Below are 60,948 nucleotides of genomic sequence, written 5' to 3'. Positions count from 1 at the left end.
CGAGGAGAGGGAGAGGAAGGAGCATGGTGTCGTGGGGGAAGCCACGGTGGGTGGCCCAGATCCCCCCTCCAGGGCGAGACTCATCGCCCCACCTGTCCGGAGTGTAGTGGCTGCAACTCTCAGCTGAGTCCCTCTCTGCGGCAAGCCTCCTGGGTCACAGCCGCATGGCTCCCCAGGATGGGGAACAGGTGTAAAAGCCCAGCCCTCTCGCCCCAGCCTGGGTGAGCATCAGCAGAGCCTCACGGGGAAGTAAGTCCTCCCTCCACGCGGTCCTGCCGGCTTCCTTCCCCGCCGTGTTGCCAAGAGATTCCTCCGGAGATGCCTGAGCATCTCTGTCTTGGAGTCAGCCTCCTGGGAACGTCACCTGTGTCAGAGCCACTCTCTGGAGGTTGAACTGTGCGCTGGTGAGGGGTCGGGGTGAGATGGACGAAATGCATAGCCTTTCCCCCGGGGAAGCCCCCTTCAGCCCCTTCCCACCCACACCCACATACACACTCACACGTACACACACCTTCCCAGCCCTAATTTTCAACATCAACCTTAAGAATATCCAGAAACTGGAGAAAGGGATAACTGTCTTTTTCCCCCCACTGGATTACCCTCTGTGTTGTGTGTGTAAGAAAAGTAAATTTGCTGAACAGGCTTTTTCCTTTTCTGACACAGTGATGCCTTTTGGGAATCTGGACGTAGAAATACCCTATGAAACCAAGATATGTTAAAGATGGCTCTGGGAAATTCAGCCTTGAGAACACTTTGCTTTTCCCGGGCTCAGGAAGCAGGAGGCGGGAGGTGGTGACCGGATTGGGAAAGACAGACCTCGGGCTGGGGTTTTACTCCGGTTTTCCCATAGCCGTGTCTTTCTGGGGTGCCAGCTCTCGTTTGGAGCTGGCCAGTTGGCATCGCTGTGGCCCCTCCCGCTTTCTAAGTATAGTGTTTGAGCCCCAGCCAGATGGGAGCCAGAGCCAGAACTTCCCTGGAAAGCATTTGCTTTCACGGGGGCCGGGCCGGGGAAGCGGGTGCAGGAGGCCAGGGGGACCGGAGGGCGGGCAGGGGTGCTTAGACCCCTCCTGTTTCTTCTTTCTGTGGGCAGGCCTGGCTCCCTTGGGCTGCCTGTCTGTACATGAGGGGCTTGGACAAGTGGTCCTGAGGCTCCTTCTAGGCTAATCCCAGGGTGGGCGGCCCCCTCCTCCAGGCTGGTGGAAACCAAAGCGGGGCCTGGAGCAGGCCAAGCTCCAGGCTGCCCAGACGGGCGTTTGCAGGGGCCGCGGGACGGTGGCCCTGAGAACCTTAGCCCCTCGGATGGGAGCCGGGGAGCAAAGCAAGGGGACCTTGAGCAGCTGACCATCCTCTGCCCACCCCTGCCCCCTCGCTGCACCCAGCCCACCTGCCTGCCCCCTCCCGGAGCCCAGCAATCTCACGGCACCCTACTTTTCTCCAGTTGGGGAAATGCTCCAGGAACTCATTCATGTCCTCAGGGGGTCACCTCTCCTGGGATATTCCTACTTCTGGAAGCTCAGCCAAAGGATGTGCATGGCTAAGGGGGGGATTTCAGGACCCTGTGAAGGAACGGCCTGCTTGAGGGGAGGCGGGGAAGAGGGGCTCTGAACACAGCCCTCCATGGGCTGCCAGCGACCTGACCACGGGGTCCGGGGCCGTCATAGGGGTGGGAGGAGGAGGCAGCCTCGGGTTAGAGCGGGGGCCCGGGCGGTGGCCCACTGTCAGGCCTCACGCGCTGGGGGACCTGGCCTCTCTGGGCCACAGCCTTTTCGTAGGTAAAATGGGCTGCTGTGAGGGGTGAATGCAGTGCGGGTTTGGGAGGGCATCCAGCCCCCAGCCCAGTAACCGGTTACTTCCCTTCTTGATGTGGACAGCACCCCCTCGTCCCCAGCCCGCAGCCTGCTCTGCTCTGCCCACCCTCCTGCCTGGAAGAAGCAATCAAGCCAAGGTTCCCTTGGGCCTGGATCCCTCCGGCTCCGGCCTCATCTCGGCCCTGCAGCCCGGGAGGGTGACGTTGGGTGATGGATCCTGGCGGGCAAATCGGCGTGTTATTTTTGGTGTGAGGAATTTAATTAGCCTCACCTGTCACTGATTGCAAAAGCCATTGTGAGCCTCCGTACCACTCAATTAACCATAGTCAAGGCAGTGGGGGGGCCAGGGGAGAAGGGAGGATGCGGTGGGGACTGCGTGTGTGCCCGTGTGTGTGCCCGTGCATACATGTGTGCAGGGCGGAAAGAGGGGAGGGGCCGTGAGAGAGGAGAGGCTGCACCGGGGGAGGTGGCGAACTGGACTCTAAGTGGCTCCCTGCAGTGCCACCGGGCTTCGGTCAGTGCCACCGGCTGGCTGGGGCCCCGGCCGGCTCCATCACACCCCTGGCAAATCCCTCTTTGTTCCTGTCTTACTCCAGCTGCGCCCTCTCTCCCAGGACCTTTCCCCCACAAGCCAGCCTTCTGGAGTCGAGAGCTGGGAAGAAAAAGCTGGGGGGGGGGGGAGACAGCTGGCCAGAATAAAGTCAGCGTTTCCCCAGGGAGTGCGGCTTGGCTGAGGCTGCTGGAGCCCGGGTACCACTGTCGTTTATCACAGCTTGAAGCAATGACACTATATTAACTAATAATCATAATTATGGGAACAGTAATAAAAATAAGAGCAACACTTGAGCCAACTTTGACAGGGCATCATCTCGTCTATTTGTCCAAACAACCCTCTGGAGCACAGGGAGGTTAAGTCACTTACCCGACATCACACAGCTCAGCAGCGGTGGAGTCTGGCGGTGAACTCCGGCAGCTCGGAGTCTGCACTTGACCGCTTGCCGTGCTGCCTCCCATCGAGGCTCCCACAGCCGGATCTCAGGGTGGCACATAGGACTGGTCAGCAGGGTGCGTTTCTGTTTTTTCATAAAGATTGTGACGCCAGGAGGAACGTCTCTGTGTGTGTTGAGCTCCTGTTGGTGGTGGATGTGATGTTCTGGGGATGACGCTTTGACCGTGGTTGGAGTCAGGTTTGCTGAGGTGGAACCATGAAGTGCAGGGACTTGAAGCCAGCTGAAGGGACCGGACTTTCTTCTGAGGTTAGTGGGGAGCCCCTGAAGGTTCTGAGCATGGGAAGGGCACGGTGGGCACAGCCCTGGGCGGTGGGGGATGGGGCGCGGAGCAAGCCTGAATGCTGTGTGTCAACGGGTTTGATGGACCAGAGTCGGGGCAAAGAAACCAGCAGGGATCTGAGAGTTGTCAAGGTCACTAGCTTCATCTTTCACTAGCTGTGTGACCTTGAGAAAGTCCTCTCTCCTCTCTGGTCTGTCTCTTGCACATCTGTAAAAGTGGGGTGGGTGGAATCAGAAGATGTCTAAGATGTCTTGGGTGTTCTGTGATTCTCTGGATGACCTCAGCTGGGTGAGTAGATCTTGGAAGAAAAGAGGCAGGGAGGAGGCCTTAAGGAGTAGATTCTACAGGATCTAGGATCTGATTGGATAGACAGGATGCTGGAAAGGCTGGGGGGGGGGCGTCAGTGATGCTCCAACGGCAAGAAGAGATTGGTGTGCGAGAGACATCACGGGAAAATGATCTAGATTATGCAGTCGGACGAATAAACTTCTGCTCGGGGACCCAGCGAGGCAGACCCCTCCCACCAAAACAAACAGACCAAGGGAAAACAATGTATAGATGGGTAAGTTAATTAAAGCTGAACATTTCCCTATCAGGTTACATGGCAAGATGTGATTTTACCTTTAGCATCTATGCAAGGGTTCTGCCGTTTCCCCAGATTTTGTTTGCAGTTTTTGCGTGTGGAAGAACAATGTGTTATGCTTCCGGCTTCTCAGGGGAACTCGCGGGAAGTGCTGGGCGGGGCTGTTTCGAGGGAGAGGAAGGCGCGGTTACAGGATGCTCAGGGCTGCCATCTGAGAGGGTCAGCGAGCAGTAAGGGGACAAGCTGAGGTGACAGGAGTGCTGTGAGCTGCCAGCCAAGAAGAGATCCGCTGGGGCCCCCAAAGAAGGTGAGTTTTCTGAGAGAGTGAACTTGGGGTGAAGAGGATGCCAAGGTGGGAAAGGACCAGGCACAGTCCCCCAAAATGGTGACATGCGGGGATCTTTTGGTTCTCCAGTCTTGTTTCCCTGGGCCAGTCCCCACTCCCACCCTTCCAGATACAGCACCACCTGTGCACCACGGCTTCATGTCCCGGTCACTTCCTTCATCGCCTCTCTCGGAATAGACTGTCACCTGACTTACACGTTAGTGAGCTCCATCAGGAGAAACTGCTTCTGTTCACCCCTGTACTATTTCTGGCCTCCAGAACAGAGCTTGGCATTGAGTAGGCGCTCCCAGCAAGTGTGGGATGGCGTAAGTACATGCACGCATCCATGAATAAATGCAATGGTGATATTTCAGGCCTTGTGAAGCCTGGGCTGGGGAGAAATCTGGGGTGGCATGACCTTCCTCCTATAAATTCAGAGAACACCTGCTGCGGGGCCTGCTTGGGGAGGATCGCTGGTCGGCCTCCCTCCTGGCCGGCACCGCCCACGCGGTCTGACCACGGCTCCGTGAGACCCTGGGACGGGCTCCGGGTGCCGGCGAGGGGAGGCCGGCGCTGCCTGTTCTCAGGGGAACGAGAGCCTCTCTCCCCCTCTCTCTGTATATATATATTCCTTTTTGTTCTGTTTTTTTTTTTTTTTCCCTAAAATAAAAAGTAGGTCCAGGACTCACGGAAGGCTTGCAGCCTTGACAGTGCTCCAGAACAAGTGGGGTAGGCAAGCCTTTGCTCTCCACTTCGCTGCCCCTCCGGCCACCGTCTTCCCACGGCCCTGCCCCTTTTCAGGCACCCCGATTTTCTAGAGCCCCCCAGCCCTGTAGATGGAGAGGGGCTTAATCCTTTTCTATGCCACATAATCAATCACCCCAAATTTATTAAGTGGCTTAAAAACGCTGCCATTTGATGTGCTCACGGTCAAAATTCGGGAAGGGCTGAAGAGGGGAGGGGGAGCAAATCCCTGCTCCACGGGGGTCAGCTGGATCCTGGCCACTGGCTCAGCTGGTCACTGGCTCACCAGGACCCCCCAACCCCGTGGTCCATGGGGTCTCTCCAGCTAGCTTGAGGGACTTCTCACACAGCAGCTCAGGGCCCCCAGGAGTATAAAAGAGGACGCCGCCAGGGTTAGGCTGCCGTCTGAGCTTAGGCTGGAACTGGGGGAGTGTCGCTTCTGCTGACTTTGACTGGTTTGGGTGAGTCCTGGGCCTCCTGGACTGCAGGTCAGGGGACCACACAGGACGGTGAGGGGCAGGCATGTTCCAGTGTGTGTCACCAGTGTCGCAGCCGGCCAGCCGTGGGCCCAGCCAGGAGGAAGAAGGGTCACCCCAGGCCTCACATGGCCCTTTGCCCCAGTGCTGGGGCCTTGGCTTGGATGTGGGCTTGTCCCTGCCTGGTGGCCCGACCCTCCTTGGGCTCTGAAGGCTCATGGCACGCTGTCCACTCCACCCCCTCCCCCAGCCTGTCTCTGGTGCTGCTTCCATCACCCGTGAGGACAGACGGGTAGGCCTTGGCTGTGCGAATGCCTGCCCCTTTTCTTTCCTCTCCTCCCTACTCCTCTTACGCCCCACCCTTGCTGCCAAGGCCCCCCTCCCCCACCTACCAGCTTCCCGGAGACCCCGATCTCTCCCGTAGGCACGTAGCTACCCCCTCATGTGTTCCACAGACGGCCTTGTGGTTTTCATTCCCTCTTTACACGTCCCTTCTGTCTCCTGCCACCTGAGCAGAAAAGCCCTTTGAGCCTCGGATCTGATCCCAGAACAGGAGGGAACGCTTGTCGAGGTGAACAAGGCAGGTTGGCACGGAGAAGGCTGGACAGATGGCCACTGGGAGGCCCCAGGGTAGTGACAACAATAGCCACTCTGGTCTCCTGCCAAAGAGGCCATATGCAGTAGGCCAAGGAGCTGGCTGGTGAGGTGAGCAGCTGGAGGAGGGAGGCACGGAGGCCTGAAGCTGGGCCTGGTGTGTGTGGGGTGCCTTTAGGAAAGGACCCTCTACCTTTGCAGAGGACCATGGCCCTGGTCTCCTTTCCCCCTTCCTCAGGGTCTGCTAGGGCCCATACACAGAGAAGTCACAGGGCTGCGGAGGGGCGGGGAGCAGCTGGAAGTCCACCTGGGGTCCAGGCCCCTGCTTTCTCACCAGCCCTCATCAAGACTGACCCCGCCTCCTCCGTTGGTGGGGACGGACGTCATCTTGTTCCAAATGCAGAGGCCCCCAAGGAGCCGCCACGCCACAGCCTGGGGAAGAATGGTAGCGTGGGAGGGCGTGAGAAATGGCATCCTTTATTCATAAATAAAAACATAAAATTACCAGAAATAGTTTACATGGCCAAAAGGGGGCATCAAAAATAAAATAAAGCTGTCAGAAGCAGAGCAAACCAAACAACAAGACACAGCCAAGAGAAAAAATAACTCTGTACATATTTTTCCAAACGCCAGTCCATCCGCAGCCAGCCTCAGCCGGGGCTTCGCGCTCCGAAGGCAGAGGCCGCGCAGGAGGTAGACCCCGGAGGAGGCGGCAGCCTCCGCGCACACAGGGGCACAGCCTCCCGCAGGGGAAGCCCTCTCCCACAGCTGCCGCTCCAGCAGCCCCGCCTGGCTTCCCCCGGGCACCCCTCTCACCCAGGGGACGGCCCAGCCTGGGCCGGGATGAGAGCAGGGGCGGAGGCTCAGGGGAGAGGCAGCGCCCTGGTCCCCACGGAGCTCAGTGCACACGGGGGCCGAGTGTGCCCGGCAGGAGTTAGCCGGACACAGTGGCCGGAGGAGAAACCCCAGGCGGGTACCACGTGAGAGTCTGGTCACTCCAGGGCCCAGGGGCAGAGTCCCCTCTGTGGTGAGGTGGTGCGGATGCCACTGTCACTTTGCAGACAGCGGGACATTTCATCATCCTTTGGGGAGCAGAGGAAGCCGGCAGCAGAGCTCAGAGGGAGGGGCGGCGCGCTCCTGCTGGCCCTGGGCCAGGCCGCCTGCCTGGAGGCCCGCGTGGCCGACTCCCCCGGTCCCCCTAGCTCAGCCTCTGCTGCTCAGAGCCTCCATCCAGAGAGGCTGGGTTTGGCAAGGTCCGGGAATAGCAGGGAGGTTTTCGCACAGGGAAGGGAAGAAAAACCACAGGGCGGGCGGCAATGTCGCTAAGTTACAGGACACTGTTGTACTCTGGGGCCGCCACCCTTGGGCCTGGGCAGGGATGCGGCAGGGGGCAGGGAAGGGTCACACCATGGCGGAGCCGCTTTGCCCCTCCGTGCCCTCCCCCAGGCTTAGCACCCACCTCTTTGCAGGCGTGGTCTTGAGGGTAGAGCACGGGGCTTTGGCCGCTCTTTGGCGGGGGGAGGAGGGGGGTCCAGCCTGGGGAGGGGGAAGCTGCCCCTTTCTCTATCCCATGGGGCAGTCTCCCTGGAAGGAAGGACTCAAACAAGGCACAGGCCGGTGGAGATGGAGGGACCGAGGGCCGTGGCACAGGGAGTGGGTCATCTTTGACTTGGGGGTTTGCATGTGGCCGGTGGAGGGTACTGGCCTCCAGGCAGGAAGGGGACTCTTGACCTGTCAATTTCAGGTCTAAATCTAGCTAAAGACTAAGGGTAATGGCTTGAAATTCCAGAAAAGCTCCTCTGTCACACGAAGGCAGGACAGGCGCAACTTAACACGGGGACCGGAAGGCAGAGCCAACAGCAGGGGAGGCGGCCCTGCCCTCAGCCCAGGCTCAGGGAAGGGATGTGGTGGCCCTGGAGGGGCAGGGGCAGGAGGAGAAGGTGCTCTCCACTCCCACCCGGGGTGCTGAGGGCCAGCAGTCAGTCGGAGAGGCAGAACTGGGGGCCCTGGTCTGGGACTGCCGTGTCCCCAGACTTTCTTGTCCCTCCCACCCTGGTGAACCCCTCTCAGCACGCAGGCATGAGGCCCAGGAATCCAGCAAGGGCTGGCTGCCCTAAGAACAGCAGCTGTGGCTAGAGTCAAAAATAGAACATGGAACAGCCCGGCTGCCTGTGAGATCTGGCGTGCTTCTGGAAAGACAAGGAAGGAGAAAGAAGAAAGAAAAAGAAGAGAAAATTCCCTGATCCAAGCAACTGAGGAAACCACTTCTCCCCACGTCCGCACATCTTCAGAAGCTCAGCCTCCTGCAGGCCCTGGCCCCGCCCACAGCAGGCACCCTGGGTCCTTGACAAGGGGCTCCCGTGGGGCTGCAAGTGGAGGGGGGTCAGCTGGGGACCCTGGAGCTGTTCAGAGGCTGCGTTGGTGTCTCTTACTCTCTTTGGCCACTGGCACTCGGGGCCCCCTCCCTGACCTGTAAAGTCCGTCTCCGCTGAGCCCTGGAGGTGAGAAAGGGAATAGCGGGCAGCGGGCTGGAGCTGCGGGCGAAGCGGGGGATGCCCAGACCACCCTGCGCCATCTCAGTGGACACAGGTTATTCTGGATCCAAGCAAAGGCTTGGTTCTCGGGAAAGAAAAACAAATCAGAGTCGCCTCTGGTCAGCTTGACCCAGGTGGGGAAATTCCCACCTCGGGTCCCACGAGGACAGATCTGGAGGCTCCCCTGGGGACAGCTGGAAGTCACACCCTCTCTGTGTCATGACGCCCTCAATCTCTCCTTCTCAGCATCCACCCCAGAACCTTGGGTCTATGGCTTTAAGAAGAGTGGTTGTGGAGGTCGAAGGCCACCAGCCGTCCACAGGCTGCTGACCCTGCTCACCTCCAGGCCTGACTGTTACCGCCTGGCTTCTCCCTCAGACCCTCTCTGGGTCTTGCTGAGTCTAGACACTCCCGGGCGGCCCCAGTTCTTCCCTCCTTTCTGCAACCTGCCAGGGTCCCCACACCCCACTGCAACCCCTACACCTCTGTGGCCGGGGGAAAACGGCTCGGGGTATGACCGGGTCGGGTTCCCAAGCTTCTGCTCACAAGTGGCTGAATTCTATTCCCAAGGCATCCCAGTGTGTCCTGGGGTTGGGGGGAAAGAGGCTGTGGGAAGAGCGGTGGAAGGGGGGTTCCGTCCTGGGGAGGCCACTGGCCTTGACGGCAGTCGCCACCATTCCTGGGAAAAGGGCATCTCTAAGTATCTGAACAAAGGCCAAGGTTTAGGGAGCCCTTAACCGAATGATGGAGATCCCACAACTCATCTCTTGGCAAAGCTAGAGGTCTGGTAGGCTGCAGGGATGCTGAGCGCGGGGACTTGGGACAAGTGGAGAGAGGCCAGGTTGCAGCCCCTCTTCCCCCCTCCCCTCCCCCCGAGGCTCCCAGGTCTGGGCTTCTCTCAGAGAGGCCTGAGCAGGGAGATGGGGAGGGGTCCCTCGCTGACAGGGGCTCAGCACCCCTGCCCCCCGAGGCCGGCCCCCGGCCCCCTCCCGGGAGGCCCCTCAGATCTCGGTGGCGATGATGTCCTCGTAGGGGATGTCCGCCCCCTCCAGGTCAATCTCAAAGGGCTCCCCGGCGCCGTCCCCGCGGGCCAGCTGCTGCAGCGTCTTCTCCAGGCGCTGGTTCCGCTGGTACATGGCCAGGTAGCTCTGCTGCAGCTGCTTCTGGTACTGGATCACCTTCTCCTTCTCCTCCCGCCACACCAGCCGCTCGTGCTGGAAGCCTGAGGACATCTGGTCGTGGCCCTGCCGCGCCTCCTTCAGCTCAGCGCGCAGCCGCTCCAGCTCCCGCTGCAGGGCGGGCACGTCCTCGGGGGCGGCGGCGGCGGCGGCCTCCCGGCCCCGCTGCAGGGCGGCCTGGGCCCGCAGCTCCCGCAGCTCCTGCTCCAGCAGGTTCACCTTCTCCCGCAGGAGCTCCGCCTCGTTCTTCTTGCGCTGCAGCTCGTTCTCGCAGACCTCCAGCTCCAGGCCCTTGGTGCGCAGGGCGCCCTCCAGGTCCTGCGTCCTCAGCTCCAGGCCCTCCAGCTTGCCCCGCGTGTCCTTCAGCTGCGCCCTCAGGTTGAGGATCTCACTGGCCTTGGCGTTGATCTCCGTCTGGGACTCCTTCAGCTGCTGCTTCAGGAGCGAGATCTCGCCGGACTTCTGGCACACCTGCCGCGGGGCGGAGCGAGGCGGGGAGAGAGAGGGCCGAGAGGTGAGTCAGCGTCGGGGGAAGCCGCATCCGGCCGCCTGAAAGAATGGTGCCCAAGAAAGCCCAGCCCCTCTGGGAGGCTCTTTCCCGTCTGCCTGGGTCTGTCCACACGCCAGCCTCGCCCCCGACTCAAGAGTCTGAATCGCAAGCGGTTCCCAAACCTTTGGCTCTGCGTAAATCAGGGATCTGGGGTTTACCCTGCCCACGGCTGGTAGCGCCACCATCCACATTAACGTCAATGATACTGACTTCGGAGTCCGCCAGATTCCCATCGTCCGTGTTTACGCCGGCACCCTCTGGCCTCACCCCTGCACACAGCCCGCCGTCCGCTCCTCCCTCCTGGGCCAAAGACTACACTCACCCAATCACGGCCGCACCCTGCGAGCAGCCTGGCTCAGAGACAGCGCCCCGTTGGAATCTGCCAGATGATGAGCCAACGGGTTCTCCTGCTGCCCCGCTCCTCCACCATTTCCACTCTTACTCCCCGTCCAAAGTCGGCCAAGAGCAGCCAATAAAGCCAACGGCACGGACTCAGATCCACGTGTCTCTGAGGTCTTGGCCATTTGGGGTCACGTGGCTCAGCTGAAGTCCGAGGCCGGTCTGGCTGGCTGTGTCACTGGAGCGTTTCCTGCTGGCCGGTGGGAGAGCTGGCCTGAATGCAGGCCAGGGCCTGGGCCCCCAACAGCCTGGATTCTCGGGAGAAGACCGGAGGCTACCGTGACATTCCTCACTTCTGCTCTCGGGGTAGAACCCGCCCCTTGCTCTCATGAACGACCCAGGAAGCACGTATAGCCCCGCCCACGATGCTTGGCGGGGACGGAGGATGCCTTCCCAAGGCCAAGCCAGTATTTGTTCATGGAGAGGGTGCAGAGCCGCGGCTGAGGCCTGGGCCTGGCTTTGAATCCTGACTGGACCTAAACGGATCCCAGATCCATCAGCTTGGTAGCAATACAGCGTAGTGATTAAAACTGTGAACTCTGGGCCTGACTCTTGGGATCCCAGCGGGCTCTGATACCTGTTATGAGGTGACCTTGGCAAGGCATCAGACGAGCCGTTTGCTTTTAAAACTGCTCTCTGTGCCTCCGTGTCCTCAACTGAAAACTGAGGATTAGTAATTGTACCGACTTTATAGGCTGTGGGAAGGATTAGATGGAAGAACCTGGGGCCCGGACTTAACAAACACTCTATGAATTACTATTATTATAATAAATGTTTGGAATATATTTCTGTGTTACTGTGAATATTTCTTTTTGTTTTGTTTTGTTTTAGTATATAGCCTGACAGGACAGCCTGGGAATGAGGTCGCAGCAAGGTCCAGCTTAGCTCCGGGTCGGACAACAAGGAGGGATACGCCATGCCGGCCCTGGCTGACGTCTGAGACGCCCTGAGGGTCCCCTGGCCCTGGCTGAGGACTGGCTGGGGAAGGGTCTGCTGAGCCTTCATCAATGGGGAAGAGGAAGGCGCTGGTCCCACGGCTGAGGAAGGCCCTCTCCTCTTCGGGAAACCCGGCAAACAGGAAGTGACTCTCCCTTCCCGCCTGCCTGCTGCCCTCGTCCACCTCGTCCACAAAATGATCCTTTTCCTCTACCCCGGATAACCCCTGTCACTCAGATTTCCAGGACAAGTACCGGTAGCTCCAGTGTGAACACCCCACCTGGGTGCTGGTCTGACCAGACACAGTGAGTCCGCAGCCCCTTCCCAGGGCAGGAGTCTTTGGGGTGAATGCCATGCGCGCGCCCCTGCTGGTCCCCTCACCGCCTCCCTCCAGGGGCCTCTCAAGTGAGAAAAGCAAGTAGGTTCGCCAGCCAGGCCAGGCCAGGCCCAGACGCCCCGCTTCCTGGTGTGTCTGAGTGAGTGTGTGCGTGCAGACGTGAGCCCTTTTCTTCTTGCTCTCTGTGTCCATCTCAGCCCACCAAGTAGAAGCCCCGCTTGCACTTCTGTGAGGAGTGGCCAGTTCCGTCCCTGAGGCCTGGTGGATCCCCTTCCCTCCAAAGTCAGGGATGAACCCCACACTCTCCCGTGGGCTCTGGGAGCAGCGTGAACTCGGGGTGTCCTGTGCTCCCGCTGAGCCTCTGTGAGCAGAGGCAGTGAGGCAGCCACCCGAGAGCCCGGCTGGGACCCAGTTCTCCTATTCCAGCTTCTCGGACAATGACTCTGACAGTAAATTCAACTCTGGCCATGAGGCACCGCGGTGGGGGGGAGGAGGACGCCCAGACTAAGTGCACCCCCAGCGCGGTGACCCCGGGAGCCCCTCCTTGGGGTCACGAAGCCGGCACTTCAGCCCAGTTTGCCCGGGCATCTGCCCGGAACCCAGAGGAGGACCTGGAGAAGGGGCTGGGGATGCTGGGGGACCAAGCCACCGCCCACCCGCTGGCCTCACCTCCCACTGCGTCTCCTCCAGCGCGGGCGCGAAGCTGGTTTTCTCCCTCTCGTAGGACCTGAGCTTGGTCTCCAGCAGGTCCTGCTCCTTCATGAGGCTCTCGAGCTCCTGGCGCAGCTGCCGCTTCTCCTGCTGGAGCTGGAGCACCTGCAGGTGCAGCGCCTGCTGGGCGCGCTGGCTCTTCTGGGAGGCAGCCTTCAGCTTGCCCCTGGGCTCCAGCCCCTCCGGCTCATCCGGGCAGCGCCGTGGCCGCTCCTCGTAGGCCTGGCCGGCGGCCAGCTCCCTCCCCTCGAAGCTGCGGTGCAGCTTCTGGAGCTCGTCCTCCCTCTCCAGCAGCTTCTGCTCCAGCTCCTGGATGGTGCACTGGTCCGTGGAGATGGGGGAGCGGACGCAGGCGGGGCCCTTGTCCGCCTTGCTGGGGTGGGCCAGCTTGCTCCCCCCGTCGGAGAAAGACAGGGCCTTGAGGCTCACCATGTTGCTGTCCTGGAGGATGAGGCCCTGGGTGATGTTGTGAGCCGAGCCCCCGAAGCGGCTGGCGGGCCCCACGGGGGTGACCAGCGGGTCCAGCTGGTAGCTGCTGCTGGTGCTGTGCGTGGGCAGGCTGGACATGGAGTTCCGGCCGGAGTCGGACAGCGCCCCGGAGCACAGGCCGGGCTTCAGCTCCTGCTCCTTGGGCTTGTCCGGGGGCGCAGGGTGCAGCTGGTGGCCGGCGCTCTCGGGGGATGAGTGGAGGATGGCTCCGGACCGCGGCAGCACCGGCTTGAACGCTGTGGGTCTCACTGCCCCCTTCTCTGAGCCCTGGGGGGGGAAAACAGCCATAGGGACCCCATTGTCTCCCCCAACATGGCCCTGGTCGGGTGTATGTGCCCACCACGTGGCACCTTCCTGGTTGGGGGCCACCGCAACCTCCCCGTTTGCTCTGAAGGAGCGGAAGGTGGCGAATCTCTCTCTGAGCCTGGAGATCTCTAAGAATCACAAGGCACCTTTGTTTTTGAACCACTAGCCTGTCACCAGCTTGTTCCGAGATGGTAAACAGCCCTTTGAGGTTCTCTGGCTAAGACCCAGCCCCCCACCCACAGGTGCCAGGGTTCTGGTCTGGGGCTCCGTGGGGTGCAGCTAAGGACGCTGGATGTGCTGTCCTTTTTTCACCTTTGCTGCCCCTTCCAGTGGTCTGGGGGCAAGAACGCTGATCGTGGCCTCCTCAAAGGGCTGGAGGGATCGCTTGAAGTAACAGTCTTTTCCCCACGGTTGTCATTTTCATTGGTAGAGGGCTTCAGTTTACAAGCCCTTTACTTTGAAAAGCCTAGAGCCCTGCACAGACATATGGGGCTGTTTCCTGAGCTTATCAGCTCCACAGAGTCCTCCCCTGGGATGGGGCCAGGGCACTGAATAGGAGCAATGTTTTCAGTGGTCGCTGGTGGGACCCACGGGAGTTTGAGCTGCCAGCAGGGATTTCTGAGTACACAGGACCCTTTGTCCCCATCCCTGTAGACTGATGATGGTACCAAACTCAGTCCTTACCCAGCCAAAGAGACTTCGGGGCCAGCTTGAGCAGGAGCTGCTGCCCCACCAGAGCAGCAGAGGAGGGGAAAGGCCACCTCCGTGAGTCCACGAGTGGGACCAGCAGGCAGCTCTCCACCTGCTCCTCCAGGCAGTGATTGAGTCCCCGTCCCTCCCACGTGCTTGGGGACGCTGTTGGCCCTGCCTTGGTAATTCCAGTGGAGCTCAGAAAAGCTTTCACATCTGCTTTGATCTTTGCTAAGGGCTCACCCAGGACTTCTGCACCTGAGGACTGACCCACGCGCCCATTTCCTCGTCCAACCTCTGCTCTCTGCCGTGGCTGAGCATTCCTGCTCTCACCACATCGCCCTGCCTCGCGGAGATGGCAGCGTTTAAACCCCCACCAACCCGCTCCAGCCCGGGTGCTCCCTCCTGCCTTTCCCACCCACCCAGCCCCACCACAGACCCCGCTTACCACTTCTAGCTGATTGGAGAAGGGCATGAGCTTTGGCGGGGTGGACGGGTCGAAGTCCACCCCGGCCTGGCCCCCTACGTCCGCACTGGACAGTGCAGTGTAATCGGGGCGGTGGGAGCCCCGGGCCTTCTGGCTGACCTTGATGTAGAAGAAGTCTTCGCTCTTGCCCATCTTGGAGCTGGACTTGCCATGACCCGAGTCCTGGGAGAAGCCAAACCTCAGGAGCCCGTCTGAGTACCGATTGAGTTTCTTGAGGTGGGAGGACTTCCGCAGCTTGTACTGTGAGGCCCGGCAGTGCTTGCCGTGGAAGCCGTGGCCAGAGATAAGGCTACTGACACTGCCCATGGTGACACGGGGCCAGTGACAGGCAGGGCGGCGCGGGGACCCGGCGAGGCTGTGGCAGCAAGGGGCAGTCCTGGCTCCACGAGGAGACTGTGGTCATAGCAGAAGCCTCATGGAGCCCGGGAGAGCCTCGACCTGGAAGAGACACAAGCAGAAGTCGGGCTGGGACGGTCCCCGCTGGTGACCTAGGCATTCCGACCGCTAGGTTCGGGCAGCAGAGATGTGCACATCTCTCTTCACGGGAGCTCAGCCCTGCTCTGTGACCGGGCTCCACACTCATTCTCCCTTTGTGTGCAGTTCAGCACACACTCACGGGGAGCCCCCGTCTTTGGAAAGGCACTCTTCCCAGCACTGGGATGCAGGGGTGCATTCCCCGTGCTCAGCAGGGCTCGTGTTCCGTGTAGTGTGGACAAGCTAAAACCAGATCCATGTGTCCGACCTCAAGGGATCATGTGCTACGGGGGGGTGGGGGGATAAAGCAGAGAGGGTTGGATGCAGTTCTGGGAGGTGGTTATTTTCTGCAGGGAGTCTGAGGGAGGGCTCTCTGTTGGGTATCACAGGAAGAGAACTTCAGAATATGAGGGAGCAAGCCACGTGGAAACCTGGGGGCAGAGGGAAGATGCTCAGAAGCAGCCCCAAGTGCAAAGCCCTGAGTCCCTGCGTGGAGGGTGCTTGGCGCATATGAGACCAGCAAGAAGACGGGTCTGGCTGGAGGGGAGTTAGCAATGGGGGGCACGGGGGATGGAGAAGTCAGAATTTTGGCTTTTAGTCTGATTGAGATAAGAAGCCCCAGATGGCTTTAAGCTGCTGACAGCGAGATCTGCCTTATGCTGGGGTCACCCTGGCTGCTGGTGGAAAGGGGGCCACTGAATGGCCTGAGTAGAAGTGGTGGTCCAGTGACCGCAGGGGAGTGACATGGCTGAGCCAAGGTGGGAGCTATGGATTCCATTTTAAGATGTAATTTTAAGGTCGAGCGGGTAGGATTTGTTAAAGGACTGGATGCAGAGAGTGAAAGAGGAGTCCAGGATGACCCCAGTGCTTTTCATCCATGCAGCTAGAAGAAGTAAGTTGCCATTTACTGAGACGCAAAAGACCACAGCGGGAGTTGGCGTGGGATGAGGTGGGGGTGGGAGATAGGAGTTTGAGTTGGGACGTTCGGTTTGCAAAGCCCATTAGACATCCGTGGAACGGTGGCGAGCAGGCAGCATGATGGGTGCGGAGCGGTGGGAGCGGCAGATTTGCACGTATAAGCTGTCTGTGCGTAGAGGCCAGCCTTGAGACCAGACGAAAGCAAGGGCAGGAAGACAAGACACGCGTGGGGACTGGTTCTCGGGGGTCAGGAAGGTGAGGAGAATGAGGAACAGACACTGAGAAGGCTCTGGCAGGTGCAGGAGACCCACGCAAGGCGAGGATGCGGATGGTGGCCTTGAATGCCGCTGAAGGAAGACGGCGGCTGGGAACCGGTCAGTGGATTAGGCCATGTGGAGGCACCAGTGATCTTGACGAGAGCAGTTTTGGTGGGGTGATGGGAAGAAAGGCCTGACTGGAGAGGGTTCATGAGGAAAAGGGGAGAGAAACAACTGTACCCTTGAACTGGATTCCCAGTTACGCTCCCCCCACCAGCTATGATGTGTGAGGCAAACTCTTCAGCATCTTGAACCTTCAGTTCCACACACGAGTTCTAAGACATACTTTAAAATGTTTTTTAAAGTGATAGGAATGCCTCTTATAATCAGTGCTGAAAACGACCTTGCTAATCAGCAGACAGAGGAATGCCCTGGGTGGGTCACGTGATTCTTCAGCTCTAGGAAAGGCTGTGTGGGTGTCATGCATGGTGAGGGGTCTTTTTCAGTCATTCGAAGAATGATAGATAATCCAATTAAAGGGGGGGGGGACTACAAGTTTAATAAAGCAGGAAATGCAGAAGGAATCCTGCCCTCTTTACTCTGCCCTGAGTCACCCTGTCAATCCCAGAGGGGTGCAAGACGTCCCAGGTGGGTGACGAGGGCGTACAGACCTGGCTGAGGGAGCCAGAAGACTGCAGACTGATCGTGAAGGCTTAGATTCCACCTTGCACTGTCATCTTGAGGAATAAGGTGGTTATGTTACGAATAAATACATTCTGTATTCTGATTGTAAAAGCACAGCACAACAAAACATCACTGTGCAAGCACAACGCATGCGTTTCGATGCAAAGCTTTTATTAAACGGACGGCCTCTTAGAATCAGGGAAACACAGTGATGCCTCGTAGGGTCATTACGAGCCGTTTGCTGGGTACCACCGTAAGAGAATAGGTCGGTGCATTTATTGAAAGCCTCGTACATAGTGGGCACTCAATAAATGGGAAGTGTTTTCTGCGGTTTCTGTGATTTATCTTACCCTCCTTGCTCTCTCCAGCGTTCGTCATCCCTGCCCAACTTTCAGGGGTCACATCTCATTTTCCAGAACTAACTCTCTCCCTTCCAAACGCGACATCCTGGGGCCCCATCCCCTGGCAGCGTGACGTACAAGCATGGAGTTTCTGCTCATCCAACAGCTGACAGTGACAGAATGTGTTTTTCAGGCCCCAGGCCCTCCATCTCTTGCTTAACTGAGACCTCCAGGTCCCATGAGGCAAATACTCCACTGCTGCCCCCTTGGAGGGAAGCTCGTTTGGGCCAAAAGACTCTCCTGCTCCCTGCACGTTCTGTACGAACTGGGCAGCGGGCGACTGGCCTTCTCCCCGTCCAGTGACACAGCTGTGGGTGTGCACACGGGCATTGTGGCTAAGATAAGACCGCTGGCTCTAGAATCAGACAGATTTCAATTTGAAAATGAACCTCTGAGGTTTCCCTGCTTGCAAGATGGAAATCAGAGCAAGTTCACCGGATGGGGGTGAGGGAGAAGTGGACTCACAGAAGCCAAGTGCACTGCTTGGCCCATGGCAGGTGCTGTCCAGGGGAGGGCGAGGTCAACAGACGGCCAAGACCAGGGGGTTTTCAAGAAGCATATGACAGCTGGAGCAGAACCAGAGCACCGGGCAGACTTTAAATTAATCTGTTTGCAGCTCTCCGGCTGCATTGCTCTCTCCTGTCACTGGGACCTTGAGACAGGATCCAAATTTGTCTTTGCTCAATCTGTTCGTCTTAAGCATCTGGGGGGTCACGGCATCACGCCCCCTGGTGAAAGCTTTCCGAAGCTCCCCCCACCAGTCCTTGGAGTAGAGCAGACGCCCCCCTAAGTCCTGTAGGCGCCGGCAGGCCCTGGTTTTGCCCACCGCTCCAGTCTCACCACTGCAATGACAGCCCCACTCGTTTCTTCCTGTCGCTTGAAGGCACCAAGCCTTCTCCCACCCAGCCAGGCACTTTCCCGCCAGCTGCCACCTCCACCAACAACCCTCTTCCCTCCGCACACAGATTTCCCTTTCTCATCCCTTAGTTTTCAGTTCAAATCTCACCTTCGCCAGGCGACCTTCTCTGGCTACCCTTGGGAAAAAACCCACGTCCCCCATTTCTGTTGGCCCCACCTGTTTATTTCCTTCCTGACACTTGCTTTACCCTTTAATGATCTTATTTTTCAATGTGCTTATTGTATCTCTCCCCCAGAATTTCAGCTCTAGAGGCAAATGAGGCAACAACTCAGAGGTTAGATGACTTGGCCCTTGTCATTCAGTTGGCCAGTGACCAAGGTGGGATTTGAACCCAGACCCAGATTCCATTGTCTCGCTGGGAGAGCAGACTGCTGGGGACTGTAGGTGAGGCTCAGAATGTGGGGGGTCCTGGCCTGGATAGCCAGTCAGTCCCCAGGGCTGGCAGAGAGAAAGCCTGGCGGAGGGTGGGGGATGGTCAGGGGTAACTTTCCGTGGCCTCCAGCCGTAGCATCATTTCCCTCTTGGGCAGAGACAATAAGGCTTTGGGTACAGGTGAGCTCCTCCATTCATCCGAGCAGCAGCTGGATGATGTGCGAAGCCCAAGCACTGTGCTGGGCCCTAGGGGACCGAGAGCAAGGAGACCAGTGATGCTGGGAGCCAGGGCGAGGAACAGGTGAAGGATGCTGGCTCTGATCCTCTGAGTGCATTCCTGTCCCTTAGCCCCGAGCCCTCACTCTCCACTCCCCACGTCTCAACACACAGAGGCGCTTTGAAGTCTGAGATTATCCCCAGATCCACCTGAAGCCACACTAATTACCTTTAAGTGTCTAGACTTGTTCGGTTTTCAACTTGGAGAGCGCATCACAGAAAGCCTGGCTGTGATGCATCCGCGCTCCCAGACCCTAGGCCTCCCCGCCCGCCCCCGCCAGCCTTGCTGTCTCTGCCCTCAGGAAGCACAGGGGAAGGGCTCGTTGTCACTCCTGGGAAACAAACCCCACTGGCCGGGAGTACATCCGTGGGGTGAAAGGGAGCCGCCACACAGATCTCGGCGATCCAAGAAGGGGAAAGGAAGAGGCGAGAAGGACCGCAGGGGAAAAAGCAAAGGAGGCAGAGCGCCTCACGCTGGGCACATCGCCGTGACCTTCTGCGTAACCTCCACTGATGCTACAGAAGAAATCCCGTGAGAGTCAGACTGCAGGTCTTGAGAAGAAAGGAAAAGAGAAAAACAGCCCAAAACAGAAAAGGACCCCTCTACTGTATACTTCTCAGAATCTGGCCCCAGGGGAGTCAGGAGATGCCCCTGGAACCAGCGTCACCTACCCCATTTCCCCATGTGATGTCTCCCCACGTGGGGGCCGCTGCCCCGGACAGGCCAGGGCCACAGAATCCTGGGGAAGCCCCGGGTTCTGAGCTGCTGCTCCCCCCACGGCAGCTGCCCCTCCCCGTCCACTCTGCCCCCTCCTTCCCAGCGCGAACCAGGGCTCACGCCAGGGTGACACATCCCTCCGATGGCTCTTTCTGGAATAGGGAGGTAGAGGCAGGGAGTTGAAAAGAGGTCTGTCTCAGGAAGGGGAGAAATAATGCTACTCACCCTCCCATCGCACACCATGGGGAGAAGTCGCTATGGCCTTGCCCACACCAAACTCCGACTTCGGGGCTGGGGAGGAGGAGGATCCACAGGCGCCCACCTTGTGTCCCCACTGCCAGCCTGGGGAGGTCACCCACAAGGTTGGGATGCTCAGCCTCCAGCCACCTCCCGCCTTCCCAGCCCAGGCCGTTCCCCCTCGTGCTCCCTGCCTTCTCTCCCTCCCTCATGCCCGCCTCATCTCCATCCCCAGTTCCCTCCCCAGGACCGCCCACGCCAGGCAGTGGGGCATCCCCGTGCTCTGCCGGGTACTTTCCCATCAGGTGCCTCCACCCAGTGCACCCACTGGGCACCAGCTGTGCGATGGAGCTGGGGGAGCCGTGCCTGCGCCCTGAGGCAGCCTCCTCCAGCACCGAGGGCGAGGGCGGGGGGTGCCCACACCAGAACACACCCATCGGGGTGTGTCCTCAGTAACCGCCCAGCAATGTCACCTGCAGACTGAGCAGAGCTGATGGGGCTGCGGTGTGGGGGGTTCATTTGGGCATGGATTCAACAAATATTTACTCGGCAACTGACAAGGGCCAAGTACTATGCAAAGTGCAGGTGGGGGAGGAGAAGGAGCAAGAAAGGAGAGGTGTAAGTGCCTAGGAGGAAAAACAAAAGCCAAAGACAGAAAGGGGGCAGGAGTGTGTGTGTACCTCTGTGTCTGTGTGTCCACTGCTTTATCTCTGGTGTCTGGGGAGGCTCTGAGAAGAGCCAGTCTGATGGAGGTCTTGGGGAGACTGGTCCCTCAGGGGGGACAGCAGGTGCAAAGGCCCTGAGATAGGCAGGAGCTTGGGCTCGGTGTTTTAGAGCAGTGGGTATCTGGGGGCTGGCTTGGCAACATTTGCACACAAGGTGCCTTTGACTGCCATGCCTGGGGATGCCGCTGACTTCTGGTAGCTGGAGCACAGGACAGCTCCCACGACAGAGAATCATCTGACCTGAGCCGTCAACAGTGCTGAGGTTGAGAAAACTCATTTTAGGGGAACGGAAAGGAAATGAATTTGGTGGGGAGGGTAGAGCTCCGTGGTAGAGCGTGTGCCCAGCAAGCACGAGGTCCTAGGTTCAATCCCCAGCACCTCCATTAAAAAATAAATAAAACCTTATTACCGCTCCCCACAAAAAAATGTATATATACTGGAAAAATCACCAACGCTGGTTATTATGAGTATTATTTCTCTATTATTCTCCAGGATGGTTCTCTGTGATATTCTCTCGTACAGTGGGGTTTATTTGAGAGGCACCCTGGCCACTGAGGTCTCGGCGTGACTGCTTGCCCCCACGACACCCTGGAACCTGGGAGCAGACAAAGACTGAGTTGCAAGACATAATCCTCCCCTTCGTTGGTGCAGAGGCTCGAGCCCTCTCTGGGCTCCGCTTCCAACCACACTATGAGGGGGTGGATTCATCTCAGCTCTTCCTTGCGACTTCTTGAGAATTTAATGAGAGCTCTCAACACCCTCCTCCTGACAAACATGCCCCCCTCCAACATTTGGGCTGTGATTTCTTAGGGTTCCTTGACCCTGAAAACCCCTCGACAGACCCAGTTTTTAAAAAAGATGAATACATCCCCCCTCTGGCGAATCAAATGTGAGCTTTGGGGTTCCAGGGAGGAACAGATAACTTGGCCCTAGATTATTGACTTAACTAATGGCTTCCTGCTTCCTTTCAGAGACCCGGGAGGTAGAAGGAAGGGGAGGAAGTGGGAGGAAGTGAAGCTAAAGAAATTGTCTCACCTCAGTGCAGCCCCCGCCTCCCACACGCAGGCTCCAGCCCTGCTTCCCAGGACTTGCACAGACTCCGGACCCACTTCAAAGGGAGTCACAAGGCGGAAGGCCTGTCGGAGGCGGCGCCTACCCACCCTGGGATGAACAAGGCTCCCTCTGGCAGAGCTCTCCCCAAAGCTCAAGCCAGTTCCTGCTGTGCCACTGTCAGCGTTTCCCTCCTGTTTGATTCTAATTTGAATCGATCTTTAAAATACTGAAATACTACAATAACTCGTGCAGAACTAACACCTGTTCAACTGCGGGCACGTTTGTTTCAGAAGCAAAACATCTCCAAGTGGAACTCTCCATTCCTTACTCCTTCCACCCGCCCCATCTTGCTCCCCGAGGGGCGGCCTTAGCATGAATTTTGTGGGTACATTTGTTCATCACCAAATGTGTTTTTAGCATAAAAGAACACTCTACGCATTGCTGCGGTTTTTACTTTACAGAAATGGTACCCTGTTGTGGGGCTCACTCTGCAACCCTCAATGGCTTTGCTCAACAGTTGATATTTGGGGGCATTCGTGTCCCTTCCTTGCCCACCGTGGCAGTGACCACATTCCCCTCACCAGTCCCCACTCAGATGGTCCCACTTTGTTGCAAGAACACTCTCGTGCATGATTTCTTCTCCACGTATGTGGGAAATTTTCTATGATTTATTTTCCCCAAATTTTGGAAGATGTCTTGTTTTTAAAGCCCCCCTCCCTTAAATTGAAACCCCCAAGGAGAGGAGGCATCTGAGATGCTCACTGGCCAGTAGATCGGAGGAGGGCAGCAAGGGTGGGAGGAGACCCCAAATCACACTTCACCCTATTACGCTGGGGTGGAGGAGGGGCACCCTGCTGTCATTAACAAGAGGGTGCCTCCGGCAGAACAGAGAGGGGAGGGAGGAACCTGCGACCCGAGGGGTGGGGGAGCTTCGGCAAATACAGAGCTCTTCCTGCTGCAGGTGATGGAGGGCCTCCCTGTTCTGAGACAGCCTGGACACTGAGGGCAGCATCTCCTGTGGTCAAATCCCATAACACTGGAGCCACGCAGGACCTCAGAGATCCTTTACCCTAACTCCTTCGCTGCACAGAGACGACACAGAGGCCCAGAGCAGGGAAGGGACTTCTGGACCTGAAACTAGTATCCTTTCCATTTTACCAACAGCACAAGGACCACTGGGTTCTATGTTCCAGATTGGGGGTCAGGGGACAGTGCCCTGCTCTATGTGGGCCACGTGTGTAAGGAGGGGATGTGGGGAGTGTGTGTGTGTAATGCCGCCTGGTACAAATGGGACCCCATCCTCTGGGCAGGCGGTTCTGCTCCGTTCAGAGATGATCAGATGATCAATCACCCTATGGGCTCGGTGCCTGGGGAGGCAGAGGAAGCTGTCTGGCCAGCCTCCAGGCGTGGCTGGCGGCTGCGGGTGGGGACCGGAGCTCTGCCGGCATCACTGTTCCAGGACAACGTCTCCCCTTGGCCACGGGAACAACACCTGTGCCTCCTCACGTTCCATCTGAGGAACTCAGAGAACTTCACACTCGCTGTTACTCATTCATGTGGTCCCTCAGGGTAGACCACGTGTGAGCATCACGTCAGGTGCCGAGAAGGAGAGGAGCAAGTCCTCTCACAAAGAACTTGAACGTGGCTATGAATCATCAGATTCCTTTTAAAGGAAGAAAAGGACCCTCTTCCAGGCCTGGCTCTTGTCTCCCTCCTGCAGGATGCCCCTCCTCTGGGCCCAGTGGCTACTCAGCTTCCTCGGTGCTCAGCCAGCGTCTCCTGTGGGCAGCTCAGCATTACTGAGCTTCTCAGGACTGAAGGGTTACCTCTCTGATGATCTGTAAGCTTCCTTGAAGGCTGGGATGGGGCCGAAGCTTCCTTGTATCTCACATCGTATTCAGCACAGGGCTAAGAACACAGTAGGTGCCTAATACATGTTTGTAATAAAATCAGCTCACAGGGAGTTCGGGGATTACTGGCCAAGCTCACAGAAGGGAAGGTCAGGCACAGGGAGGACATGTGACTTCAATGGGGGGGGGGGCGGTCCCCACACATGTAGATTGGAAGCCAAGCCTACAACACTAGAATCCAAATCGGGTTTCAACCCAAACTTTCACCGCTCAGACTTCACTGGAGTCAACTGGTCATCTTGGGGAGAAGGAAATTTACCCTCTCCTTTACCTCCCAGTCCTGTGCAAAGTTTTGGGCCAAGACAAAGAAATACAGGGCAGAGTCTCTGTTTTCAGGGGGATGTTTGAGAGACAAAGCAGAGACACTTAAAAGGAGTTTAAAAGGCAGTACCAGTTTCAAGATGAAGTGGCAGGAGCTTGCTGGATTACAGCCAGCTCTCTCTGCCCGCAGCACGAGTGGCTTTTAATTTTTCCTTTCGTACGGAAGTGAGGTAAAGATTCTCATCTATTGTCTGCCTATCATGGACTGAATGTTTATGTCCCCCTAAAATTCATATTTTAGAAAAGCCCTAAGCCCCAGTGTGATGGTGTCAGGAGGTAACTGGTTTTAGATGAACACATGGGTGGGGTCCTCATAATGGGATTAGTGCCCTTATGAGGAGAAACCAGAGAGCTCCTGTCTCCTCTCTCTCCTGTTGCTCTCACTGTCTCTGTCTCTCCCTGCACCCCAAACCCCCTCTCTCTCCCTCTCTCTCTGCCCATGATCTGAGGACACAGTAAAAAGACAGATGTCTACAAGCCAGGAAGAGAAGTCTCAACAGAGACAGAATCTGTCAGTGCCTTGATCTTGGACTCCCAGCCTCCAGAACTGAGAAGTGATGTCTGCTCTTTAAGCCCCTGGTCTGTGATCCTCTGTTACGGCAGCCCAGGCCAACTGAGGCACTGCCCTCCGACCCCCCAGCCCCCTGGGAGAAGACGCTGTCAGGTCACCCACTTTCTGGCATTGTCCCCTCCTTACATTCCTCCCTCCTGCTTCTCTGTCCACGTGGTGCGGACAGCCCCAGCACGTGCAGACCCGCCATTCTTCGTGGGGAGCCCTATAATGGACAGACAATTGGTGGGAAGTCAGGGACCCAGGGCCCCAGCCCTGGCTCTGCGTCACCCCAGCTCTAGGATGTGAGCATCCAAGACACTTTCTGGTCCTGCCTTGCGGTGACTTGCTTGCCCCTTGGGGGCAACTCCCCGAGGGCAGGGCCGGTGTCTGCACAGCTGTGGGTCCCACGGGGCGGGAGCCATTGGGCAGGATGCATTCATCCCCGCCCCCCACAGAGGTGCTCGATCTGCATTACTGAGTACGGCTCTCACCTGAGAGTCACAGATCGATGGATCTGTTTTATCATCTGGCAAGAGAGCGAACCTTTCAGCACCTCTATTTCCTTATGTGTTAGGGAAGCACGGCTGATACCCACCTCACAGAGCAACGGTCAGGATTAAATGAAACCCCACTTATGAAAATGCTTGACCACAGCTAGAAGAAGAGTACACAACGGATGAAGGCAAACCAAAGCGCTTGTGAAATTGTAAAGCGGTGTGGAAATACGCCACAACTGACACATGTCTTGAAGTTCAAAGAGCCCTTGGGGAAGGACTGCAGCCCCGCCCCCAACCCCTGCTGTCTCCCCGTGGCCGGCAGGGCTGGGTTCGAGGGGGCTTGGCAGCCGCCAGACCCCCGCCTCTCAGCCTCCAGGAGGGCAGCTGGGCCTTGCAGAGATGTGAGTGAGAGCCGGCCCGCGGCATCTGCCAGCTGGGGTCGGGGTGGAGGGGCCAGGGATGGGGGTGGGGGGGAGCTGGCTGCACGAGGCTGGTGGGCGGCCCCCAGCCAGCTCCCCGGCAGAGGAGGGTGAATGGGGCGCGTGCCTGGGATTAGCTGAGCCCCCTTTCAAGATGCTTCTCTCCCGGCCCCTCCGCCCCTCCCCCCAGCACATGGCCCGATTCGGCCCTCCTTATCTGGAATTCCAGGGCTTGTATGCCTGTCCTTGACCTCTCCTCCCATTTGCTGCTCTAAATAAGTGTGGGGCAGGGGCTGGGGCCAGGGCTGGGGCAGGGGTGAGCCGGGGAGCTGGTTAATCATCTCAGCCCAGTCTGCAAACCTCCCAGCGCGCAAAGCTCAGTGCCTATTTGTTTGAGTGAATGCATGAATGAAAGAGAGGCGAGGATGGAGGCGGGAGGGGGCGGGGAGCGTGGGCAGCGCCGGGAGAGGCTGCGGGTGCCGAGGTGCGCGGGGGGCGGGGGCGCGGGGACCCACGCAGCTCTCAATTAAGTGCGCCTGGGTTCCGTGGAAAGGCAGAGAGTGAAAGGAAAATCGCTGGCAGGCTGAGTCATTCCATCGGGGTGAACAATCGGAAGCAATTTGGCTTCCCACTGCTGGGGAGGAATCAAAAGCCGTCCTGCCCCGCAGCCTTCTGCGCGCGGGGCTGGCGTTCAGCTGCTGGCTGAGCCTCCCTCCGTCCCGGTGGGCAGCTTGTGTCTTAGCAGCGCTGATTGACGGCCCTCCTCGGGACCATGATTACCCACCGATCCCAACCTGCCCTTCTCCCTTCCAAAAATAAAGCCGCAGTTACATGCAAAGCTCATGCAAATTTAACCCCGCAGCTGCGAGTGCAGCGGCGGCTCCCACGTGACCGAGCAGAAGGCGACCCTCCTGCAGTCACGACTCGGGTGCCACCCGGAGCGGAGGCCCCGCGAGCTGGGCAGAGCCTGCGAGGGGAGCCGCTTCTCCCACTGCGTCCAAATACCTGTGACTCAGATCCTAAATGTGGGGGCTGGGTGAGGCATCCAGGAAGGCGGGGAATCTGGCTGGACTCCTGCCCATCTCCCCTGGTCAGAGACAAGGAACCCAGGACCAGTCAGGACTCGGGAGGCCAGAATGCAGGGGACAGATGGCCCCCCTCTCTGCCAAACTCTTGCCTCCCCAGAGTGCAGACTGAGTGGGCACTTCCTGGAAGGGAGAATTTGAAGATAGTAGGTTTGCATCAGAACCAACGGGGCCCTCGGATGGGGATTCAAACTGAGGTTTTACCTATTTACCATCTTGTGGCTCCCTAAAATATTCTGAGGTCAGGGTCAGGTTCAGTAGGGAAGAATCTGTGATCCCTGCCCCCCGGCATATCTCCTCTCTCCCTGCAGTTCAAGGGCACAGTAAAAGGTTAAATGAGCAACATGGGCCACGGGCTGGGGAAAGGGCAGCAGCAACACGCTGTTAGCTTCATGACACCCCTGGTCCCGGCACCAAAGGCGGCACCTGGTCAGGCTTTGGCAAATCAGACAACTCAGCATCTTGAATTGAGTGGGTGATGTCTCACGTTCCCTGAGGATCTCTGAGGCTGTGGAGTGCCTGTGTGGCTCCACCTCTCCAGAATTCTAACCCTTCTTGTCCCAGCTCCACACCGCGGTCCCCTTCACCCTCCAGGCCAGGTTCCTCGGTCCGAGGAAAATGCAGGAGGTGAGCCACCTCACATTCAGTTTCACCCCAGGAGCCAGGGAGAGGGAAATGCAGGGAGCCCCTCACTAAGGCTGTACCACTCCCCAGGGCCCCTTCCAGGGCAGCACAGACACCACCCACCTGATGCCTCCACCTGTGCATGAGGCCCGTCCTAAGAGGGCAGGAGTCGGGGGGCCGTCGGTAGGATGCGAAACAAGTTGGTACCAGATCACGAGTGGAACAATGGAGCGCAGAAAAGCTTTTAGAGCCCAGGGGTGCGGCTTCAATGCTCCATGATAAGAAGTCAGGAGACCCAAAGATGGGGAGGTGATTGGTCCAAGGCCACACAGCAAGGCCAGTGCAGGGCTGGGGCTGGCAGCCTGGCCTCCTGGCTCCCTAGCCAGCTTTCTTCCCTTTTATAACTTTAAGGAGAGAGAAGGAAGGGCTGGGGTGGAAAAATCATTCTACGCTGCGAGGTACTGCTTTAAAAATACTCAGACCAGAAGAGCCAGACTAAAGATGAGACTGAGCCCCGCACCCCGCACCCCGCAGACCAGCCACCTGCAATGGGTCATCCCCAGCCGCAAACAGGGCTGAGGGCAGGGGAGAAGCGGTCTGCTTCATGAAGCATCGATGGCAAACTGCAGATCACCAGTTTGGTTGCTGTGAGGGCGTGACAAGGGATGGATATAAAAAGGCAGAGGAGGAAGAACCCAGCTGGGTAAAAAGCCCCCCTGTAGCTCCCCTGGGAGGGCTCCGCTTCGGGAGCAGAAGAGGGAGATCTCACAACAGAAGGCACTGAATCTTCCGGAAGGCAGGTGGGCGTGGGAGAAGGATCGGGGCGGGTGAAGGAGGGGAGGGCTTGCTCTCAAGAAGGTCCCCTTCCCTCCTCACTCTCCCGTCATCCCCGCCACGGGCTGGCTTTTATACCCACTGAGTGTATCCGGTGTGTGTGAGTCTGCGCCTGGGGCAGGGGAGGGGAGGTACCTAGCAGGTTTCAGAACTCACAGAGGGACTGGAGTCAGGGCGTTTACCCTGGTCCCCTGGGGAGCATGGCCTTTGGTATCTGGAATTGTCCATGTGTGCCTGAGTGTGTTCTGTCTGCTCAAAGGCGTGGCCTGTCTGTTGAGGTCTCTCTGCACACACAGCAGGGGAGCCCCACGGCCATCGCTGACGAGTCTCTACGTGTCCTGAGTTAATCCTTTCTTGATACAAATGGATGTGTCTGCCTGGGGAATCTGACTTCTGGGTCACTTCTGCCTTGACTCCTCAACCCCCTGCTTCCTCCTCCAGGGCACGTCCTTGGCAGTGAACTGGAAGCCCCACAGCCAGCAAAGGGGCATCAAGCACCCCCGGCCTCCCTGGAGCCCGTGGTCCCCACCAGCCCTGACAGTGAGATAACTAACCTCCCCGCAAAGCCCAGGGATTCCACAGGGCTGGCCCGTGGCTGTCTCCTGAGTCCCTCACCCTGCCCCCCGACCTCTGTGATGTTGTACCTGGTGGGGATGACCACCCAACAGGACGACAGGTGCGCAAAGTTGGTTCTGAAGTGCCACGCCGAGACGCTGGTCCTGAAGGTCCCTCCAGCTGCGCTCCTGCACCTCTCTGCCCTTCACGCTCCGGGGATGCTGAAGGGCTCGTGGTCCCCCAAATTGCTTTCTTGGTCCTTTCCCTCCTGCCCCTCCCCCTGCCAGGGTGGAGGGATGCCTGAATAATCCCTGACCTTGGCTGCTTCCTGGAGAAAGGAGGACAAGTGCCCCTTCTTCCCCACTGCCTTCCTCAACGTGTCTGAAGGACTCCAGGTTCACATCTAAGAGCACAAATACGCACTCCCCGCGCTCTGGGCAGGTGGGCTGGGCACGCGGCAGCTGCTAACAGAGGTCTCGGAGCTGAAGCTGAGATCTGGGCAGGAGGAGGGGCCTCCACTTGGGGGTTCCTAGGGAACAACATGTCCTGTGCTATCCTTGAGCTGGTGTAGCACACGGGGTCATCCAATCCCCCAAGAGCCTTAGGGACAAAACTCGTATGTACTTCATCGGATTCAATGAGGATTCAATGAGCGACGCCAGGAGAACCCCACACCCTGCGCCCAGCACATCGTAAGCACTCAGTAATTATCAGCTATCATCATTGGCGATCCCAAAGACTATTCATCTCTCAAGGCCCATCTCAAAGGCTGCCCCCTCTGTGGAGCTTCCCAGAAGAATTCAAGGCATGGTGATCTCCAGGTGCTTTTTGGCAATGGTTCTTAAAGTGTGGTCCTCCCAGGCCAAGAGTGACAGCTTCACCAGGGATCCTGTTGGAAACGCACATTCTCAGGCCCACCCCAACCCAACAAAGTGTGTTCTAATGACCCTCCAGAGGATTCGGATGCAGGCTAAAGTCTGAGAATCACTCTTCTGGTACTTCCTTTGTGTTCTGTCATTATACTGAGTGTAGCCCTGCTTGAACTATCATAAGCTCCTTGAGGGTACAGATCACGTCTTCTATTCTCAGGAACCTGGGTACGTCCTTGTAATTTAAATTCCATGAGCATTTTAATTAGATTTTATCTGAATAATTCCTAACCTTGTATCTCCTCCACACCTTCCCCATCCCCTCAACATTCCCATCCTCCCAAGAACCTGGGGAAAATCTTACCTGCAATCAGTAAAAAAAAATTCCTTTCCTTTCCTTCCTTCCTCCCTTCCTTCCTTCCTTTCTCCCTCCCTTCCTTCTTTCCTCCGCCCCTCTCTCCTTCCCCCATTCCTTCCTCTCTTCCATCTTCCAAAGTAGCCTCTTTAGGTTCATAAAATTGACAGTGAGTATAGAGCAGGGGTAGAGGGCACTTCTGGAGGGTAAACTCCAGATATTTCAGGCTTTGGACCAGGGCTATAAGAGACTCTCTCTGCCCCAATCCTGTTTCAAGAACATCCCAGGCTGAGCTGTCCTGTCAAAATGCACAACCAGGGCACAGGATTCTGGCCCTCACCCCCAGCACACAGATTCCTTCCACGATACCCCTGAGCAGCCTGCGTATTATAACCCATTGCATTACAGGCAGGTGGCAGAGAGCCGAGGGCACGAGGACTTCCCGGTCCCCACTGTCCTGGCTATGGGGCTCTTTCCCCAGGTTCTGTGTAACTGAAATACGGGTAGGACTCCAGCCAAGGGGACATGTACGCAGCATAAGCATGCTATTTAGCCAACCTGCCAGCCAGACTTGGTTCTTTCTGGGTCCAACTAAAGCCGCTGACTTGCAAACATAAGTTCTCCCGGGAACACAGAAGCTCTGAACACAGCACAGACTCTCAGCAGGGTGACCGTATAACTTAGACACTTTAACATGAACAGGATCACGAGTGTTAATTACACCAGGATGGCAGACATAATCCGGGATGTTTGGTCACCTTATGTATCAGCCATATTTCTCATGAGGGCCAGGCCAGAGGTGCCTAAGGTTTGACATCTCAGGGAAGGAGGTCTGGCATCTCTTGACCTCCTGTTCCCTCCCCTCAGCCACTTAGCGTTTTGTTGACGACAAGGGACAAGGGATGGGAAGCAGCTAGGCAGTAGCGGGTCCCAGCTAAAGGGACCGCTCACCAGGCGCTTCGGGTGCAGCGGTACGTAGGGAGCCGTGCTCCTTATTCTCCCAGCACTTTTGCGCCGGGTCCTGATCTCGTCCGCCCTCCCAACGGCCCTGAGCAGGTACTGAAGGCAGCGTGCCAGGGGTCACAGCCAGAAGAGCTGGTTCTAGAACCCAGGACTGCTGGTCTTCAGCCGGCTCACCCACGAGTCACACGGCCTCGTCAAGGTGAGAGCAGGATGGATGCGCCTGGCGGGGCAGGCAGAGCTGCGTGTCACCTCCCAGGACGGGTGTGAGCACGCGCTGTGAGAGGCGGCAAGGCCTGCGGCGGCAGGGGTGCGCTGCCAGGAGCGCCCGTGTCTTTGTTGGACACTCACAGGTATTCAGCGAGCTTTGGTTACGTGCAGTCCCCGTCAGGACCAGCAGTGAGCAGAACAGAGTCTGCTCGTATCAACAGGTGAAGTCACGTCAGAAAGTGACACACCTGGCTTGCACCTAGCCCCAACCTCCCTTCCCCATCCCACCTCCCCCTACGGCGCTTCCCAGCTGGTCCCAGTACGCAGGGCCACCGACACCGAGGGCTGCAGCTGACATTTCCGCCAGCATCCCTGACAGCCCTCCGGACTTTCCCTTGCGCGCACCTTTGCTCACGAGGCTTCTTCCCATTGGAAGTACCACTCCCCTCCCCCTCCCTCTCCTGGATCCAGCCCTGGCTGGTTCCTCCTGCTCAGCAGTCTCTGTGTTGTTGGGCAGTGCTTTTGTCAACTACATGGTGAGCTCCTTTTGAGCCCAGATTCTGAGGGACACACCGAAGATCAAGATCTCCTAGCAAGCCTGGTAGTTTACGGCTGCTTTTTTTTTTTTAAATCCTTTTTCTCATCATTTTTTAATTTTCTTTTTTTGCATTCTTTTTTAATTGAAGTACAGTCAGTTTACAATGTTGTGTCAATTTCCGGCGTACAGCGAGCGTCATGTTTCAGTCATACGTATACGTACATATATTTGCTTTCATGTTCTTTTTCATTATAGGTTACTACGAGATATTGAACAGAGTGCCCTGTGCTGTACAGTAGAAGCTTGTCGTTTATCTATTTTATATATTACTACTGCCTTTTTCTCTCAAGTCATTTCTATCAGACCTTCTCCACACTAAGCCCATCTCTCCCTGCAGGCAACTTCATCTCTACGATACAGAGATCATGGACACATTGGGAAGAAACTCCCTTCATGTCTTCAACTCCGAAACTTCCCTGCAGTTGACAGGATTCCTGCCTCTTTGCACCTGTCACAACGGCCTGTCCTCGCATTAGGCTACTGCTTCCAGCCATGATGCCACCAACTCTAACCTTCTCAGAGGTCTGGCTCTAAGAATCAGGCTCTTCCCCTTCTGTTTCTTCAAGTTCTTGCTTTCTAAGTATTCTCCCCCATAAACACTTCAACGTGCACAAGTCTGCCAACCCAAAGGCATCACATCAGCTCTCGAGCCCCATTCTCTTTTCCAGGAACCATCGTCTTTCCACCTGTTCACAGCCAAGCTTCTTGAGCGAGAGGGCCATTCTCACCTTTGCCACATGCTCCTTCCCCCACCGTGTCTTCAGTCCACAAAAGCCTGGATCTGTCCCTACCAGTCCACTGGAATTGCTCTCGGGGATGCTGCTAGTCCAAATGGTAATTTTCAAGACTTATCAAACTTGCCCATATCCTTTTTCCACGCCATCCTTTTGGAGACACCATTTCCTCAGCTTCCACGATACTATGATCTTTTGACTTCCCTCCTGTCACCTTTCGGCCTCTCCCGCTGTCACTTTTAGTTCCTTCACCCCACAGTGTTGGTGTTCCGCCAGATTCCACCCTAGGGCCCTGTCCTCTGCCCCTGGTTGGCCCCTCTTTTCCCATGGCCTCCACTGCATCCACAGTGTGATCATTATTGGATCCGGTCAGCAGCCCAAACCTCTCTGCTGAGCCCCTGACTTGCAAATCCAACCGCCCGCTGGTCCTCTTCACTGGGATGCTGGGATGGGCCACACATCTGAAACTAACATGTGCGAAATGGAATTCACCATCCTCTCTTCTCTGCCCCCACCTGCCTTCCCCCGACACGCCCCTCCTTCTGGGTCCCTAGGCCTGGAGAATGGCACAAGCACGCCAGAAGTCTGACTCTAGGAAATCTGACCGAGCCAGGAACCCTGGATTCCTTCTCTCTCACGCTGGTATCTGACCAGCCAGTAAGTCATATCTTATTATTGATATTTCCCTCCTAATCCACTGCTCTTAGTCTCAGTTTCTATTGTATTTCCCTTGGGATATTGACAGGCCTGTTTTTGCTCTTTTCCGAGCTGCCCCAAGGATTCCTCATTGCCCAATGAATAAAGTCCAAATTCCCTTCGTGACTAGGACTGTTTCCCTTGTGTCTTCATATTACATGACCCGCTGCCCTCCCCTCCCCTCCTTCCACCTGTTCTGACTGATGTGAGTTCTTGAATGTGAAGCATCTGTCACTGAGCATCTCCCTGGTTGGCACACACTGCTCTCTACACCCAAGGGCCCAGGACTTTGCTGCGACAGGGCTTCCCCATCCGAGGCCTTCTTGTATGTCCTCAGCGTACCTTCTGCTTATTCTTGTAACGGCATTAACCAGCCCGCCGTGCAGGCCCTCTTTACCCACGTCTCCCTCTCCACAGACCACAAGACTGTGTCTTAGCCAACGCTGTGTTCCTGACTTCTAGCGCAGTGCTTGTTCAGAGCTCAGTAAATGTTCGTTGAATAAATGGATGAGCATATGTTTAGAAATCACCCTTGACTTCACGGCGTGTGGGTTCTGTGAGCTACGACACCACGAAACACTGCGCATCCTAAGTCCACCGAGGGGGCTCCCTGGAAGGCACCAGGCAGCCGGGAGCACAGCTGTGACCGTCCCCGCCCCCACAGGCTCTCTGTGTGGCACGAGTGCCTCAGAGGTACCCTGGTCTGAGTGCCTGGTCCGGGGCTGGGGGTGGGCCGGGGTTTGGAGGCTTGCATGCCAGACCTTCCTCCCGCACTAACGGTCCAGCTGAGTGACTCGGAGCCGGGGCAGGAGTGTGTGCGCTGCATTCGACGCCCCCCTTGGGTCTGGGTTTCTCCATGTCATCTGCCCTCTGAGCTTCCACTTTGTAAAGAGAGTCTGGGACTCCCAGAGTGACCACCTGTCCTGATGTCCCTGGAACTGTGAGCCTGCAGTACTAAAACGGGGGCAAGTCTCGGTAAAACCAGGTGGTCTTGCCTAGTCTGGAAGTTGGGGGTTAGCACAAGACCAGATTGGATTAGTCCTGGTGACACCCTGACCCGCCCCTTGGCTCCTCACTGACTCCCAGGGGTGATGTGATGGAAAACCAAGGGCCGTGGCTGCCTCTGTGCCTCTCAGGGCTGTGACTTTGGGCTTGTGGAGGGATGTGTCTGCAGGGCTGTGTCATGAGTGGGGATCAAAGAAAATGTGTGCGGAGGGGATGGGTGCATTATTAAGCTGGGAGTAGAAGGAAAGGGAAGAATTGAGCCTGTCCATTAGCCTCCCTCCCCATCCTTCCTATGGACCCCAGAGAGACAGATGTAAGTGGGGGAAGGGCATGAGCAGGAAGAGGAGGTCGAAGAGGATCTGGGAGCAGAGGGGTCCAAAAGGGTGAGGGGAAACTTCAGGGGACTGGAGGAGCATGGAAAGCAGAGAGTGGGGAGGGAGAAAGATGGAACGTGCTAGTTGGTCCAATCTGCCAGCAGGCACAGAGGGACCAGACTGGGATGCAGAGGTGGGGGGTGGGGTGGGGCTTCATTGTGATGTAAATGCGGTGATGGGGAGGAGGAGGGGGCCCAGTGAGGGTGAGGGTGCACTGCAGACAGCAGTGGAGATGAATGCAGAGATTGTCTCATAGCCGCTGGTGGTGGAGATCTGATTTCTTTTGTGCAGATGTCTCCGGCTGGCTGAGCTGTTATTAACTAAAAGAAGTCAGGGCTTAGTCGAAAGGAGATGTGTGTGGCTGAGTGCATCTTAGCATGGTGGAAGGAATCACATAGCCTTGCAGAAAGGAAGGCAGCTTTCAGGGATTAGGGCAAATTTTGATAGGAAGAGACATCGGTAAAGCTACTCCCCCATTACCACCACTGCCAGCGGAAAAAAAAAATTCAAATAATAAATATAATATATAAAAGATAAACCTGGGATAGATTTGTTTCATTTTATTCATTTTAAGATACAACGGCTTGAAGAGTGAACAACGATTAAAGGTGTTTCCGATACTGGACATCAGGAGAGAAGGTAAATACTAAAGGTGGTATTTGTACAGGACAAAATGGAGGTAAGAATGGTTTAAGAACCCGGTTTTCAACTGGAGATTACTGAAGGCCATCCTCTGAGTTGAGGGGAGGAGTGACGAACACTAGTCGAGCCCGGCAACCCCAGACAAACTGTCCTAAAAGCACCTTCTGTCTGTTTCTACCCACTGCAGAGCCAAGGACCTCGCGCAAAGTCCCGGAAGACCGGAGGTGTCGGGGCCATGTGTGTCTATTGCCAACCCAGGCTTAGTGCAGGTTTGGGGGATTCTGGGACCGGAGGGAAGCTGGCAGCAGGAGCATGTGTGTGAGAGCCCCTCCACGTAACCAGGAACATCCCGGTGCCTCGGCAAAGTGGTACAGAAATAGCCCCATGGACGGGGGTCCCTTCAAATGGCTCACCCCCCACAGTGTGAGTCAGCACCGTGCCTGGCACACAGCTAGAGCTCAACATACATTCAGTGAATGAATGAATGAGTGAACGAAAGAATTTCCTGCCTTAGATCCCGCCTAGTGCACATGGATCATCCACGCTGCAGCAGCTGGAAGTTGCATTTCTACAGCACAGACCTGATCGATTCTGGCTGAGATCCCTTCCAGCCTCTCCCCTTTACAACAATTGTTCTAATTTCCTCAGAGACCTGCACTCCCAGGGCAGCCGTGATGCCACATGCCCTGGGTCCCAGCCTCCCTTTCCAGTTCTGTTCCACCCTTCACCCTCCACTGGTCGCTCAACATTTCCTCCAAATACCGCTCAGGACAGAATACCCTCAGAGCCTTGCCCTAGCTGTGGGTTCAACCTAGAATCTCTTTCACAACTTGCCCCCATGACCCCAGCCTTTAGCCTGTAGTAACCTACTCTTCAACGTCCTGCTCAAATACCACTTCCTCCAGGAAGCCTTCCTTGCTTCTTTGTGTGTCATTTCACACCAGGGAGCCTAGAGCTCTTGCAGCACTGACTTCATCTTAAGCTGCTCATTCTTTAGCTCTCTAGTTCTTTACCTGCACTAGTCTTTGGGCTTCTTGAAGATCAACGCTGTTTTATGTATCTCCAGACTCAGCTAATTAACTCTTAAAGCAAGGAAGGAGGGAAAGGAGAGGCTCAAAGTGGTTGGAAGAAGAAATGTTAGTGGGTTGGTGTTAAGAAAATGTAAAATCTCACTCCTGGGCATATATCTGGAGGATACTCTTAATTCAGAAAGATACGTGCACCCTGTTCATAGCAGCACTATTTACAATAGCCAAGACGGAAACAACCTAAATGTCCATCCACAGATGACTGGATAAAGAAGTTGTGGTAGATATATACAATGGAATACTACTCAGCCATAAAAAATACAATAATGCCATTTGCAGCAACATGTTTGGACCTGGAGATCGCCATTCTAAGAGAAATAAGCCAGAAAGAGAAAGAAAAATACCATATGATATCATTTACATGTGGAATCTATTAAGAAAAAAGACAAATGAACTTATTTACAAAACAGAAACACACTCACAGACATAGAAAACAAACTGACGGTTACGGCGGGGAAAGGGGAGGGGAAGGGATAACCTGGGAGTTCAAGATTTGCAGATACCAACTACTATATATAAAACAGATAAACAAGTTTCTACTGTATGGCAGAGGGAATTATAGTCAATATCCTGTAGTAACCTATGATGAAAAAGAATATGAAAATGAATATATGTATGTATATGTAGGACTCAACTATTATGCTGTACACCGGAAACTGACACAACATTGTAAACTGACTACACTTCAATTAAAAAGTTTTTTTTTTTTTAATGGCAGACACCTAGCTTTTGACCTCAATATTTTTTTTAACTTTACATTAAAATGTATTATATTTCGAAAATTTACTGCACAGGGCGAAACCCACTGGATTAAGCAAAGTTTTGCCAAAAGCAAATGACAATCACCCTTTGTAACGTTCCTGATTCCAGCCCAGGGTGGGGCCACGGGAGCTAATTAAAAGTGAGCCTGGTCCTTCCTGGGGCAGCTCAGTGCCGGGTGTGCCCAAGCACCGAACCCCCTTTCCCTGGTTGAGCTTCCATCCCAGGAAATAGAACCACTCCTGAAAGAGAAGCGCTGGAGGAGCCCTTGGACCAACCTCCCATCACCATGGCAATGAAGATGCTCTCATTCCCTCAGGCACTCCGCCCCACCCCCAGCCCCGTCCTTTTCTCAGTTCTTTCTTTGGAAGGATCGGCCCTGATCTTCCGGGGGCATCCCGCGATCGGCTGCACCCTTCCTCCTGCTTTAATCCGCCCAGTAATAGTGCTAATTGGAGGGACTCGGGCCCCTTCTGCAGCCTTGTTTTGTCAGGCGTAAAAGTCCTCTCTAATTTTCTGGACGCAGATACTGCTCCCGCTGGCACCCTTCCTCGGGAGTTCAATTGTCCCGCAGACCTCATGAAAGGCCCCTTACAACTGGCTCATTCACTGTCCCTCATTGTCCCTGGCCATTCATCGACATTCATTGGGATAATTCCTCCTGCTGCCACAGGCACGGCGGCGCGTGCACATGTGTTCAGACCCCGCGTCCCATTAGCGGCGAGGACACTTGAAATGAAGGGCAGCGCCGCCTGAATGCGGAACCGCCCTCCCCCTCTAATAGCTGGGGAGTCCCCTGCACTAATGTTATTTCAAGAAGTACCAGGAGACTTGGTGGCCTCTGCGGAGCAGGCAGGCAGGAAGGGATGGGGGTTGGGGGGGGGGGTCGTCCTATTCTAAAACACTGTCAGCTCCATCACCCTAGACAGACAGTTTTCCCCTCCCGTTCCTCCCAGAACCGGCTGGTTCCAGAGATCCAATCTCCCCCTTCCTCTTGGCTGTTAGCCTGGCATCAAGGCTCTCCAGAAGCCAGCTCTCAAGTACCTGCCAGGCTTCTCTGCCGCCTCCTCCCTGCAATGAATTCCACGCCTATGATCTGGGTCTCATCTTGGCTTACGCATTCTCTCAATCGCTGCGTAGGGACCGGCCGGTTGCCGTGGCAGAGGAGTTGCTCTACCTCGGCAACTCAGCAGAAAACGGTGTCTTTCAACATTTTTTAAGGTAATGGTTAACAAGATGGTTGTTAGGGCTATGGAGAGGGGGCATCAGAGGAGGCAGAGCAAGAGGAAGCCCATGCATTAGGAGACAGAAGAGAAGAGAAAACCAGTGGGCTGGCAGTGTTCTCTTCACGGTCTACTCCATCATCTGCCCATCACGCTGCAGCCCCCCACCGCTCTCGGACCTGGCCCCCAAATCAGGCTCAGGTCTCCCCTACCAGGCCTCCCAGGACCGACTCTAACCCCACCCTCCCGTGAAAGAGACGCTCCCTGATCCCCGCCAGGGCCCACAGGCCTTCCGATGCTCCCGGGCTCCTCGGGGGGACCCTCAGCCGGCCCTTAGAAGGCCCCTCCCACCCCGCACATGCGCACATCATAACTACTCAGATGAGAGCCCCGATCTCCGGTGGGAAGAAGCAGGGGCTCATAGCTCTGCAACCCCCACCCCCGCCCCAGAGCACCCCGTGGGAAGAGTCTGCCCCTCCGCAGCTGCTCCCTGGGCCCCCTGGGCTCCTCCACCCGCAGGTGAGCAGGTCGGTGTTTGCTCGCCTCGTGAGAAACAAGGATGTTTGTCCTCCCAGGACAGATAGGACCTGGGGGGCCGTCGCTCTTGAATGGGGGCATTTTGGAAGCAAAAGAGCCCAGGCTTTCAAGTCAGACTGATGTGGACTGTACCTTAACAAGCCATCAGGTCTTGAGGCAGCTACGTACCTGCTCTGAACTCTATAGTTTTTCCTTTTTTCATTTGTAAACGGCAGTTGAATTTCGAGGGCTAGGCGATCATTATGAGCAGCTGTCCCTTGTCGTGTAGGAAGTTTAACAGCATCCCTGTCCTCTATACACTAGATGCCAATTGTACCCGTCTCTGTCTCCCTCCCCTGCCCAGTTGTGACAATTTAAAATGTCTTAGAAGTTGCTGAAGGTTCCCTGGGGGGCAAAGTGGATCCCGGTTGAAGACCACTGATATACACACCCTGGGGGTTGTTCTGAAGATTAGCCAACGTGATAGCTTAAGTATCTGCATATAATAGGTGCTTAGGAAATGTTAGTCCCATTTGATATTTTAAATAGAATCTGGCATAACCCTCCCTTCCTCTGGGGCCTCCGAGGTGGGTGGAAAAGAGCTGGGTGGAGGACGTCTGAGCCCAGCGCCCTTTCCAGGGGCTTCACTGGTCTCAGAGACCTTTCAGGGATGCTGAGGTGTGTCTCAGAAGTGGCTGACAGGAGAGGGGTGGTGGAACGGGAGGCCCAGAGAGGGATGCGGGTTCAGCAGATTCCTGGGGGAAGACTTCCTGTCAGGCGGCCCGTTCCTGCTTCAGTGTCTCCTCCCGACCTGGTCGTCCTGGGGAGACATCTAGCCCACTGCAGGCAAGGGACCACAGCTCGTGGGGAGGAGCAGTTCGTACCAGAGCGAAAGTGTGTGGGAGCACAGCTGAGATGTGAGTTTGGCTGGGGCACAGGCGGGCAGGACTCAGAGCACTGGGTGCAGATACAGCCGGCCCCGGAGGACAGGCCGCAGGGCCGCCTTGCCCTCAGCGCATCTGCCTTCGCAGCTGCCACGTCCTGCCTGCCCAGCTCCAGGCCTTTCCGCTGGGGCTGGAAGACGGAGGAAGGAAAGAGCTCTCTAGAGGCTGGACTTCCTTCTGGACTAGAATCCATGGAAATCTTCCAAAACCATAGTCAGGCTTTCGTGAGAGGGAACACTGAACCAATATAGGGAATCTCAGAGTTGCCCAAGCTATGGACACCGCCCACCTCCTGTGTGTGTGTGTGTGTTTTAATGGTGGAGCGGTAATGACAATGGACTGGAGGCTTGAATGTGCCCCTCTGGGCATCAGCTAGTTGTGTGGTCTGGAGTGAGTCATTCTCTCCCTTTATCTGTTCTCCGGTAGCCTGGTAACTGCTCTTTCCGATACAGACACTTCGAGAGGTGAGATCAGGGACCAGACAGGCTCTGAGAGGAGAGAAAGGACTGCGGGGGTACACCCACGGCCAAGTTCAGCCTCCTGCTGCGGGAGGCACAGGCTGCACCAGAGCCATTTAAAGGGAGTCACTGGGTGACAGGTCTGAGCTAAAAGGTTGAGCCCAGGCCCAGGCGGGCCGCCTCTGGGAGGCCGGAGCACACGATCCTCTAAGAGCAAGGAGGTCAGTGTGTGACAGGAGCTGGGAGACCACAGCCCTCGGCTAGGGGAAGGGGTCCAGCAGAGCAGGTGAAGGAGACCGGCTGAGCAGCGGGAGAGGGGGTAAGAGTTTATTGCTTGTTTTGGGGTTGGTTTTGGTTTTACTCATGAAAAAGGGTCAAAGACATGGACGTTTCACATTTTTTGTAAATGGGAAGTTGTGATTCAGAAGCCCCAAAGGTGCGTTCTTCACGTGTATGTGTCTTGGGTGGGGAGCTATGGGCCTGGCCCTGTGGGTCTCTGGCCCGTCTGTGGTCCCTCCCTCTGCACCTGCTCATTCTCTGCCTAGCATGTGGCGACGACCTTCCAGACAGCCCGAGCCTCTCTTCCCACTCACCCTTCTGCGCAAAGGTCTTCTAAACACAGATTTCAACACCACATCACTTATCTTCCTGATAACCTTTTCCTGCTCCCAGGACCAACACCACCACCTGACAGTGTTGGCAAACCTCTCCGTTAAGAGGGGAAATCAAAAGGCTTGTGTTGGAAACTTATCTGCTACTTACTTCCTCATGGACAGAGCTTGGCCAAGACTCTGAAAGTCTCTGAGCCCCTTTCTTACCTCTGAAAAGGGCATAAAGATCTTACAAGTGACCTCACAGCTGTGCAGGGAGGATCAGTGACACAGTGGGTGGGAAAGGGCTTTACAAACTGTGAAGTGCAGGACCAATGTCACACTCCATTCAGGTCTCTGGGACCTCCTCTCAAAGTCAGTTCAAGGCGGTTTTCTTATGGTTCTTGGGTGATTTCTCTCCATGAGGATTCTCCCTCCTGTAACTGGCCCAGCAAATCCTGCCCTTGAGAGCTAATGATTTTCCCAGCCTGATGGCCTCCTCGCTTTACCAACCGTACCCTTGGATTCCGTACCTGACCTGCCTCAGCTGCTCTGCACACAGGTAAGAGTCAGCAAGCCCTGATGACGTGCTTGGGGTTTACCCAGTATCTCATTTAATCCTCGCGATAAATCTGCCAAAGTCTCCTGATACCACATCAGGACATGAAAACCACCTGTACTTCTACATACCAACGATAGAGAAAAATTTTAAATATACCATTTAAAACATGTCTATGCCTGAGAACCACTGAAGATACACGTGACCCCCACGCTGAAAACTGTGACGTATTATTGTGACAAATTAAAGAAACTCTAAACAGATGCGGACATGTCAGGTTCATGGATTAGAAGACCCAGTATTCTAAAGATTTTAATTCTCTCCAGATTGATCCAGGGAGTCAACATGATCCCAGTCAAAATCCCATCGGTTCTATGTTAAAATGCAAAGGACCACAAATAGCCAAGACTGTCCTGAAAAAGAACAAAGCAGGAGGGTGTCTTTTACCAGATTTCAAGACTTCTGAACTGATTAAGTAATTAAAACAACGCAGTATTGATATAAAGGGAGATAAACTGAACTGAGTCCAGAAACTGTCGCGCACACATATAATCATTTGATTTATTCCAAAGGGGGCAACGCAGAGCAGTGGGGAAATAAAGCGTATTAATTGCTCCTGGGTCAACGGGTATCCATCTACAAACAAGTGAATCTACCCCACTGCACACAAATAATTTCAGAGGAACTGTAGACATAGACACCGAAGGTAACGCGCTAAAGCTTCTAGAAGAAAACAGAACAACACTTCTTGGCTTTGGGGTCGGCAGAACGTCTTAACCAGGACACAGAAAACACTACCCATAGAGGAAAAATACTGATCAATTAAGAATTTATCTTCATCAAAGGTCTCCACTGCCAGTGAAAAGGCAAGCTGGAGAGAGTGGAAGATACTTACAGTATACTTATCTGACTAAGGACTCCCATCAAAACACAGAAAAGAACTCAAATCTCTAATAAAAAAACAGAAACTGAATTAAAAATAAACAAAAGATTTGAATTAGGAACTTCATAAAATAAGATACGCACATGGCCAAAAATGTGCAAACAGGTGCTCATCGCGATTGGTTGTCAGGGAGATGCAAATTAAAACCATAATTAAATATCACTAAGCAGCAGATAAAGAAGCCTGTCGCTGAGTGTTCTTCAGGTATGGGACTAAACACTGCACACACATGATCGGGTGCAAACTGCACCCCAAGGTACCCTGAGAGGGGGGCACTATTATTGTCCCCATCTGGCAGATGCAGAAAGTGAGGCCTCAGGTCTTATGCCTGGCAGGTGGCAGCGCCTGGCTGTGGTCAACAGAGCACCAGTCCTTTACCGCCAGGACAGACCTCACCCCCCGCCAGGGACGCCGGCTCCTCCAGACCTCACCCTAAACTCTGTTCCCTCCTTCACCTCCCCCTGCGCTCTGGATTCGGTCTGTGATCCCTTTTAACCCCCCCCCCCCCCCCCCAGTCTCAGGCCACTGCTGCAGCCTCTCCAAGCTTCCATCCCTGAGCTACTGGGGCTAACAGTAGTACCTACTTCAAAGGATTTCTGCATGTCCTGAGTGAAGATTTCTTTGTCAAACACTCAGGATGTAATTAAGAGTTTAGTAAATGGCAGCTAGTTTTTTGTTGCTTTTTAACCTACAGGAATCAGTAACTCAACACCACTGGGGTCTAGCCCCAGGCTCAGACTCCTGGTGCATTTTTTCCTCCAACTTTGCAGGTCCCTAGGCTCTATTTCTTTTCTTTCATTATCTAAAGAACTGGAGACATTTCCATGTGGGGCCTTTAGAGATTAGAATTTAAAAAAAAAAAAGATGAATAATCAATCTATCAATTGTTAGTCAAAATTGCTCTTACAAAGTGCTTAGAAATCACAGATCTGACCAATAGATGGTGAGCTCCCTGAGGACACTCTGGCATCCCTGGGGACCAGCACAGAGCCTGCCAGGCGGGAAAATGCAGTTCATTCAAGGAAAGGAGGAGACAGTCAAAAACACGGCATGTACAGGAGGAAGCGGTCCAGCCTCCCATCCCACGGGTACGGGGTGAGGGGGGTGGTTAGAGGCTGGGGTGTAGCTGGAGCCACCTCCCCGTGTCCCCTGTGAGTGCCCTGAGTCACAGCCAGCCAACAGCAGCCCAGTCCCGGGTGTGGATGACATCAGAAGGCCTCTGTCTTCCCCGGAGGCGTTTCTGTGGGTCTCTGGCCGGAATGTTCATGCTGGCCTCTGTTCAGCCCACACGGTTTCGGCCACCACCTCCTCGAGGAAGACTGACCAGTGGGTCTCTTCACTTGGATGCAGGGAGGGAGGAGGGGAGGACAGAGTAGGGGAATCAGGGTACCATCTCAGCTCAGCAGCTCGGGCCAGGAAGAGTGGACAGGAATCAGCACAGAGGCTGGTTTGCACCAAGTCTTGCGCTGGATCTGACTGGCACTGCACATCCTGAGGTTTTTGGGCAAAGGAAACCTTCATAGCCCCACTCTTAGAAACCAGACGCTAACTTCTATGCCTCAATATGGAAACATATTTGCCTTCAAAGATGGAGATCCCAGAAGGCCCCTATGGTCCTCAGAAGTGGCCTATCACTGGGGTCCCTCTGCCATCTGCCCCTGCAGCCTTGGCAGCGCTGTGCAGCCAGGAGAGGCCTGGGCACGGCAGGGAGACAGCGCAGCGAATAGACTGGATCTGCACTTGGCTGCTCCCGGAAACCCTCTCCGGCCTCCAGGTCCCTGTCCCTCCGCGGCTCCTGGCTCAGGCAATAGAGCCCGGTCCTTGCTGTTGGCGTTGATGGCAGGGAGGGGAGTGAGGGGAGAAGGGTTCTGGGTTTGTGTTGCCAACTCCTTCTCCTACTTTCCTATCCTGGGACACATCTCCCCAGGGCCCTACTGGGTGGAGACATCTTAAGCAGAGGCCTTAGCATGCGGCATTATTTTTGACTCTTGGCAGACTTCCCTAAAGCCGCTTTGCGCCAACGAGAGTGAGACCTAATTTGGGGCTGCCTTATGCTGCTTTAACAAGTTTCACGTCTCTCGTCAGCTTCCGAGTCCACGAGGTACAGTCAATTGGGAGTTTAATAGCTGCCGTCCCAGGGGCTGTGCAGAGAGCAGCCCTTTGAACTCTGTCTGTCTCCAAGGTGGGAGGTTTCCACCACCCCCTAATTTAAAGGCGGAGGGCAGAAAGGGCCCAGAGGCGAGTCCCACGGCTTCCTTTGTTCTAGGCAGCTCACTGGGGTCCCTTCAAGCTCTCCCAGGCCTAGAATCTGATGGCTCCGCAGCTGAGCTGGCATCCCCCACCCCCTCCGATGTTCCCAAAAGCCGTGAGCCTTCTCCCTGACAGATCCCATCATGCTGCAACGGAGAAGTTGCTGGACTCTGAAGACTGGATGCAATGTCAGATCGGGTGGAGGAAATCACCTCTATCCTCTGAGTCACACTGTTAAAGTGGAAAAGGTTTTTCCACTAAAAATGTGCACACACACACACACACACACACCCCTCGGTCTTTCGTGGTCTCCGATGGGAGTGTCAGCTAGCCTTGGGTCCTCTCGCATCTGTCCACCTCCCGTGAACTGAATACAGAGAGAGAAGTTTCATTTTATTTGTTTTTCTTTCTCCCCCTTTCCTGACCTTACGTGCTACATAATCCGGAAACTGGTCCAGATGGGAAAAGACAGTGGCTCTGAAGCGAGAGGTAGGAGGAAGGAGCAAGGAGGTGCGGTGTAAGCCGCTTCTATCCAGACATTCACCTTGGGGAGACACCCTCCTCCCCTAAACTCAGCTCCGCGCTTGTGCTCAGGACGGTGCTGTGGGGTCCTCCTCAGTAGCTCGGGGCAGGAAGCGTGGACAGGAGGAGAGGAGAACCCTGCTGATGGCAGGGCCCCTGAGCGCTCCCCTCCTCTCCTGCACATGCATTTGGGACAAGCCAGCACGAGCAAGAGCTCCACTGTCAGTGCCTGAGTCCTGACGTCGGGGCGTTCAGCGACGTCGTGGTCATCTGTTCAACATAATTTCATAAGCCAATTCCAATTTAGTCAAACTGACCACCGGGATGGAGCTCCCGAGTGACGGAGGTGGAAGGGATTCCCTCCCACAGGGTTTCGGTTACAACTATGCCCCTTGACCTTAACCGGAGTAAGCAGGTAAGAGGGTAGCTGTCCCAGGCACACCCCGGGCATGTGCCTGGACCACACGTGCACAGACAGCTCGGCCTCCTGCCGGGTTTCCTTCCACTGGAGCCGATGGGAAGGGGATAAACTGAGCCCCTACTATGTTTCTCATGCTTTTACTTATACTGGCTCATATAATTTTTATAAAAATTCTATGTGGGACACAGTGCATTTTACAGATGAGACAACTGAGGTTCAGAGAGGCTAAGTGACTTGCCCAGTGCCACACAGCTATTAGGTAGCAGAGTGGGCATCTGAACAGTAGTGTGATTCTCACATCCATGTTCTTTCTGCTGGCCACTCACTCCCAAGCTTGCCCACAGGATTGGGAGGCATGAAAAAGCCCATGCCTCACCATTAAAACACACCTGCTCCCTCTGCCAGGGCTGTTGCCATCCAGGTGAGTTAGAACCGCACGGGGAGCCTCAGGGCACCTGACATGGGCTGCAGTGCTTCCCGAGGAAGGACCTGTCTCCAGGTGTCCCCTTACTGGAGACCTCACAGGACACTGCCACGGCTAGATAGCTTTTTAGCAGGCAAGAGGGAAGATCTCGGGCAGGTTAACTGGTTGAGGAAACTTCCAGAGGAAAATGGTGAATGGTGTTCAGAGAGCGTCACAGCTGTTGGCAGGGAACCCCTGGCACCCTGTTCATCTGATACTGAAGGAGGTCCCGGCTTGACGAGACCTGCCTCTCCCGGCACCGGGGCACACACCTGCCTCCTATCTGGGACTCTCCTCCGATGTGGCATGAGCACTCTGGGTGGTTAACGTGGCTGGTGGCACCTGCAGTCTTCCCGTTTTGTTTGAGTTCAGTTTAAACTGAGCACACCCGAGACGGAGGCAAAGACCTTGTTCTGCATTTTTGAAAGGGGCAACTCACGTAGGAAACCTTCAAGGTCCCGTTAGCCGGGAGCTCCTCAGAACCCTTCTTAGAACAAAGGCATTGGCTGAGGAACAGAAGGAAAGAAAAGATGTGAAGCGCTCAGAGAACCAAGGAAGAAGACGAGAGAAAGACGGAGGCCGTGGGCATCAGCTGTCACCGGAGTGCGGGGGCTCCCAGACTTGGGAGGGCAGAGAGCCACAAAGATTGACAGCGTCTCACTGTTGACACGATCTCGTATGTCCCCTGGGGCAAACCCGCCTAACACTCCAGGTGTGAGGGTCTGATGAATTCCTCTGGCCCTCCAGTCCTCCTCTACAATCAGCAGTGGGGGAGTGGGTGAAGTGGGAGCACAGATCCTGGTCCCACCACTGACCAGCTGTGGGACCATGAGCAAGTCCCTCCCCAGTCTGGGCCTCTGAGAGTTCATTCATTTAAAAAAAAAAAAAAGCCCCTGGTGATTCTTTTCAGGTCCAAAGCTAGGAGGCGTTACCCATGAAGCCAGTTATAATTAAGTTCTAGACCCAGAACACTGACCCCTGACCTTTGACCTTGGACTAGGAACTTCTCTCTCCTTGAAGCCTGGGCTGCTTCCAGGCTGCATGAGATCTCAGGGCACGAGTGCTATCCACTAGGAGATGGGGAGGAAAGAAGGGTGTTCTAATAAATAGTGTTATTTCTAGAAAGAAGCCTCTCCAACTCAAGTCCATTCTATATGCCGCTGCTAGACCGACTTCCTAAATAAAGCCAAGTTCTGTTAGACGCCACCCCTCTGCCCATTCCTGCTGGGCTCCGCACTGCCCCCAAGTCACGTGCAAACTCCGAGCTGGACACACAGGGCCCCCCTCGTTCTGACTCCACTTGCCTTTCTCTCCCCACCCCTTATCTGTGCCACCCACTCCCTCCCTCTCTTAAAATCACACCCAGCCCACAGGGTCCTTCTCAAATTCTGTATCTTCCAAGGAGATGTTTCTGACCAACTGAGCTTTGTACAGAGATTTTTTTTTTAATGTGTCTGTCTCCTTCCCTAACACCAGGCCAGTGACACCCCCAAGATTCAGCAGTGACTTCTGTGGCTCCAAAAGAACGCGGGGAGGGTACAGCTCAGTAGAGCGCATGCTTAGCATGCATAAGGTCCTGGGTTCAATTAAAAAAAAAGGAATGGAACTGGGTTCCATGGAATGAACTGGGTTCCTGGGGTCCAGAACAGCAGCTCTTAGAGGTATGTAGAAAAACAACTTGAGGGAGATTTCTGCGGGGAGAGAATGGTATTTAAGGGTCCTTTCCATCCCGAGATTTTCGGGTTCCCATGCAGAGTACGGTGCATTGCTTCAAAGCAGGCTCTTCAGTTTCCGGATCCATCTTGGACCCCCGGCCTTGGAGGTCCTGCTACATCTCTATAGAAGTAAGTCCAGCATCCAGAGAAGTTTCTAAGTCAAAAGATGGTTGAGACACCTGCTAGGAGGCCCGGGGAAGCTGAAAGCTCCCGGTGACCCCGGTGGATGAGGAAATGCCGCCTCGGGAAAGCCGAGCATCCTGCCCCTGCCCGCCCTGCAGCCGCAGCCTCTGAGCAGGGCAGCTGCAGGCCGTCCGCGGGGAGGAGCAGGGCAGCTGCGACCCCCTCCTTCCCGGGCCCCCTCCAGCGCAGGTGGAGGCTGGGGGCTGTGCCCGGCGGCTCTTGTTTTCCCCACCTGCCTGCAGTGCGGTTTGTCTGCCGGCGCCAGGGAGGCGTAGGGGCTGGGGGAATTTGATCGGTAAGGAGGGGGAGGCTGTCTCCCCAAGACATGAGCACGGTCTAATCCTTCCCTGCCTGCTCCTGTACTGCTGAGATGCCCTGCCGCGGGGAGGGTCAGAACGGGGCCGAGGCTGAAGGATCTGAAGGTGGTGATAAATCAGGGAGGTGCCCTGAGTGCTTCAGGGTCCCTCTGAAACTCTGCTGCCCCTGACCTTGCTACTGAGGTGGAGAGAGAGGTGGACACAGCCCAGCCATCCTCCAGGCACTGAGGACAGAGCTGCCTCTCAGGGACTGGCAGAAGGTCAAGAGCAGCCTCGGGGCTCCCCACCCCCAGACCTGCACCCCCACCCCAGACATTCGCAGCCTGGTTCCCCAGCGCCCCTGCCTCCCTAGCTGCCTGGAGGCTTCTGTTCTCAGGGGTTTCCCACTGTTTTCCTTGGGAAAAGGATGGGAGGGAAGGAGCGGGGTGCAGGGGAGGGGGACAGATTGGGGGCCCCCCAGGTTCCAAGGCAGCTTGGGCAGGCACTGAGTTCCCCTTCCAACCTCTCGCTGGGAGACCAAACAAATGTTATCGGTGACTCAGAGAATCTCCAGTCAAGGTCACTGTGCCCGGCCTGATGCTGTCTCAGGCAGCAGAACCAGCTCTGTACTCCACCCCCTCCCAGCCCCAGGGCACGGCGTGAGCCCTCCGAGAGGGCCCCACGGCCTGGCTGGAGGCCTGGCTGGAGATCCCGGGAGCCTTCAGCTTCAGGGCAGAAGCTGCTAAGTTTCTGTTTCCCTAGCTGGTCTGGTCTTCTGCGGTTCATTAACCCTTCCCCTCCCGGAAGCTTCCTCTCCACGATCGTAGGCCAAGCCCTGAAAGCTCCTGTGGTATTCCCCCTCCTCTCGTGTGCCCCGGAGCCCAGACCCTGTGGCCCTTGGGCAGCACAGGGAGATCTGAAATGGCTGGGGAGGAAGGGCCACCGCTGGCCTCACCACCATCCACCTCAGCCACCTGGGGCTGAGCCCTGATCCTGTCCAGGGCTGAAGCCACACACAGGAGGCCCAACACACTTTCTCTTTCAAGGAGTTTATCATCTGGGCAGGGAGGAAGGATAGAGGTGAGAAGCTGAATTCTAATAGGTAGGAACAGATGTTCAGTGGCCCTGATGCTACCTATGGTAGAATTTAAGGAACGGGGAGCTGGCAGAGGATGGAGACTCTCCCCACAGCTCATGTCCTTTTCCCCTCCACCCCGGGCAGGGGCAGCCCCAGTAGTGAGTGTACCCCTCTCACCCTAGAATGCCCGGCTGTCCTACTGGGCCAGCACCCCCTCGCCTAGGGCCCACCGCCCCACCATCCAGGATGCCTGGGGTCACCGGGGACAGGTGCTGGCAAGGCCAAGCTCTGCTTCCTGCCTCCTTCGCCTTCTCTTCCCTCTCCCCTTTCCTTGCGTGCCGGTGCTCAGTTCTCTCTCTCTGCAGCAGGAATATAATGTTCGGCTGCTTTTACGCCCACTCTCTGAACGCCGCCAGCGAACAATGACTAAGGTGGTGGGTGGAAGTACAGCAAGTTGAGACCAATTTAGCAGCCGGGGTGCCGGAGGAGGGTGATTTAGCAGCAAGTAGCTTTGCAACAGCAAGGAGAGGGAGGATGCCCCCAAAGCCAACAGAACCGGTGAGCCAAGTGTGCAGCGCAGCCCGGGGCCCCCAGGCAGGGGATGCCTCAGCACCTGGCGGGCTGTGCACTGAGGTTAGGTCATGCAGTGGGAAGGGTTCGTCCTTGGACGCCAGTGGAGTTTCAGAGCAATGCCCACCCCCTCGCCCCCATCTCAGCTCTACCTTGGACACCTTTGAGGCACCTGTGTCCTGGTCCCTCCCTGGGGCTGGGAGTGTCCCCTAGCCGGGGCCCTCTTCTTCTAGAGGATGCTGGTCTCAGGGAGGGGGCTGTCCAAGGACACTCCAGGTCGCGCCGAAGAGAGAGGCCAGCCCAGGTCCTGCCGTCCAGGACAAGAGGATTCGCGTCAGGGGGTGTGAGTGTGGGTCTCAGAGGAGAGCTTGTCTGAGATGGAGACATGAGGATGAATGGTGTGTGTGTCTGTGCGTCTCTCTGTCTTGTCTGTCTGCCGGCAGCCACCTTGAACGTGGTGGTCATCTCCCACGGTGATGAGCCGACAAGGAAGCGACCCTGTGGGTGATCTGGGTAGGGCAGCTCTTTACTGCCTTTGTTCCAGACCCTGGATGGAACTCACATCACAGCTGTTCAGACACCAGTTTGGCCTGTCACTTAGGAAGAAAAATCACCTCTCTGCTGGATTGATTAGGACAATTAGTTTTAGCTGTTAGCACACACACAGTCTGTCCTCTGTCTCTTCCACCCTCCCTTCGCTGCCCCCCTGCACCCTCTTCCCACCAGCCCCCCATCCAACTTTTTCCTCAGCTGGGAGGTGGCCTCCATGCTTGACCACCTCTGAAGCCTGGTCCCCACGCGTGGCTTCCAGGACCAGCGAAGAGACTGCTAACCTCCGTTCAGTTTGGGACTTATTTACATACAGGTGAGGTGGAAACACTGAAGTAGATTACGGAATAACGCTTGGTATTCCAACGTCATGCCGTTAATTCAGATTCTGGGAAGACCAAATTTGCATAATTTCAACATGGAGTGGACTAAACCTTATGAGCTGACCGGCTATAAAGAGAAAGAATCGACATGCGATACATTTCGTTCCTTAAGTCGGTCTCGGGTAGACATCCCATTATGCTAGATACTTCTTAGCCGGCTGTTTATTGAGCGTCACGTGTATGCACAGCAAATGCTTAGAGAAAAGAAGGGGTGTCCAGAAAAAGGGAAGACTCTCATCAAGCCTGCATTATAATAATTATAAAAGTAACTGAGTTCTTATAATTTTAAAATTTCTCTTTTTTTCTGCACATTCAACCCTTGCCCACAATTCACTGACCCTAAAACCATGTACTTCATGAGGCTTAATGGTTGGGCGGTTATAGCCCCAACTGGGATGTCAGGATGGCCGGGTTCAAATCCCAGCATTCCACTTAAAGTCTTGGGTGAATTCCTTTACCTCTGGCAGGCTCACCCAGTTTTCTCACCTGCCAAATTGTAGAAGAAATCTCAAGAGTTGTCAAAAAAAATTAAATTAAAAATAATATTGTAAATCAACTACACGTCAATTAAAATAAGAACTGAAGAAATAATAAAGTACTATACAAATAAAAAGGGCTATTAAAATCACTACCTTAGGAGCTTGGGGGTGATCAGGTCATCTGGCGAGAAGCAGGATGGAGATTGTTTTGCCAAAGGGCAGCTAGAAGCCGAACTGGTCCATGCCTGACTTTGGCTGACACATCTCCACCCACTTCTCCGGACCCTTGGAGCTGGACACTCATCTGCACACATCTGGACACATCAATGCCAAGCTGCACACTCATCTGGCCGGCGGCAGTTGTACGAGGTGAGTTCCCTCCCACTCTGCATCCCCTAACCCCGTCTGGTCTGGGTGGCTGGCTGGGCTCCCACGGGGGCTCCCCTTGGAGAGAGAGCCCCATCTCTCTCAGCTCTCAGCTTGCATCTGGGAGCTGCAACCTTGCTGCTACGTTTCTTCTCTAAAGGGAAGGTCTAAATCCCTTCCTGAGGTTCACCTTCAAGGTTCAGTCATGACCGCCTCCTCCTGGGAGTCCTCTAGCTTACCTCCCTCCTAGTAAGCAGCTGCTGTGCTCAAAGGTAGCACAACCCAATTTCAATGGACTTGTCACTGGTTCACGTATGCTCCTTGCCCTTCCCAATCCTCATCACAAATTTTAGTCCCAAACCATGATTTAGCCATTCTGTTTCTCCCCCATTTCCCCGGCACCTTTAATAAAGCGTGAAGTGTAGAGGTCTTCAAACATGAGTGATGCCCTTTGAAAGGAAAATGAAAAATCATCACGGACCCCAGAGAAGGCACGTGAAATCCTGATCTGAGAAATAACGCGGTGGTGCAAAGGGCACAGGAGGGGAGTCCCTGGACTCTGACCATGTGACCTTGGGCAAATCAAGGCCAGATCACCTCCCTAAACACGGTAGCAGTTCACGCTGGCAACAGCACCGTGAGAATGTCCATTTCAGACCAGCGGTTTTCAAACTATGGCAGCACAAAGATCTATTCAAATGCAAACTCAAAGACCTACCAGTAAACCGCCTACAGATGCCCCAGGCAGATGGATAATTTTTGGTTGGCCAAACCCCAGAAACACCTCATCATTGCCCTGAAACCGCCGCCCACTGGGGTTCCAAGTGCCGAACTTTAAAACCCCAAGACTAGATCACACCCAGCCCCTCCCACTTGGATCACTGTACTTCTCCGTGGATGGATCTGGAGACAGAGTGTGTAGGTTGGCCAGGTGGGGGCAAGGTTAGGTTTTCTTTAGGCTCCCGAACTGTTGGAGGCAGGAATGGAGAAGCCCTGTCTAGGCAGAGGGCTTGGCCCGATAATACAGACAGGGAAGTCAGAGGTCACACCAGCAAAGTGTCCCCAAGCAGATACCTGCTGCTGGGAAAAAGTGCTCCCGCCAAGAATCTCTGACAGTTCTCTTCTCTCCCATTACTTTATTAAATAAGCATTTCCTCAGGGCTCCCTCCTAGTAGCCAAACACTATTCCGAACTGGGACTTCAGGGCACAATCTCTGCCTTGAAGAACTTTGCAGGCTCCTTACGAGCACCCAGAGAGCACGGAAAGATGGCTGGGACTCAGAGGAAGGTACGTGGCCCAGACCTAATAAGAGAAGGGACAGTTTCTTGGAGGAATTGATGTGATGGTTAAAACCAGAAATGCAAGCGGGAGCTAGTTGGGTGGAGGCAGAAAGACGGGGGAAGAAAATTCTGCAGAGAAGAAACACATTCAAAAGTAGCAGAAGAAAGTGGAAAGAGCCAGGTGGCGGAGCTGAGCTGAGTTCAAATCCCTGCTTCTGCACTTCCTCTCCTGGTGACGTTCTTTAAGGCTCCGCCTGAGGGGCTGTGCTGAGAATTAAAGGAGAGAATGCACAGAAAGTCCCGGACACGCAATGTACTGGGTGAGTGGCGTTGCATGCTGTTAAATACCACCCATGACACGAGCCTATAAGCTGTATCACCACAAATCTGCCACCATCACCTTATTCATCCTTGTAGGCTCATTTTCTGGCCGAGAGCCGTGCATTTTGGAGGCATCCAATGAGTATGTATTAAATGAACGCTGAATAAGAGCAAAGGCACATACATACATTTTCGGGACTAGAAAGCCATTTTTACGTAGCTAGAGCCCAGCTACCTCTGCGTCCTTACAGGCAGGTAGGATGTGAGGGTGAAAGAGATACCAAATGAGATAACGTCTGCGAGGCACAGAAAGCGCCTCAAAAAGCAGGGCTGGGGATAAGTACAAGGTGTAAGTAACACCGCACCTGATTAGTGTGTACGCCTCTGCCCGCAGATTTCCACCCACGGACTCTGCCCTTCTCCACCCTTGAACACAAACACCCTTCCTGTCTGCAAATGCTGTATTTTAATACCCATCTTCATGTGCCTACAGATACCTGCATACTTCCAACAGCCAGTATTTTCCCCCAGCATGACCACAGAGAAGTGTTCTTGAACTTAGGGGAAGCTCAGGTTACACACACTCTGCCCCTGCCCCGACCCACTGCTTCTTCAAGGGTCCCTGGGGCAGGAAGAAGGGCCAAGCAGACAGCTCGTCTCTCTGCGGTGGGGCCCTCGGCTCCCACGATCAGGCTGCATTTCCAGTAGAGCAGGAGACCCTTACTGGGCATGGCTCCTGCCAAGAGCTCTCTAGAACTTGGTGGCCCCTCACTAGTTAGCTAGCAGCCAGGGCCAGAGCAGAGGGGCTGACGGCCCCAGGAGGGTGCAGAGAGACTGGAAGTGGAAGGACCCGGGAATCTTAGATGCTCAGCACCCCAAGCCCCTCCTGGTTCCTGGGAAACTGAAGGCTAACACGTCTGGAGCGCTTTCCTGAGCCTGACACCCTTGTGGGCGAGCAGAACACTCATTTCCTCCACAGTTTAATCCTTTCCACTTGGAGCAGGAAGGGGAAAGCCCTTGGTGTGTTTCAGAGCCTGTTGCTTCTGAGTTGTGTGCTCGGAAGCCTGGAGTTAAGCCTGTGCAATGGGGTGTGTGTGTGTGTGGGGGGGGTAGGGGTGGTGAGAGTGGAGGTCTGGCTGCTTGGGGTGGCTGAGAGGAAGAGGTGAATGTGGTGTGTGTGTAGGTGTGAGACTGTGTGTGTGTTGCTTCGGCTGAACTGCATATCCAGGACCCGCAGCTCCAGAGGGCCACTTAATTGGGTTCATCACCCTCCATCCGCCTCAGCCCCTGTGACCTAATCCTACGGTGAAACATTCCAAACCTCTAACTGCCTCCGTGTCCCCGCCACCAGCGCGGACACAGCCCATCTCCAAAGTTCCAGGCGGCAAAGTTCAGCGGCCGGGCCCCGGCTGTCAGACCCTCTCGCACACCTCCCGCTGGCTCATCTCCGGACCTCGGTGTCACCCAACACCCACGTCCGGCCAGATCAGACTCGGGGCCGGGAGGAGATAAACCCCGTCTGCGGGAGACGGAGACAAAGACGGAGGGACGGACGCACCATCCTTTCTCCAGGCCCGGGACCAGAGCCGCCGCACGCGCCCTGGCAGAGGGGAAGCCCTGACAGTTACATGTGGAGACAAAGACACCTGGACAGACGCCGGCACAGACAGACAAAGACCGACGGACGCGCTGGCACGCCGCGGGGAGCGCAGCTTCCCCGGAGCCCGGGCGCCCGGGCGCGGCCGCGGACCCTTCTCTGGAGCGAGCGAGACCCTCGTCCACCGCACCTTACCTGCCCCTGCGCGCCCGGGGCTGACTTGAGGTTTTTTGTGTTTTGGTTTTTTTCAGTATGTTTTGCGATGGGCTCCCGTCTCTCTTCTCCCGGAGCTGCCGGGCCGGGCGGGTCCTGCTGCTGCTCGCGGCTCCGGATCGCTGGACGAGGCAGGCAGAGAAACTTTCGGCCTCGCCGCCCGCCCGGCGCCCGCCCGGCGCCCGCCCGGCGCCCGCCCGCTCGCTCGCTCCCGGCGCGCCGGCCTCCGCGCGGGTCCCGGAGCCGCGGGCGGGCAGGAGAGCAGGGCGGGGCGGGCGGGGCGGGCGGGGTGGGGCGGGGCGGGGCCAGCGCCGCTTATTGGCCAGGGCGGGCCGGGGCGGGGCGGGGCGGGGCCGGCGCCGGCGCCCCTGATTGGCCAGGCGCGGCAGACGGCTCGTCCTTGCGGCTCCCGGGCCTTTGTTCCCAGCTGACAGCTGGGGCTGCTCTCGACCTCCGGGCTCCTCTGCATCCGCCTCCAGCACGGGGTCCCTGATCCCCCAACTCTCCGTTCTCACTTCCAGCACATCTCTCCGCTCAGCCCCATCTGCTCAGTCTTTCTCTCCCACCTCTTTCCCTATTTTTTCTTTTTTTGTCCTTTTCTTATTCCCCCCTTCTTTATCGCCTCCCCCTGTAACACCCCTTCTTACAAGTTTCGTTTTCCCAGCACCATCTCCCCACGCCAACCCCTAAACCCTGTAAAAAGTCTGGATTTCTAGGTCAAGACTGCACCAGCAGCCTAGTGAGGGTCGTTGGTTCACCACGCCGGGATCGTAGACTGGAGCCCAGACCAGTGGCACCCCACTCCCAAGACTGTTCAGAGGCCAGCTTTTCCAGCTCCCTCCCAGGGACAGAGTTTTAGGTGAAAGCTGAGGCCTGGTTTATAGCTACTCATCTCACCCAGTACCTTTCTAATACTATCATTTTCTCTACCACCCTCACTTTCAACTTCTAGCCTTTGAGCTGGGAGGGGGCCCAAGCTTACAAATTTTGTTTGCACAGAGGGGTAGTTAAGTGAGGTTCTGGGTGTTGCATGAGGCTGGGATTCTGAGGCTGTACTGAGGCTAATCTGGTAAAAACCAAGCATGGCTCTGCCCTGGGCGTGTCAGAGGGGGAAAGACTGAGGTGGCTGGCTTCTGACTATGACTGAATGGAGGAAGACAGACAGAAGGGAAGTAGCACCCTTCCACTCCAAGCCGGGCGAGGTATCCTCCCCACCTCCAGCTCTTGGAAGACGCCAGCTCTCAATCCCAGGCCTCCCGGGAGGCAGCGAAGCATGAGGTTTACGAGGTCAGACAGGCTCTGCGACTTACCCCTGTGTGACCCCGAGCCCATTCCTTAACCTCCTTAGAACTAAACGTTTTCGTTTATAAAATGAGGGTGACATGAGGGTAAGAATGTAAACTCCCTGAGGGTAGGGACTTTGTCTTTTGCTCATGGCTGAGGAACTTGATTTGTTTTGTTCACAGATGTATCCCCAACATGCAGAACTTGGCTGGCACGTAGTAGGCACTCAGTAAATATTTATTGAACGAAGGAATTTCTTGTTCATAGATTTGTTGTGAGGATTAAATAAGAATCCTTGGTATTTCATAAGTACATACACACGGTAGCTCTTACAAGTAATATTACAACTTCTAGGTGTCAACCCCAAAGGCTACTCAGCCTTCTCTGAATAGCACCTTGTCTTCCCCAGTGGGTCTCATCTCTCATTTGGAAAGCCATTCTCCGCCTGTCCAAAATTTGAGACCTAACATGCAATCCTCACACCTCCTCTGATCGTCCCAGAGAGTGTTGCTGCCTGAATGCCCAAAGACAAAGTGTGCTCCAACATTCTCAACTGCCAGGCTTGCTTTCTTCTGGGGATGCTGAGCATGAGAAAATGAAAGGTGTATATTTAATAGATTTGGTTATGAATGATTGTGGAGAAAATTTTATGTAAATATATCTCACTTTATGTGTGAGCCTGCCACTCACATTGCAAACTCACACACAGTCAAGATAATGGGTACGAGTGGCTGTCCAGCCTAAAGGCAAAGGGCAATGAAATATGTTCATGGTTTTTTACAAGAGGATCTTCCTAGCTGGGTGTTTTTCCTTTCAGGAACCCACAGGAGGTCCTCACTTTCTGTTTCTCTAAATTTGTATTATGCTGCAAATGAATAGGCTTATTTATTTGTTTGTTTTGTTTATCTGGGGGGGTAGATTTGTTTGTTTGTTTGTTTGTTTTAATGGAGGCACTGGGGATTGAGCCCAGGACCTCATGCAGGCTAAGCGTGTTTCTACCACTGGGCTATACCCTCCCCCACCTTGAATAGGCTTTTTGTGTCAACCAAGTGACCAACAGGAAATTTAATATCATTTGTGTAGGCTCATTGGTACACGATCTGAGTCAGTGAGGATCCTGATCAGGACAGCACCACTTATTTTTCATGGACTAGTTAAACTAATTACGGTAACTGGTTTAACAGCTTAAGCCTATGCAACCTTCAGAGAACAACGACTTGGTATTATCTGATGACTAAGGGTGACGTGTAGATATTTACTATTAGAGATAAGGAACGCTGGAGGTCATCCAGATAAATTGGTGTACAATTGGTAATAGGTAATACTTCTTAATAAGCGAGTACCTGAATTTGTCAATAAATGAGTTTTATTAAAAAAAAAAAAAAGTCCGGAATGATGGCTCCTTTCGCTGAAGCTCCGAGCTCTCGTGTCCTGTCCATCAACACAGTACGTGTTCGCTTGCCTGCACGGTGGGTGTGACTGCAGGTCTGTCATTCCCTGGAATGGGAGCTGTCTGGGGTCAGGCACTGGGCTCCACACCTCTCTCCAGGGACAGACGTGGTGCTGCCACAGGTGGGAGCTTCTCAGTCACAGACACCTTAGCACCTTGGAGGAAGGGTAGATTCTTGGAAGGAAGAGAAGGGGTCGAGTGGTCTTCAGACTGCCGTCAGACTTCATTTTTGTGTCTTCAGATGTGGTGTTGCATGAAAGGGGCAAAAGGGTGGGGGAGGCCTGCCTCCTGGTGCTGGCCCTTCCACTGACTATTTACATGCTTTTTGGACAAGCCCTGTCCTTGGCTGGGCCTCAGTTTCCTCATCTGCCAAGTGGACAGTTTGGGTGAGGCTCCTTAAGGGGCATCTCCAGCAGCGATGTGCTGTGGGTCTCAGTCAGAGCCATTCTAGGTAGACATTCTAGGGACTGACGTACAGCCCTGTTATAATGATTGAGTAAGGCCAAGGGTCTGGGCAGAGTGTTGGTGGGTGAGTGAGGGGTGGATTCATAGAAACTCCCTGTGCCAGAGATGCTTCAGAGATGAAGTGGGGGGTATTAAGGGTGGGGTGGAATTAAGGAAGCAGAATGGGAGAGGAGAGCTGTGATCATACAGGGTATGTGTGTGTGTGTGTGTGTGTGTGTGTGTGTCTGTTCATAAAAGCCTCAGGAATGTGGCCTCCAGAAGCACAAGGCCACAATTAGCTTCCTGATTCAGCTGTTGGGCATGGTAATGCAATGCCTGGGTGTGTCTGCCCTTACAGCCCCCAGTGGGATTCTCAGTGTGGCTCCTCTTCCTTTGTCTGGTGAAGGCATGCTCCCTTCCTAGCCCTGGGTATTCCACGTGGACCTCTGCATCACTCAGGCTCGCCCTTGGCTGAGCTGAGTCTCAAAAGCTGGGTCGCAAAGTATGTTCTTGTAGAAAATTCCCTGCTACCCTCATTGACTCATTACCTGAGATTCAAGTAGTTTCCTGTTTTAGTTTATCATTCGTTCTGTGACTCCACTCTAGGACCTTAGATGGGCCACATAGGACCAAGGTCATGGACCAGTTAAATCAGCAGCTTCTCTGGAAACACCTCTCAGTGCACTTTTTCCTCTCACAGTTGAAATAACTGCCTGGTTTCTTTTTTATCTTCAACTCTTCTGCAAGTTTCTTGTTCAAAGACCAACATCATTCTCATTCAACGTTGAATCCTTAGCCCATTTTTGGTACACAGCAAGCACTCAAAAAGTACTTCAATCCTTTCTGTGGTGGAAGGCAGGCCGACGTGGCAGAGAGGGGGATGAACTCCAAGGCAAAATATCCACATCTCTTCCCACTTCTTCAAACTTCTGATCTTGTCATAACCTTTTTGAGACTCAGTTTGCTCATCAGTAAAACGGGCCCAATAACATCTGCCTATCTGTCTCATGGCAACGGCACAAATATGAAAAGAATGAATGAAATCAAGGGTGGTAAGAAAAGTAAAGAATGTTCAATAATTGTTTAATATTATTCCAAGTCTGAAAATTCAGAGTCTTGTGTCGGGAGGTAAGAAAGGTTGAGTATATTTAACTGAGGTTGGGTAATCTCCAAAAGTAGGTGGGAAAATACTATAATGCTAGAGCATTGAGAATCCCTTTAAGGAATCTGTAGGCCACTACTCATCTATCTCCCAGCTCCCCCAGGGAAGCAGAGGAAGGCTGGTTTTCCCACAACCGGGGCCGATGCCTCCTGGTCTTAGAAGATGCCCCACCAGTGTCCTGCCTCCCCCCAGGGTAGAAAACCGTTCCCCTGGAGTTTCCCCAGATGGGGAGCTCTTGTAACCAGAATTTACATTTCTTACCTGTGCGTTCCTGGGCACCTCGCACCTCGTATCTCCGGGCGTCAGTAAACTCTCCTTTGCTTTGGGAGGGACGCCTCTTCCTTGACGTCTCTGGGTGTTACGATGACAAATTAGATAAAATGCTAATTGTGTTTCTCCTTTCCTAGAAAGTACTAGTGACTTCCAGAAATTGTTTATCATTCTCATTCCTATCATCATCACTGTCGGTAACATTATGATCTATAACTTCATTCGGAGTACTTAGCCTACATTCAGGTTCAGGAGACCCGGGAGGTTGTCAAGGGAACACACAGTCTTAGATGCCCCGGGGAGAACTTGCTGACCTCAGAGTTCCCATCCCACAGTGACTCAGCTCCCCCAATGAACACGCTCAAGTTACCTTAGGAAATATATCTACCCCACTCTTTCTTTTCTTTTCTTTTCTTTTCTTTTCTTTTCTTTTCTTTTCTTTTCTTTTCTTTTCTTTTCTTTCTTTTCTTTTCTTTCTTTCTTTTCTTTTCTTTCTTTCTTTCTTTCCTTCCTTCCTTCTTTCTTTCTTTCTTTCTTTCTTTCTTTCTTTCTTTCTTTCTTTCTTTCTTTCTTTCTTTCTTTCTTTCTTTTTCTTTCTTTCTCTCTCTCTCTCTCTTCTTCCTTTCTCTCTTTTTTTAAACTTTTTTTTATTGAGTTATAGTCATTTTACAATGTTGTGTCAAATTCCAGTGTAGAGCACAATTTTTCAGTTATCCATGAACATACATATATTCATTGTCACATTTTTTTTTCACTGTGAGCTACCACAAGATCTTGTATACATTTCCCTATGCTATACAGTATAATCTTGTTTATCTATTCTGCATATGCCTGTCAGTATCTACAAATTTTGAAATCCTAGTCTATCCCTTCCCACCCCTCAACCCCCGGAAACCACAAGTTTGTATTTGATATCTATGAGTCTGTTTTTGTTCTGTATTTATGTTCTTTTTTTAAAAAATTCCACATATGAGCGATCTCATATGGTATTTTTCTTTCTCTTTCTGGCTTACTTCACTTAGAATGACATTCTCCAGGAACATCCATGTTGCTGCAAATGGTGTTATGTTGTTGGTTTTTATGGCTGAGTAGTATTCCATTGAATAAATATACCACATCTTCTTTATCCAGTCATCTGTTGATGGACATTTAGAATGTTTCCATGTCTTGGCTATTGTAAATAATGCTGCTATGAACACTGGGGTGCAGGTGTCTTTTTGAAGTAGGGCTCCTTCCCCTACTCTTTCATTGAAAGGAAAACTGAGTAAAAGAGCAAGATGAGAAGCTGGCCCAGCTTCCCTGGAACTGGGACCTCAGGGTCTTAAGGCCTGGGTCCTATACCTGCCTTAGCAACCCTGTGACTATACAGTGGCTGAATGTGGTTTGGTTTGGTCAGTGTAGACCACAGGCAGACAGTCTTCCCCTGAGCAGAGAATAGGGGACCGGCCACCTCATCTAATGCAAAACCGGGGCTCCAATGGTACTAACTAGCTTCTAGTGCAAGTAGGCTGTGTTCAGCCACCAGCTGACAAGGCTCATAAAATAATTGCTTAGCAAACCCTTCAATATAAATTCAGGGTTAAACTAAATTATGGAAAAACGAGAAGAAAATGTTCTGATTTGACTCCTCCCACCCCAGTATTCAATAGGATGCAATAAGCTATTTCTTTTTTAAAAATATTTTATTATTATTTTTAAAACTAAAGTATAGGCAATTTACAAAGTTGTGTTAGTTTCTGGTGTACAGCATAGTCATTCGGTTATACATATAAATATATTCCTTTTCATAGTCTTTTTCATTATAGGTTATTACAAGGTCTGAATATAGTTCCCTGTGCTGTACAGTAGGACCTTGTTGT

At 54.8% G+C, this 60,948-nt stretch overlaps 1 protein-coding gene and 1 long non-coding RNA gene across 3 annotated transcripts; one reads left to right on the top strand and one right to left on the bottom strand.

Moving 5' to 3' along the window:
- Positions 1–3,999: 3,999 nt before the first annotated feature.
- LOC141575736 (uncharacterized) lies at positions 4,000–11,266 on the top strand. Its single transcript, XR_012503512.1, has 2 exons — positions 4,000–4,332; positions 9,764–11,266. It is a non-coding gene; the product is annotated as an uncharacterized LOC141575736 (long non-coding RNA).
- LZTS1 (leucine zipper tumor suppressor 1) lies at positions 6,277–54,697 on the bottom strand. 2 transcript variants are annotated; one of them, XM_074355833.1, is made up of 4 exons: positions 54,462–54,697; positions 14,402–14,875; positions 12,424–13,221; positions 6,277–10,003 (listed from the first exon to the last, which is right to left on the bottom strand). In XM_074355833.1, exons 2-4 carry the CDS (start codon positions 14,741–14,743, stop codon positions 9,356–9,358), a joined length of 1,788 nt encoding a protein of 595 aa, XP_074211934.1. In that variant the 5' UTR covers positions 14,744–14,875; positions 54,462–54,697; the 3' UTR covers positions 6,277–9,355. The 2 variants fall into 2 exon arrangements, with proteins under 2 accessions (XP_074211934.1, XP_010953320.2); XM_010955018.3 differs by having other exon boundaries at positions 14,399–14,875; positions 54,462–54,695.
- Positions 54,698–60,948: the final 6,251 nt, after the last annotated feature.

Source organism: Camelus bactrianus, chromosome 31, assembly GCF_048773025.1.
Source record: "Camelus bactrianus isolate YW-2024 breed Bactrian camel chromosome 31, ASM4877302v1, whole genome shotgun sequence".
Taxonomy (NCBI): domain Eukaryota; kingdom Metazoa; phylum Chordata; class Mammalia; order Artiodactyla; family Camelidae; genus Camelus; species Camelus bactrianus.
This window is presented reverse-complemented; position numbering and strand designations above follow the sequence as displayed.

What these genes read in the sequence shown, in the direction of transcription:
- LZTS1 (XM_010955018.3), bottom strand. Translation starts at nt 14,743, where the DNA reads ATGGGCAGTGTCAGTAGCCTTATCTCTGGCCACGGCTTCCACGGCAAG. An exon ending in TCTCCAATCAGCTAGAAGTG is followed by an intron (nt 13,222 to 14,398) that starts GTAAGCGGGGTC and finishes TTCCCCCCCCAG; the next exon opens with GGCTCAGAGAAGGGGGCAGT. An exon ending in TGGAGGAGACGCAGTGGGAG is followed by an intron (nt 10,004 to 12,423) that starts GTGAGGCCAGCG and finishes GCCCCGCGGCAG; the next exon opens with GTGTGCCAGAAGTCCGGCGA.